Source organism: Podarcis melisellensis, assembly GCF_964234715.1.
Source record: "Podarcis melisellensis genome assembly, chromosome: 13".
NCBI lineage: Eukaryota > Metazoa > Chordata > Lepidosauria > Squamata > Lacertidae > Podarcis > Podarcis melisellensis.
In genome coordinates, this window is record NC_138545.1 from 15,245,490 (window position 1) to 15,307,491 (window position 62,002).

General features: G+C 44.5%; 6 protein-coding genes and 1 pseudogene across 10 annotated transcripts; 3 read left to right on the forward strand and 4 right to left on the reverse strand.

Moving 5' to 3' along the window:
• Window positions 1-5,152: 5,152 nt before the first annotated feature.
• LOC309354735 (olfactory receptor 10A4-like) lies at window positions 5,153-6,091 on the forward strand (the record flags this gene model as incomplete). The annotated part of the gene is made up of 1 exon (XM_081884997.1): window positions 5,153-6,091. One exon carries the CDS (start codon window positions 5,153-5,155, stop codon window positions 6,089-6,091), a length of 939 nt encoding a protein of 312 aa, XP_081741123.1.
• Window positions 6,092-11,748: 5,657 nt separating this feature from the next.
• LOC309354736 (olfactory receptor 11A1-like) lies at window positions 11,749-12,684 on the forward strand (the record flags this gene model as incomplete). Its single annotated transcript, XM_081884998.1, has 1 exon — window positions 11,749-12,684. Exon 1 carries the CDS (start codon window positions 11,848-11,850, stop codon window positions 12,682-12,684), a length of 837 nt encoding a protein of 278 aa, XP_081741124.1. The 5' UTR covers window positions 11,749-11,847.
• Window positions 12,685-13,013: 329 nt separating this feature from the next.
• LOC309354737 (olfactory receptor 10A7-like) lies at window positions 13,014-13,947 on the forward strand (annotated as a pseudogene). Its single transcript has 2 exons — window positions 13,014-13,064; window positions 13,316-13,947. The product of its transcript is annotated as an olfactory receptor 10A7-like (transcript).
• A 3,904-nt stretch (window positions 13,948-17,851) lies between these two features.
• Window positions 17,852-26,277, reverse strand: LOC309355175 (olfactory receptor 5V1-like). 4 transcript variants are annotated; one of them, XM_081885748.1, is made up of 3 exons: window positions 26,134-26,245; window positions 25,226-25,416; window positions 17,852-18,809 (listed from the first exon to the last, which is right to left on the reverse strand). In XM_081885748.1, the coding sequence occupies exons 2-3, from the start codon at window positions 25,247-25,249 to the stop codon at window positions 17,859-17,861; spliced, it is 975 nt and encodes a 324-aa protein (XP_081741874.1). In that variant the 5' UTR covers window positions 25,250-25,416; window positions 26,134-26,245; the 3' UTR covers window positions 17,852-17,858. The 4 variants fall into 4 exon arrangements, with proteins under 4 accessions (XP_081741874.1, XP_081741872.1, XP_081741871.1 ...); XM_081885746.1 differs by lacking the exons at window positions 17,852-18,809; window positions 26,134-26,245 and adding exons at window positions 22,673-24,074; window positions 26,251-26,277; XM_081885745.1 differs by lacking the exon at window positions 17,852-18,809 and adding an exon at window positions 22,673-24,074.
• A 4,270-nt stretch (window positions 26,278-30,547) lies between these two features.
• On the reverse strand, window positions 30,548-34,657 carry LOC309354738 (olfactory receptor 5V1-like; the record flags this gene model as incomplete). The annotated part of the gene is made up of 2 exons (XM_081884999.1): window positions 30,548-31,516; window positions 34,607-34,657. The coding sequence occupies 2 exons, from the start codon at window positions 34,655-34,657 to the stop codon at window positions 30,548-30,550; spliced, it is 1,020 nt and encodes a 339-aa protein (XP_081741125.1).
• LOC309354739 (uncharacterized protein) lies at window positions 33,744-45,111 on the reverse strand. Its single transcript, XM_081885000.1, has 2 exons — window positions 41,297-45,111; window positions 33,744-37,336 (listed from the first exon to the last, which is right to left on the reverse strand). Exons 1-2 carry the CDS (start codon window positions 42,238-42,240, stop codon window positions 36,280-36,282), a joined length of 2,001 nt encoding a protein of 666 aa, XP_081741126.1. The 5' UTR covers window positions 42,241-45,111; the 3' UTR covers window positions 33,744-36,279.
• Window positions 45,112-45,245: 134 nt separating this feature from the next.
• LOC309353976 (zinc-binding protein A33-like) lies at window positions 45,246-58,384 on the reverse strand. The gene is made up of 6 exons (XM_081883649.1): window positions 57,361-58,384; window positions 54,854-54,949; window positions 53,438-53,674; window positions 50,979-51,001; window positions 50,369-50,493; window positions 45,246-46,420 (listed from the first exon to the last, which is right to left on the reverse strand). Exons 1-6 carry the CDS (start codon window positions 57,826-57,828, stop codon window positions 45,870-45,872), a joined length of 1,500 nt encoding a protein of 499 aa, XP_081739775.1. The 5' UTR covers window positions 57,829-58,384; the 3' UTR covers window positions 45,246-45,869.
• Between the last annotated feature and the right edge of the window lie 3,618 nt (window positions 58,385-62,002).

Consider the following 62,002-nt stretch of genomic DNA (forward strand, 5'->3'; position numbering starts at 1 on the left):
GTGGCTGGGGCAACCCAGTCAGATGGGTGGGGTATAAGAAATAAAAAGTTGTTGCTGTTGCTGTTGTTGTTGTATGTTTAAAGGGAGCAGTAGCAGTCAAACCTGCTGTCATCTCCCCAACTTAAGCTCACACTACATGGTGAGGCAAAATTACACACACTCTTCCCTTAGAGCTCCCTGCTCTCACCATGGAGCACCCAGAGGCACCTTTGCTGCCTCCAGTGACCACCCTTATTAAATGCATATATTTACGTGATTCATTAAAAACATAAATAAACAGCGATGCATGGTGATGTGGCAGTTGTAGAACTCCAGAAGATAAAAGTATATGGTGGAGAGAGAGACCTTGACAGAGAGATAAAGGTGGCCAGAGGATTGTTGAAGCTGGGTGGATGAGAAAGAAACGGGAATACCACACTAATGACTCTCCCCATATCACCCCTTGCCCTTTTATAACCCCTTTTATGCAAGCACCTTTCTTTCACTACATCTGCTATTTTTCTCATTTAGATAGTGCTTTAATGTGCAAATGCAGCACACATCACATCAGCAAAGAACAGAATACATGTCATTAGCACCACTTCAAGAATTTTAACCAGAACACTAGATCCCATTGGCGTGTCATAAACACTGGCTCTGAATCTGGGTTACTAATTGCGTCATGCACTACTTTCTACATAGGTTTCCGCAGGCCCCTGTTTTTTGCACGTGCACTCACACAACACACACATTATTGGTGGGAATTGGATTGGTCAACACAAACTTCAACCTGCAGTGGACTGAAGTCAAAAACTGAAGTTCAGCACCATGGAGAGCTGCCCTGGAAGAGTCACAGTTCAACCTTCATATTTGGCATGCTGGTTCGCTCAAGTGAAGGTCACTTCTCATCATTTAAATTACCGTAATGAACCTAAGTTGTCTATGTCCCTTAATTTCAGTAGGTCTACTCTGACTAGCATTGGACACAGCCTATGATTATTACTATTATTATTATTATTATTATTATTATTATTATTATTATTATTCGCTTACATTTGTTAACTTAATAGATTTTCTAAATGTAGCAACCACACTACAACTTGCACAATGAATGAAATGCAAACTTTGTGCCACCACACCACACCCTCACCTACACACATAAACCTCAGCTGTAGGGTCCAAATAGGATCCCCCAGTCTTCTCTATCTTAGAGTTTTCCCAAGCTATACCTCCTCTGCAGCTACATCCTCTATCCCAGACCACATCACTCACCAGCCCTATTTTTCACCCTCATTGGGTGTGCTTGCCTGGCTGGAATGTGTCTTTCTATTTTGATAAAGCTCCTTGCTTCCCTGGATGGATGATAGAAAGGCATGTAAGAGTATTCATCGTAACCAGCGCGCTGTCCAAAGGTAAAATTTACAATCATTGCTCCACCCACTTTTACCCACAACTGGCATGTAGGCCCTGGAAGGTTGCGTGGGAAGGAATGTGACCTTGGATCTGAAAACTATTCCCCTGCCCTACACAGAATATGTCCAATTCTTCCCTTGCCTAGTTTAAATCAGTGACATTCATTCTCCTCCTTTGTCATTTCCATGTAGGAATTCTTGCTGGAAACGGCATTTTTATTTTTATTTTTTTATATTATTTTTTTAATCTTTATTGGTTTAAAATCAACACTTACACATACAACAAAAGCTTGAAAAAACAAAACAAAAGAAGCACAATACCTTCCTTACAAACAAAAAGACAATAGAACAATACATTACAAATCCACAAAAATGTTCCATCAACTTCCGACTTCCTTGATATAGGTTCTTTGTTTTCTTTTGTTTTCTTTTTTAATTATTCAAAGTTATAACAAGACATATTATCCAAAAACATATCCTTATTCCCCCCCCCATTTTTCCTCCCTCCCCCCTCCCCCCCAGGACCCACCCCCCCACCCCACCTCCTGACTTCCCTCAGTTCCAGTCTTTGGTTTCTCTAATATTGCTATTTTCTTCATGTTACAAAGTTCTATAGATCCTCAAACTGTTTAGCTGATTATTATCAGTAAAAAAAATTAAAATGTAGATGTTTATTCAAAACCTGCCAAGGAGTCCAATTCGCTTTGTTGCGTCTTCAGATACTTTGTGAAAGGTTCCCATTCATCCTTAAAGTCACAGTTATCCTTGTCCCGTAGCTTATATGTCAGTTTTGCCAGTTCTGCATAGTCCATCAATTTTTCTTGCCATGATTCTTTAGTTGGGGTTTCGTCAGTCTTCCATCCTTGTGCAACCAGAACTCTCGAGAAACTGCATTTTTCAAAGCATGCTGAGAGTTCCTAGAAGGACCCATTAGACTCGCATTGGAATTGCAAGAAAGTTATTTGCATCTCTTCAATTTAATTTCTCTAGGGGTTAATTAAAACTCTCCATTGATTCCACAAGGACAGTGCTCAATTGATCAGTTTGGAGCTTTGTCCCTATAGCCCAGTGTTCAATTTTAGATCAGAAATCAACTTGGAGAAGAGAATCACTAATGCAATCCCTCTCAGAAGACTCTGAGGCAGCATCCTCAACTCCCCATGCTACTGAGGGTAAATGTTTTGTTTTAGAATGATGCTGTTATTTAAAATGATCAGACGGTGAAGCTGAGTTAAACTTTAAGTGAGTTTTTATTGTAAGTCTTTAAAGATGTTTGAGAAAGTACAGGAGCCCAAATAATGATTTGGGGCCAGGCTGTTTGAACATATTACACAAATATTGTACCACTTGTGGCCAATATGAGAAGAATAAAGGATTTACTTTATGTCAAACTAAAAGACAAGTGGTTCCATCCCCTTTTCAGAATAAGTTGTGCCCCTTTTCCCAGAAGTTTCGCCTTTTCATATAAATTTTGTCAGAGTTCAAGGAGACATTTCAGCCAAGCAAAAACAGTTGTGGTATGAAGTAGGACCATAATCAAGGAGGGCTGGAGGAGGGTGGCCCAGAGAGGGTCCCTGGGCCTGAGGTTCCCCACATCTGACCTAAACTCTTTTAAGGACAGAAAATTATGGAGAGAGACATTTTCAAGACTTTATCAAATGCCATAACTGAAGGTGTCAACCCAATATTAATTGAATGAGAGTTCCGCAATTTGGGGCCACCACTGATATGGCCCCCATCTCTCACACTCACCAATCTCACGAATTCCAATGATACAGTATAAGTGCACTGGACTGATTGCTGGATATCTTAAGGTTACTGAGTGTTTTAAAGTTTTAAATTGTGTTATTTTTATAATGTCACTTATATTGTTTAGTTTACATATATTACATTTGCAATATTTCCCTGAAACACCAAATAAAAGATCTGTGTCATGAATTAATTAAACACCTTGGAATTTAAGTGATGGGAGCAGCAGATAATATTGAAGACATGGCAGTGAAAAGGAGACCTGACAGAATCCAAACACAAAAGATTGACTTTCTGTAGCTCCAAGCATGGGGGGGAAATGGAACTCTGCCCATCAGTTTTGTATGGTTCATCATCACACTGGCAGGATGTCTGCTCAGAAACCAAATACTCAATGGATTCCTTCCCCAACCTTCCCCCTGCCATTTGTTTACCAAATCCTACTGCAATTAACAATGCCTTTGCCTCGTGGCTTTGTAAGGTCCCTTTAGAATTCTGGTTCCGTGGACCTAATGGGAATTTAAAATCCCCTTTTGTAACCATGCTTAGTACCATGATGTCAGCAACCGACAAAGTACCGTATCTGAAGAAAGATCTTCTCCAGATATAGTACTGACTGAAGCGGCATTGCAGCAAAAGACTCTTCAGTGCTTGGACTTTCCAATGAATGGTGCAGTTCCAGTTTTTATTCAGTGGACATTTGTCATCTACCTGAAAATTATCAGAAAGCTAACAGAAATGTAAGGTCTATCTACCATAGGTTAACTAACGGTGTGGTTGTTTGGTCAGCTGGCTGGCTGGTTCCTCCGCTCATAAAAGGAAGGAGATAGTGTTTAAGTGGTTTTTAAGTAGAAAATTGATCAACGTATTGTGGGGGGCTTTTTGTTATGTTGTAGGTAGCTATTGCAGAATTTGTTTATGGAAATGGTTACACATTACTGGCCCAAGATGACTGTACATTAGTGGAAGTTTCCATTGTTGTGTCAAGGAGATGGTGCAGGGGGGAAAACGCTTTAGGTTTACGAAATATTTTAGCACATGACCTCAAAACTCCCCAGCAGGGATCCTTACTCAATCAATTATTTATTAGGTGATCCCAGAGTTACTAAAGGGGTGAACCTGGAGTTCATTGGAGTCTTCCTCACCATCTGAACCAAGCACTGATAGATCAGTATAGTTCAAATTATTTTAAAGGTGCCTAGAATTCAAGAGAACCCACATTTAAATTTGAAAGGAGCAATTCTGACAAATAAGCCTGAGATCCGGACAAAAGGGAATACTTATTCACACAGCGCATTGCTAAGCTATGGAAATCGCTACCACAAGGTGTGGTAATCTGGGTGGCTTTCAAAGGGTCTCAGACAAATTCATGGAGGATAAGGCTCTCCAGACTGGCCTTATGGGTGGTGTGGCTCTAAATACCAGTTGCTGTGAATCACAAGTGGGGAGAGCTCTGCCGTGCTCGTATCCTACTTGTAGGCTTCCCGTTGGCTGGTCACTGTGGGAAAAGGATGCTGGATGAGAGGGGCCTTTGGTCAGATCCAGCAGGACTCTTCTTATGTCGACAAGAGTTGATCTTAGGTTAGTTGAAAGACTGCAAAGTCACACAAAATGTGTTGTTCACAAATACTAAAACTGTTACCCCTTGCATACTTTTCCAAGGGATTGGTTCCATTGAACTCAGCAGGACTTACCTCTGAGTAAAAATGAAAAAATCAGGATGTAAATCTTCTATTTGACATACCTAAGGCAACTTGAATTATAGGCTGGTGCCCATTTTGCAAGCATTCAATTGACGAGTGACCTCCAACATTCTGGACCCAGAAGAGATGGGGTGGAACTGGGGGGCAGAACAGTGTGTAGCAGGGCGGGTGGGCTTATGTGCATTCCACCAATGCACACAGGGGCCACGAACACAATCCCACACAAATCAGGGGTTGCCCGTAATTCTAACCCTCGTCTCTTTGTCTGCAGCTCTTGTTATGTCTCCAGGAACCCCTCTGAATGATGACATGAGAAGAGGCAACCAGTCCTGTTTGACTGAGATTGTATTTTTGGGCTTCTCAGATTTCCAGAGCATGCAAGCTCTCCTTTTTTTGCTGGTACTAATATTCTACTTGGTGGCATTAATTGGGAACAGCCTGATATTGATCATCACGGTTGCCGAGCCAACACTTCACACACCAATGTACTTCTTCCTCCGGAACTTGTCCTTTTTGGAAATCGGCTACACCACATCCATCATCCCAAAGACGCTTGAACATTTACTGTCAGAGAATCAGACCATATCCTTTGTAGGCTGCGGGATTCAAATGTATTTCTTTATTCTCTTTGGTATTACTGAGTGTTGCCTTCTTTCTGTCATGGCATTCGACCGCTACGTTGCCATCTGTAAACCCCTGCAATACTCCTGCATTATGAGCCCTAAAGAATGTGCTCTGCTGGCTGCTGTTTCATGGGCCATTGGTAGTTTGGTGGCTTTGGGCCAGTCCATTTCTATATTTACTCTTCCCTATTGCGGCCCTAACAGAATCAGCCATTTTTTCTGTGATATTCTGCCCGTTTTGAGACTGGCTACCACCGACACCTTCAAGAATGAAGTGGCAGTTGCTACGGTAACTGTGTTCTTTATCCTGGTACCATTCTTGCTCATCCTGTTGTCGTACATGCTCATCATCGCCACCATCCTAAAGATGCCTTCAGCCAAGAACAGACACAAAGCCTTCTCCACCTGCTCCTCACATCTCATTGTCGTTTCTCTTTTCTACGGAACTGTCACTTTCACCTACGTTCGACCCAAATCAGTCTATTCCCTAGACAGCGACAGGATCCTCTCTCTCCTCTACACAGTGGTGACACCATCATTCAACCCAATTATTTACAGCCTGAGGAACAAAGAGATAAAAGCTGCTTTCAAGAAATCAATAGCAAGGAAGGAAGGTCTTCCTTAGATAATAATCTAGCTGTATCAAACCAGTTCCATTTATCTGTTGCACTTCAGCAGGAATCCATTGATACTGTATTTTTACATTGTTATAACCCGCCCAGGGACTTTATAGTGAAGGACAGGTAAGAAATTGAGATGATAAGAATAGCAATAACATTTAAGGCATTTATATACTACCTAATCATTAGCATCTGTAAGGGGTGTACATAAAATAAATCACACAGAATAAACCAATAAAACTGAACAGGTGCCTGAACATTTCCTTGAAACACCTGCTGGAATAAGGAGATCTTTGTCATTGCTTGAGGTTCAGCATGGAGGGTGGCTAAATAATAATGCTGGGTGGGTGGGTGAGTTGCAATGTCTCTCTCTTCCCTTTCCTCCACCTCCCCGTGGTTGCCAGCGATGACTCCAGGCTTTGGGGAGTCCTGGGAGAAGATGCTCTGGATGGACCCCTCTCTCCCTCACTGATATCCTCATTGCCTACTCACTTGCCTCCTCTCACCTCCAGCCACACAACCACCCAGAAGCAGCATAAGGCAAGTGGAGGTTGCTGCCCTATTGCTTCACTAGTGTCACTGCTTGCAGAGTGATGGTGACCAGGAAGTGACAGTGAGCAACAGGGGTTAGCAGTGCCTCTTCCCTCTGGAGTGTGGGTCTCAGAAGAAGCCCAGTGATGCTGACCTCTGACACCAGTCCTACGAGTTTCTCTTGGATTTAGGAGTGGGTGGTTGATACTTCCTTGCTGGTTGGTTTTTGTTAATTACATTTATATCCATCCTTTCGTATCCCGGTGGTATGCATGGCTGGACACATCAAGGAAGCATTTCAGTTAAACATGTTGCAAACTTTGTATGAGAAATCAGGTTAGCAAAAACGGGACTCCACAACGCCATCCGGTGTCACAGTGTTGGAATGCATAAACAACGCATACAAAGTGATGTTTCTTTGCCAGTGTAGCTGAGTCCCATGTTTCTTCCATCTCCCCATTTCATCCTCACAACAAATCTGTGGGGTTAAGTTAGAGATAGTGCCCAAAGTCACACAGTGAGCTTCATTGCTGAGTGGGGATTTGAACCCTGGTCTCCCAGGTGTTAGTCTGACACTCTAGCCATTACACCACTCTGCTTTACAGCAGTGACCATTTTGCATGCGTTCAATTGACATGTAACCACCAACATGCAGGTCGTTTTGGACTTGGAAGAATGGGAGCAGGACAAGGGGTGGAACGGGGTGTGTGTGGAATAGGGCTTATGCGCACTCTCCCAATGCACGGGGGGCTAGGAACACAACCCCCATGCAAATTGGGGCTTACCTGTATTATTTATTCCCTATGATGCATAAGAGCATAACTACATGTTAGGGAAAATCGAACTCAAAGAGGGTATGCCGTTGGCATTGGTTGATTCCTCGGTTCAGGAAGGCTCTGCACTGCAGCTGGGAAGTCCGCTCCACTTTACTGTGGGGAGGAGTTGTGTGGCCACCCCCTCTCCTCCGGGACGGGGGGACAAAGTCCCACGTTGCCCGGGGGATCCTGGCCACGTCATCGCCCAGCCGGCGGGAGCTTGAGTTGGTCTGCATTGACAGGGCTCCCCCTTCCGGTGGACTCCCTGCGCAATGGGCAGGAGTCATATAGTCGGGTCCATTCAATGCCTGCGCAATGGGCAGGAGTCATATAGTCGGGTCCATTCAATGCCTAAGTGAATACTGCTCACAGTCTGAATCAATAATGTTGTGGCCAAAATTTGCCCAATAACATTAACATAATATCTGTGTCCTGGTGTTTTGCTGCAAATGGTGACCAGTTATGTATTTAACTTTTCATCTTCTAGGAGCCAGGCCACTGCAATGGGAAGAAATGCCTTAATACTGGGTTAGGAGCTGTTGGGATCTGTGGATACTGCCTCGTGTGGTGAGCCACTGAGCTGCAGGTAACAGCTTCTCAGTGATGCACCCTGAGGTCCTAGACTCACTCCTTATTTCCAGGCCACTGGATCCCCCAAGGCAGGAAGACATATAACTGGCTTCTTATTTCAACAGAACTTTGCTCAGGCAACACAAATTTTTATTATTTTGGTCACAGACCAGTTCCAGCCCACATACAATATCAAGGAAGTCATTAAACACGAGAGATACATTTGAATTTGCAGTTAGGTATAACAGGGACAATACAGATATAGCAACAGTTTAAAAATATATAAATTAAAACTTAGTCACCAACATATAACCTAAAATTATCATTTAAGGCCTTAATCATTATGATAGCACAGCTTGTTCCCTAAGTTTTATGGCAATCGCACAGAATTTGGCTACCATTAACGTGATCTCAGGGATTTTAGACATTGAAGTTCGGAGCTCAAGCAACATGGTCTCCCAGATCTCTGGCATATTGTTGTACCCTTAGTTGTGCTTTGGACTATCCCCATGACTTTCCTCCAGGCCACACTTTTGGTTGGCCCTACTCTGCATCCTCTTTGAATGCTTTTTCCAGACTCAGGTTTGTTATTGAACAGTGATGATCTCTGTTGTTTGCGTGCATGGATGTGTTTGTATTCTAAACCTTTGATGATTGCATTGCTGGAATGCAGCATACTGTAGAAAGTTCAAAGTCCCATCAGTTGCTCTGCCTATTTTTCACCTCTTGCCACTGCTGTCATGGGAAGGTTTCCCACAAGGGGAAAGCCACTTCCGAGCTAGAGAGGAGGTGGGGTTGTGGGCCCACGCCCTCCCCACGCACGCGGGGGCTGGTTCTCAGCCCCCGCAAGAGCAGGGGAATCCTCGGGCGCCAATACCTTTCAATTCCTGTAATCAATAAAGTTGTGGCCTTTTACGCCCATTAACCTTAAATAATGTGTCTGGTGTCTTCATTTCACAAGGAGGGAGGGAGGGTACTTGCCAAGCAAATAGTCCTTGTGCGAAAAGAAGTTCTTGTCTCCTTGTGTTCTAGAAATGCCCTTAAAGTGTGCTTTCGTATCCCCTGTGGAAAGTGAGGGAAATAATGAGTCAGAAGGAGGAATTGCTTGAGGGGAAGAAATACAAATAGTTTCCCTTTCCTGAGACTATTAAGGAGAATGAAGCCTAAAGAAGATTGGCGAAGCTTGGAGAAGTCCTTTGGCAGTAAGCGAGAGCCACACTTCTAAGACCAGAAGGATGAAAATTGCACCCTGGAGAATATAGTAGCAGACAAAAAGATCAGACTGGTGAAGGATCTGGAAATTAGGGACAGAACTGCGCAAGTCGTTGAAGGAAGATATAGCTAATGGCTCCATAAGGAGATAATGTCACAGGAACCCAGTGACAAAAGCAGGCAGGAATGGATATTTACTGATTGTGAGTGAATCATCAGGTGGGTTTTGAAAAATGCACAGCCTTGTTTCGTCACCGCCTGTGCCTCTCATCCCATCTGCATCTATCTAAGGCGTTTGTGGTTTTTTGACTTCTGATGCAATTCATCTTCAGTTCTTCTCCACAAAGTACATCTCAGCAGGAAAAGACAACTAAGAACCTCCAACCCCCCACACATGCTTTTCATTTTCTTGTGTAATGGTTAAGATCTTGAGATATGAGCTGAAGTCAAGCACATCAGGCAAAGACATGCGAAAACAACTCTGATGTGGGTGAGTTTCTCCCCCTACACTCCAAGATCCAATCATCAATCATATTAAGATCCTCCTTTCAGAAGTGACACTTGTTGAACAAGCACTGTCTCTCTCTCTCTCTCTCTCTGTGTGTGTGTGTGTGTGTGTGTGTGTGTGTGTAAGAGAGAGAGAGAGAGAGAGAGAGAGAGAGAGAGAGAGAGAGAGAGAGAGAGAGAGAGAGAGAGAATATATATCCCACCTGTTCTCCAAGGAGCTCAAGGTGGTGTTCATGATTCTTCCTCTCTCCATATTATCCTGTGGTAGGTTAGACCGAGAGATGGCGACTGGCCTAAGGTCACCAGTGAGTGTAACAGCTGAATGAGGATTTGAACCCTGGGCTCTCAGGTACTAGCCCAGCACTACACCACACTGGCACCATATGTGTGACTCAGAATGCTGTGAGAACGGTGTTTGTGTGGCTTGAGAAGAGAATGCAGAATTAGTTGGGATCCAAGACTGGGAAGGACACAGCTGTAGACTTTCCTTGAAAGGAAGGGCATATGTGATGAATGAAGGGTCAAGGGTGAAAGAGGATCCTGATGAAATGGAACAAACTGTGGCATAGAGCAGACTGCATTGTGTGATCTGACTTTTGGGTGTTCCTGTCTTCCAAGTTAAGGGTTCTTTTGCCTCCAGTCTTGTGATCAGGGCTGGGCATTCTTCCACAGCAAGTAAGGTTGAATTCTGCATCCTCTGTTAATCAAATGCATTTGTGGCTGCTTGATAATTTATGGGTAGGTTATTTAACTACTGCTAGTTATGGGGAGGGTTGAGTGTCTCAGTTAAGTATGGAGCAGGGGAGGAGAACCTCAGGCCTGGGGGATGAATGTAGCTCTCCAGGAGGCCTCTCTATCTCACCTAGAGGAATGTCCCTGGTCTTCATACTCTTCTCAAGTGCCCCTGCCTGCTTGGAACCTGATGTCAGGTAGCAGATGTTGTGGAGTTTGCCTGAGTTCTCAGAGAGCCTGTGGACAATACTAGATGGACTAACAGTTTGATTCTGTAACAGGTAGCCTCATATGTTCATACGAAACCCTGACCCCCGAAGCTCAGCCCCCTTTCAGTAGCTTACCAGGTATGCACCTTGAGGACTAGCTACTTCCTCCTTATTTACAAAAACAAACAAAGCAGAAACAATGCTAAAATTCATCATATATACAAAAAGCGCTCTCATTTTGCTGAGCACTTGTCAAAATTATACCATCTGCACATAAGAGGGAGGTATCAGGAGGCTCGGGGGAGCCTCAAGGTTTTTCTAAAGCTACAATTTATTTTTTTAGGAAAAAACCCAAGTAGGGACCATTGCAAATAGTCCAATTAAGACTGTGCATGCTCTGTGACCATGGAGTATTGTTGGACCAGGGGTGGGGGATGGAAAACCAGGTGGGTTGGCCAATGGAATGATTCTGAACATGAGCACATTTTGTTGCCAGTCCCCACTCTAGGACACCAACCTTGAATAATTCTATTTATGTTAACCCACTTACTCATTCCTTTGATATGCAGTCAGAGCCTATGCAATGCAAGTGTTGAACCATGTACACCAGCAGTTCTCAACCTGCGGGTCCCCAGATGTTGTTGGACTACAATTCCCATCATCCCTGAGCTCTGGCCTTGCTAGCTAGGGGTGATGGGAGTTGTGTGCAGAATCCTTGTAGAATCCATGCATTGCATACAGAAGGCTATGGGTTCAATAACTGGTATCACCAGTTACAAATGATTGCTGGTAAGATAGTTGGAAAGGCATGTACCTGAGACCTTAGAAGTCCACTGTCAGAGTCAATAATACCGGGCTAGATGGACTGAAAGTTTAAGGCTGTGCTGGGGAGTCCACCACCTTTTAGGTGCTGTTGGACTCCAACTCCCATCAGCCTCAAACAACTTGGCCAATTGTCAGGGCTGATAAGAGTTGTAGTATTCAGAGAGTTACAGGTTCTTTGCCCCTGGTCTAGGTTACGTTCATATGTTCACATGATCTTCCTAGGTTCAAGCTACCACCATGAATCCAACAGACTTTGGAAACCATACAATCATTACTGAATTTCTCTTGCTGGGATTTGGGAATTTGGGTCGTCTGGATCTCCTCTTCTTCTTCATCTTCCTAGTGATCTACATTGTGACCATGGTGGGCAACATCCTCCTCATTGTACTGGTGGTATCGGACCACAACCTTCACACACCCATGTACTTCTTCTTGGGAAATCTGTCTTGCTTAGAGATCTGCTACAGTTCCAACATTATGCCCAAGATGCTAGCTGGCCTCATCCTCTACCAGGGCAAAGTCATTTCTGTGGCAGGCTGCATGACACAGTTTTATATTTTTGGTTTCCTGGTAGTTGCAGAGTGTTATCTCTTGGCTGCCATGTCTTATGATAGGTATGTGGCAATATGCAAGCCGTTGCTCTATGTGATTGTTATGGATGGCAAAACTTGCGTTCAGCTAGTGGCAGGGGCTTGGGTAAGCAGTTTGCTGGTTATTAACCTAACAATATGTTTAATCCAGCAATTAACCTTCTGCGGTCCCAACACAATTGACCATTTCTTTTGTGACTACAGCCCATTGTTGAAGCTGTCTTGCAGCGACACCCACATGATGGAGCTGATAACTACTCTTCTGGCAGGCCTTTGTTCCCTGCCACCCTTTGTTTTAACTCTGGCTTCCTACAGTTCTATCATACGAGCCATTCTGAGAATCCCGTCCACTGTTGGAAAGCAAAAGGCCTTCTCTACCTGCTCCTCTCACCTCATGGTAGTGTCCATCTTCTATGGCACGATCATTATTGTCTACCTGTTACCAAGAACGGATGCAATGCAAGATTGGAACAAGGTCTTTTCTCTCTTCTACATAGTCCTGACCCCATTGCTCAATCCCCTTATATATAGCCTGAGAAACAGGGAGGTGCAGAATGCTTTGAATAAAGTGCTTCTTAAATTACTCATTTACAGAACTGTAGCTTAAGACGTCTGGCTACTTAGGACTGTGGCCACCTAAGTCCTACTCAGAGGAGACCCATTGAAATGAAGGAACCAAAGTTTTTCATGTCCACTGACTACAATGGCTCTACTTTGAGTTGGACCAGCACTAGATACAACCCTTGTATTTGTCTTGAAGAGAGGAGTGAGGGATCTCAGGCACCTCCATATGGCCTTCAGTGCTTTCCCCAGGCCATACATCCCTCCCCAGGCCACTTGGCTCAGGTTCCCATGTTTGAACCCTCTCAAGCACTTTTCCCTGGCCAGAATGTGACCTTGAAGTGTAATGATAATGCTGGCTGAAGTGTGGTGTGCATGTGTATAGAAGAAACCTTTGTGTCTTGTGTGACTGGAATGCCACTGACAGTACAAAGATAAGATTCATATCCATTACGCAGATCACTTTCATCTCTTGACCTGCCTATCACTTGCATCTGGCCCCTGGAAGGTTGCCCACAGTGGAATGCAGCCCTTTGGATGAAAATTTCCCCCCTGACCCCTTCTTTAAAAGATATCATATTCCTTTGGAAGGGCCAGCTTTTGGCAAAACATTATGAGGCTGGAGTTTAATTCACCTGCATCTCAAAATTCTGTTTCTCCATGGATGCCTCACACAGATCTTACTATACAGCGGTTTGACTTGCAACAAATGCTTACTGCTCGCAATCATGGCATTTGATCGCTACTTAGCCATATGCAAACCGCTTAGCTACAGGACCATCATGAACTTCAATGTCTGCCTCTAGCTAGCAATTGCTTCCTGGTTAACTGGCTTCTCGGTGTCTTCCCTAGCCGTTGGGACAGTGTCCACAATGCTTTTTTGTGGTCCCAATGAAATCGACCATTTTATTTGTGATGTGGATCAAACTCTCCTGCAGAAAAAGCATCCTGGCAGAGATGACTGTCCTTATCTCCTGCTCCATTGTGACTATAGGGCCCTTTGGGTTCATCATCGTCTCGTATGTTTACATCCTGTCAGCCATTTTGAGAATTGCCTCCTCCACAGGGAGACAAAAGGCCTTTTCAACATGTGCTTCCCACCTCTTAGTGGTGAGCTTATATTATGGGACCATCATGATCATGTATGTGATACCTACAAAAAAATCAGTCCCCAGGCTTCCATAAGGCAATATCTGTCATGTACACCGTTGTCACGCCAATGTTTAATCCTATCATTTACAGCCTCCGGAACAAAGAAGTAAAAGGGGCCTTCAAGAAACTTGTGTTTCATAATCTTGGCATGAATTAGGACATCTTTGCCAATCTGGAGTCCTCCTGATGATTTGAACTATATTATTATTATTATTATTATTATTATTATTATTATTATTATTATTTGTATATGGCCCTATACCCATAGATCTCAGGGTGATTCACAATATAAAACTACAGTTACCATCATCCCTAACCACTGGCCATGCTGGATAGGCTTGATGGGAGTTGGAGTCCAAAACATGTGGAAGGTACCAAATCGGGGAAGGCTGTTAGGGTGATTGTGGTACTTCTCAAGTTACTTCAGCAGTATGGGAAGTTGAACAAAACATTGGTAATTCAGGGTTCAAATGCTGGGGAAAAGGTGTCTGCATTGTACACATGAGAAGATATACCCCAGACCCTGGACTGGTGGTAATAGTCATCTTAGAGTAGAGATTTGGAACTTGTGCCTTCCAGACAACATTAAACTGTACAGTGGTACCTCTGGTTACGTACTTAATTCGTTCCAGAGGTCCGTTCTTAACCTTAAACTGTTCTTAACCTGAGACACCACTTTAGCTAATGGGGCCTCCCACTGCTGCTGTGCCGCACAATTTCTGTTCTCATCCTGAAGCAAAGTTCTTAACCCGAGGTACTATTTCTGGGTTAGCGGAGTCTGTAACCTGAACCGTATGTAACCCGAGGTACCACAGTACAAGGATATGTCACATACAGAGATTCTAAAACCAAGGTTGGAAAAACTTCTTCAGCCCAACAGCCAAATTCACTTTTGGGCAGCATTCTAGGGGCCGTGTGCCAATGATGGGTGGGGCCAGAAGCAAAAGCAGGTGGAGCAATAGAGGAGCTGAGCACCTTTGTGCCACAGACTGCATTTCAGACACAAAGAAGGTTCAACACTACCCCATGCAAATGCTTCTCTTCGTCCAGGCAAGAAGAGCCATTTTCACAGTTCAAGGACACATTTCAGCCAGGCAAAAGCACCCAAGGAGAGAGTGTCACAGGGCCTGTGAGGGCTGTGTACTGGGGAGAGTCCCAAGAACCACATTTGGTACATTGAGCACAAGTTCTCCACCATGCTTTAAACCTGTGGTGGCCTCTACCTTGTGGAATGATGCCCCCAAGGACCTCAGGCAGGCTGCAGCTGTGGATTGCTTCTGATAGCATTTGAATTTGTACCAGTTTACCTGGGCAGTTTCCTTATACCGATTCCTGCTGTTCCTGCTTGTTGTGACTCACACTTGAATGTTATTTTATTGTGTTGGTTTTGTTGCTGTTGTTGTTTTGTTGGTGAATCGCCTTGGTATTTCTTTCCGAACTGAAAGGCAGTATATATGAATTCTTTTAACAAAGAAAGTAAAGAAAACTGCTCATGTAAGCCCTATCAAGCCAAAGACAATATGTACCAGCCAGGCCAGCATTATTAATTATCTTTATTATTGTTTCCATGGAACCAGTAGACACAGGATGTGAAGATGAGCTGCTAAAGTAAAGGACTTCTAAACACAACAGATGTAACTTTTTTTCTCATCTATTGTCTCTTCAAATACCCACCCACCCCTTTTATCTCTTCCAAAGGGATAAATAATATAATGATGAACACTTGTGGAAGCTGAGTGTTCAAGTCAACTAAAATTGCAACTTCTGTGTTTCAGAAGTGGAACACTTTCAGCTATCCAGTGTTGAGGATTCACAACAGCAGATGAATCATCTTGTACAAGAACCTTAAATATATTGAAGTCCGGAAGTGAAAAAAATCATTTTAATGAATAATGGGCTTGAGCTTAATAGTAAAGCACACAACCCACCGTTTGTGCATCTTTTTAATCAATAATTTTAATTGATTTTTCTAAAAAAACGTAAAATAAATATGACACTCAGCAGGGTGTCAGTAAAAAAACCCTAACATTTAAAAAAAGAAATATTCACTGGTCCAAATGTTCACCAAATAAGGACTCGCATAGCTTAGTTCAAGATAAACATGCAAATTGAAAGTACTTGGGCTTAAAAGAGAGAGAACATTCATTTATTGAGTTACATACTTCACTTCAAGTGCAGAAATACAGGAGAAAAGTCTCTGTCTCTATGTGGAGTGGGGGTCAAAATTATAAACTGAATAACATAATGATGGCTGACTGGGAACAGTTATGGACCACAGGTATGAAATTCACGGCATGTAATGCCCTAAGAGAAAATTTAATGAAAATGATTTATAGGTGGTACATGACACCAGTCAAGCTTGAAAAAATTTACCATCTGCCCGACAATAAATGTTGGAAATGTAATGTACATTCTTTCACCTTTGGTGGACATGGCCAAGGATTAAGACATTCTGGGAGATGATTTATAATGAAATGAAAAAGGTATTTAAATATACCTTCCTGAAGAAACCAGAGGCCTTTCTCCTGGGCATGGTCGGCCAATTGGTGCTAAAGAAGGATAGAACTTTTTTTATGTATGCAACAACAGCAGCAAGAATACTCATCGTGAAGTATTGGAAGACACAAGATCTACCCACCAGGGAAGAATGGCAGATGAAGTTGATGGACTATATGGAACTGGCGGAAATGACTGGCAGAATCCAAGACCAGGGAGAAGAGTCGGTGGAAGAAGACTGGAAAAAGTTTAAAGACTATTTACAGAAACATTGTAAAATTAATGAATGCTAGAAGAATGTTGGAATGAAGTGATATGGCTTTAGTAGAAATGTTATAAGGAATTAAGTATAAATAGATTAATAGAATATTAAAGGAAAAATAAGGTTAGAATGTGTTAAGATAATTATAGGATAGAAAACAGAGGAAGATGGAAAGGAATTGCTGAAACAACTAATAGAACTGGAATACAAAAAGGAAGGTGTGAGGAGGTCGTGGAAATAAGTGAATGAAAGATAAGATACTGAAATTGTTTGATGTGTTTTAAACTGTTTTCTTTGGTTATGTTAGTTTAATGTGTCAGTGTTATGTAGTGTTTTTGTATTGTATTGTATAGTATTGTATTGTATTGTATTGTATTGTATAGTATTGTATTGTATTGTATTGTATTGTTCTGTTCTTTTTTTTGCCGTGCCCCAAGAACTCTCCATTTGGGGAACTACACCGGCCTCAGCTCAGCCAGCTTCTGCTGAGCCAGGATGAGCTGACTGCATCAGCATATTTTTGGCTGAGCTGGGGTTGGAGATTTAATGCCAGTGGAGCCCAGCTAAGCTGAGAATCAGCCAAATGACCTCAAGATTGGTACAAGAGGAATATGAGCAAGTGAAATAAAGTTCTCTAATTACTTGTAGATGATTCTAGAGATTCATACCCTGCTCCTCATGTAGCAGCCTCCAAGGGTAGCCAAAAGAAAAAAGAAAATTCAGCAATGTAAAATAAGGAACAGGAACAGAGCAGGGGGAGAATGGCCACCAAATAAAAAACTAAAAGAGATCTAAAATGGCTGGCAGAATAAAAAGGGAGTCAAAAGGCATCAAGGTTGGCTTCCCTGGGGAAAGCGTTCCAGAGCCATAGAATAGGTCCTAACAAAAGTCGCCATTTACCTGACCTCTGGTCTAGGACACATATCTTAGACACCATTTGGAGTGCTCGGGACATAAGACTCCATTCAGTGTTGCTGGGGGGGTGGAGAGACAAAGCCTGCATGGTAAAAGGGAATCTAGCAGTGCAATTTCTTTGAATCACATAATTCAAGTATGGGGGAACTGTTTTCAGCCCAAAGACTGGATGGAGAACTACCCAATGGTGTAGGGGTCATTATAATGTCAGGTGACAAAGGGGCTCGTGGTCAGTGCTGATTGATTGTAATTTAAAATAGATCATCAATTTCTGTTCTTTTTCAGAGTTTGGGTTACTTTAGTAGAAAATGGTGTAGGATAGGGTCATTGTATCTTAGCCACATCTTCCACCACCACCATCACCCACTCCACCCCCCCCCCCCCCGCTTCCAGCTTTAGAGGCGTTTGTGAACAATGACCCTCTTCAAAGCCCCTTTCACCTCCTTATTTCTGAGACTGTAGATCAAGGGGTTCAACATGGGGGTAATCACCCCATACAACATGCTCACCATCCTATCCTGGTCTGGATGGTGGCTGGAGGAAGGCCTTAAGTAAGTGAAGAGGATTGTCCCATAGAAGAGGCACACCACAATTAGATGGGAGGCACAAGTGGAGAAGGCCTTGTGTTTCCCATCGGAAGAACGGATCCTAAGGATGGTGGAGATGATGTGGATGTAGGAGACCAGCGTCACCATAAAAGCCCCCACACCCAAAATCCCACCAACAATGAAGACTACCATCTCAGCCACATAGGTGGAAGCACATGATAAGGCCAAGACTGGAGGGATGTCACAGTAGTATTGATTGACTCTATTGGATGTACAGAAAGGTAGAGTGAAAGTCATTACCGTGTGCAGCAAAGAGTGGAGGAACCCTGTGACCCATGTACCAGCAGCCATCTGAAGACAAAGCTTCTTGCTCATGATGACCATGTATCGCAGAGGGTTGCATATGGCCACATAGCGGTCATAAGCCATGGCAGACAAGAGGAAGACCTCTGTCCCTGCCAAGGCTATCAGGAAGTAGACTTGCAGCACACAGCCAGCAAAGGAAATGGTATTTCTCTCTGACAAGAGGTTCTCCAGCATCTTGGGTACTGTAACTGTGGGGCAGCAGATGTCCAGCAAGGAAAGATTAGTGAGGAAGAAATACATGGGGTTGTGCAGGTGGGAGTCAGCTTCTATGGCAAGAAGTATGGTGCCATTCCCCAACAAGGTGATCAGGTAGATGAGCAAAAAGGCAGCAAAGAGGGAGAAGCGGACAGCTGGGAGATCAGAAAGGCCCATTAAGATGAATTCTGTCACCATGGTGATGTTCTCCATTTCTCCCCTGTGCAAGGAGCTTTCCTGGAAGAGTTTGAAAGCAAAAGTGTGAGAAAGTAAACATGTTGGAGGCTAGAGGCATACACAAGTTAAGGCCTTCTTTGCTTTTCAAGGTGTTTAGGCATATAGCCTTGAGTCATACTAAGCAGGAATTTGAGGTCCCTGCTCAGACACTTTATCACTCTGAGAAGCAAAGATTAGTTCCTAATGATCACATTCATGCCCTGTACCTGAATTTCTCAGAGACCAATGTTTGGCCAGTGTGAGAAACACAATGCTTAATAATAATAATAATAATAATAATAATAATAATAAAAATATAAAATAAATTTTTATTTATACCCTGCCCTTCCTGGTTCAAAAACCGGGCTCAGGGCAGCTAACAACAAATTTAAAACACTTAATTGTAAAAGCAGCATAAAATACAGTATATAGATGGTTCTTAGATCAGATCATCTGACAAAGTCATTTTCAGGTCCTTAAATTACTGAGACTCGTCAGAGCTTCTTTGTGCATTACATGTAAGTGGTGATAATGTCAATGGCCAGCACCCCGTGTGGAAGCTGGAACACGTATACTGTAGCTACGGGGCTTGATGGGGTGGGGGTTGTTAACTAACTCAGGGTCCCATGGACCCTGCCACAATGCCACACCACCTATCATGGTAAGCAGATTTCCATGGGGTGGGAATGGGAAGCAAGGCGAATGGCAAGGGGGTGATCAAGAAAAGTGAGTGGGGACAAAAGCCCTAGCTGAGCAAATCTGTGCCTTCTTTTTACAGCAGGAGGTCCAATCTGCATGCAGTATTATTGTCTCAGAAAACCCTGTCCACATCTGTCAGTTCATGTGAATGTCCTCCCTCATTCTATCTGGTGCCTCTCATGAGATGAAGACTTTGTGGCTTCACCCTCAGCCTGATTTATTCATCCTCCCCTTCCCTGCCTGTGTTCTATCTAGCCTGATGAAAAGTTCTGAAGAACTCATTACATTGTGGGTGACTTGATAAAATATTGCCCTCGTATGGATTTACAAATGTGTTTATACCACTCTCATCTAAACTATTTTTCTGTTCATCTGAGCATCCCTTCCAGATAGCGCTCCCTTTTTTTAGGAATAAATGTGCCAGTACTCACTATGAAGTTGTTACAGTAAGTACCACACATTAGGAGAGGGAAGGAAGGTCCCAGTACTGTGTACCCTTGACTACCCACAGAAAAGAGTACTGTACTGCTTCTAGAACATTCAGTTTACCACTCTCATTCTTTGTACACTTGCTTCAGTTTATGAGTCTCATTTCTTTGAACTTCTACATTTAGAAACATCACTCTTTCCGTCTTCCCTAAGCCTTGATCTTTGTCACAACGATAGCCCCATTAAGCTAGTATCTACTGTAATAATACTCACTGTCAATGACTGGTGCGTTACCATTTCTCCAAACAGTCACTCTTCAGAATGCCTCTCATCTGCCTTGAGATCAATGAAGGATTGTCTGTTCCTCTGGCAGCTCAAACTTCTCCTTTCAACCTCAACAGGAGCTCAAGGGAATAGCAGGCCTCAGAGCACATAAGCAATGCCAGGAAACATCTCTGCTTGCCCCCTATGGCCAATGTCAAGACCAAGAGTGATGGCTGATTTCCCAGGACAATAAACTACAGGGCTGTGAATAATTGTCATTCAAGATATCACTCCCTAGATGTTAAGGAAATCAGGCCAAAGTTTTATGTACACCAGTTCACCAGAGTAAGGAACTGTTCTAGTCCAGTGTTTACACAAAGCTCAGTAGTTTAAGGGACTAGGTCCTTTTTGGTGGGCTTTGCTCATACCTCATGCATACCCTCCAACACCTTGAAGACAAAATCTGGGATACCATCTTCCCAGACACCATCTTCCTGTTAGTTATCACAAGACCACAGTGGCCATTTTGGTTGCCATAAAGGTAAAGGAGCCCCTGACCATTAGGTCCAGTCGTGACCGACTCTGGTGTTGTGGCGCTCATCTCGCTTTATTGGCCGAGGGAGCCGGTGTACAGCTTCCGGGTCATGTGGCCAGCATCACTAAGCCGCTTCTGGCGAACCAGAGCAGCACACGGAAACACCGTTTACCTTCCCACCAGAGCGGTACCTATTTATCTACTTGCACTTTAACGTGCTTTTGAACTGCTAGGTTGGCAGGAGCAGGGACTGAGCAACAGGAGCTCACCCCGTCGTGGGGATTCGAACCACCGACTTTCTGATCAGCAAGTCCACAGCACCACCCGCATAATCTTGTGCAATTCCACACCAGGGTCCACCCACCCAAAAAAGTGCTTTTTCTGGGCACGGAACCCAAAAATGCATGTTTTGGGGTGGCATGCAAGATCAGGACCTACATCTTTCCACTGTGTTGTTGTTGTTCAAACCAGTGGGAGGAGCACAGGAAAGCAGGGCAGGACTTGGGCTGGATGCATTTTTGGATAACTTTCCTCAGACCCCATTCTTCTCCTCTTGAAACAAGAGGTCCCCAACCTCCAAGGTGACTTCCATTCCAAGATACTTGTAATGTGAGCGGTGTTTAAAGTGTTTTTAAAATTGTTGGGAGGGGGGGTCAGTTTTGAGCGACACCAGCAGGGAACGGGAGCTAAGAAGGCCTGATTTGTTTCAGTTTTGCATATAGTTTGGTAGCGACACTGCTAAGTAAAGTATCCTCCTTATCTACTCACTGTGGGTCATTTGTAATCTTGCGAATGCTACAGTGCCAGAGCAGGTCACACTTTTTCTGTGAGTGGAATGGAAATAGTAAGAGAGTTCAACCATGGAGCAGTTGCCCACAGAAGGTTGTGAACTCTCCTTCCTGGGAGGTTTTCAAGCAGAGGTTGGGTGGCCATCTGTCATGGATGCTGTACCTGAGATTTCTGCATTGCAGGGCGTTGGACTAGATGACCCTCAGGGTCCCTTCCAACTCTATAATTCCATGATTCTATACGCTGGAGTGGGGAAGTGATTAAAAACTCTAGTAATTTACATCAGAAAACTTGTGTGCAACTTGCATTTCCTGGGGTTGGAAATGGAGTGGGTCTTCCCCCCTAGAAGTTGAAAAGTGATAAATGAAGAGGGGAAAGTTGAAGAGACGTTCATGTTCACAGATCAAAAGTAAGAAACACAACTATAAAAAAAAACAGTGGTGTGGCAGATTTTATTGACAGTGAAACTGGATTACACAACACATCTCAACATGTTAGATCAAAAGTCCAAACAGATAATTAATAGTGGCATCTATTTATGTTTGTCATTCCGCTAACATTTCAGTGTGAAGAATTAAGATTACATATGTGATTCCATGTTTCTATGATTTATTTACTTCATTTTTATGGCACCCTTCCATCTCAAGGCAATATACACAAAACCACACAGACACACTTTACCCCCACAATAATCCTGTGAGGTAAGTTGAATTGTGTGATTGGCTGAGTGGGGACTTTGAAAGTGGATTTTCCTGGACCTCATCTGAAACTCAAACTGTGATATCATGCTTAGATATAGCAGAGTTGGATGGCGGACTGAGGGTCATCTAGTTCAACAACCTCTCCTGTAATTCGGGAATCTCATAGCACCCATGGCAAATGGTCACCCTGTTGTTGTTTAGTTGTGTCTGACTTTTCGTGACCCCACGGACCAGAGCACGCCAGGCACTCCTGTCTTTAGGTTATATTAATTAAAATATTTGCACAGTGCAGGGATAGACAACTTGCTGCCAAACCCTCCAGATGTTTTAGACTCCAACTCCCAGGGTCCGCCCAGATCAGACGCCTCATGTTGCACCTGCCTCTCTCGTCTCCTGTGATTTTTCATTCCTACAATCCTCTACTACTGGCCTGGCTGAATGGGACTGATAGGAGTTGTAGTCCAAAACCATGTGGAGGGCACCACATTGGCAACCCTGATATCTCTTACCATCAGGAACATCTTCTTGACAATTAGTTTGACAGTCCTATCTTGTAATTTGAATCCATTTGTTTGGGTCTTACCATTTGGAGAAGGGAAGAAGCAAGCTTCCTCCATCTTCCATGTGACAGCCCTTTAGATAATTAAATATAGCTATCATGTCTCCTCAGTCTTCTCTTTTCCAGGCTAAACATAGGGGACGGAGAGGATAGCTATCTTCAAATATCTAAAGGGCTGACACGTAGAAGATGGAGCAAACTCATGTCAGATGACAACTTCAAAGCAGGTCATTGTCAGCTGATCAATCGTAATTTAAAACATATTAAATTATTCTTTTTCAGTGATTGGGTTATTTTGGTAGATAATGATATAGGATAGGATAATTGTATCTTAGCCATTTATTCGCCCCCTTCCAAATTTATTGGCGTTTATTAATAATGACCCTCTTCAAAGCCCCTTTCACCTCCTTGTTCCTGAGGCTGTAGATCAAGGGGTTCAACATGGGCGTAATTACCCCATACAACATGCTCACCAGCCTGTCTTGATCTGGATGGTGGCTAGAGGAAGGCCTTATGTAAGTGAAGATGGTCGTCCCATAGAAGAGGCACACCACCATAAGATGAGAGGCACAAGTGGAGAAGGCCTTGCGCTTCCCCTCGGAAGAACGGATCCTAAGGATGGTGGAGATGATGTAGATGTAGGATACCAACGTCACCAGAAAAGCCCCCACACCAAAAATCCCACCAACAATGAGGACAACCATCTCAGCCGCATAGGTGGAAGCACATGATAAGGCCAAGACTGGAGGGATGTCACAGTAGTATTGATTAACTCTATTAGATTTACAATAAGGTAGAGTGAAAGTCATGACTGTGTGCAGCAAGGAGTTGAGGAACCCTGTGACCCATGTACCAGCAGCCATCTGAAGACAAAGCTTCTTACTCATGATAACCGTGTATCGCAGAGGGTTGCATATGGCCACATAGCGGTCATAAGCCATGGCAGCTAAGAGAAAGACCTCTGTCCCTGCCAAAGCTACCAGGAAGTAGAGCTGCAGCACACAGCCAACAAAGGAAATGGTATTTTTCTCTGACAAGAGGTTCTCCAGCATCTTAGGCACCGTAGCTGTAGGGCAGCAGATGTCCAGCAGGGAAAGATTAGTGAGGAAGAAATACATGGGGTTGTGCAAGTGGGAGTCAGCTCCTATGGCAAGAAGAATGGTGCCATTCCCCAACAAGGTGACCAGGTAGATGAGCAAAAAGGTAGCAAAGAGGGAGAAGCGGACAGCTGGGAGATCAGAAAGGCCCATTAAGATGAATTCTGTCACCATGGTGATGTTCTCCATTTCTCCCCTGTGCAAGGAGCTTGCCTGCAAGAGTTTGAAAGCAAAAATGTGACATAGTAAACATGTTGGAGGCTACAGGCATACACAAGTTAAGGCATTCTTTGCTTTTCAAGGTGTTAGGCATATAGCCTTGAGTCATATTAAGCAAGAATTTGAGGTCCCTGCTTAGACGCCTTATCACTCTGAGAAGCAAAGATTAGTTCCTAATGATCACATTCATGCCCTGTACCTGAATTTCTCAGAGACCAATGTTTGGCCAGTGTGAGAAACACAATGCTTAATTAGCTGGTTTTTAGATCAGATCATCTGACAAAGTCATTTTTAGGTCTTTAAATTACTGAGACTTGTCAGAACCTCTTTGTGCATTACATGTAAGTGGTGATATTGTCAATGGCCAGCAACCCGTGTGGAAGCTGGAACTAGTGTACTGTAGCCACAGGGCTTGACAGGGAGTTGTTAACTAACTGCAGGGAACATGGAGACTGATAGTTTTATATACAGTCGTACCTCCGGTTAAGTACTTAATTTGGTCCGGAGGTCCATTCTTAACCTGAAACTGTTCTTAACCTGAAGACCACTTTAGCTAATGGGGCCTCCCACTGCTGCCTCGCCGCCGCCACGTGATTTCTGTTCTCATCCTGAAGCAAAGTTCTTAACCCGAGGTACTATTTCCTGGTTAGCGGAGTCTGTAACCTGAAGCGTCTGTAACCTGAGGTAACACTGTACTCGCTGCTAGATCCTCTTCCTCCTGGTCAGTTGCTGGCTCATTATTTACGGCTGGATTTTCTCACATTCTCCCTTGTGCCTGTCACCACATGAAGACTTTATTGTTCCACCATGAGCCTCATTTATTTGTCCTTTCCCTGCTGTTGTTATTACCTGATGAAAAGCTCTGAAGAACTCAAAAGCCTCCACATCATTTCATGACATTTTGGTTGGCCTGATCATAGTATTGCCCTTATACGGATTTTCATCTCATCTAAACCATATTTTTATTCATCTCAGCATCCCTTCTAGAACATTCTGTGTACTGCTCCCATTCCATGTACACCTGCCTTGATATATGAGTCTCATTTCGTCAAACTTATAAAATTACCAAACATATCTTTCCTGTCTTACTTAAGACTTTAAGCCACAAGGATGGCCCCATTAAGCTTGTATCTTCTAATACTCACAGTCAGTGATTGGTGCGTTTCCATTTCACCAAACAGTCGCTCTTAAGAATGTCTCTCATCTGCCTTGAGATCAAGGAAGGATTGTGTGTTCCTCCGGCAGCTCAGCCTTCTCCTTTAAGTCTCGACATAAGGAGCTCAAGGGAATAGCAGGCCTCAGAGCACACCAGCAGTGCCAGGAAGCATCTCTTTGCCTACCATGACCAATGTCAAGACAAAAAGTGATGGGTGATTTTCCAGCATAATAAGCTCCAGTCCTGTGAATTATTGTCCAACTCTACATTTCCATTATTATGATTTTTTGAATACATGACTCCCTAGAATGTTAAGGAAGTCCAGCCCATGTTTTATGTGCTCCATTTCACCAGAGGATGGAACAGATCTTCTCTAGGTTTTACACAAAAGTCAGGAGAATAGCAGCCAGGCAGGAGCTGTGACTATGCTTAAGTGACCTTAGCTTTCAATGGTGAGAGAACAAATTCCATGTAACAGAAAATAAGCAGGACCTGAGTAGAGAGCTCAGTTTCTGAACCTCCTGCCTAGAATCCCTTAGACATGTGGGGGTGGCAGCAGTATTCAATGGGGTAGTATTCAATGGGGGATTTTGTATGTGAGCTGGAACTGGTCTGTGACCAAAATAATAAATTCATTCATTCAATGGGGGTAGGCACTTTGCATATGCTCAAAGCCATCTTCTTTCTCACATCCCAGCATAAGTCATGGCTGAGTCCAGGCACTAAGAGCAAGCATGAAGACTCAAACCAAGGAAGACTGTCCATAAAAATGTCTATAATTGATGGTACTCAGTGACCTTCAGGATGAAGCCCAAGCCCCATAGTGATCCTAAAACCACAGGGAGATCATGGTGCCTGCAAATATTGATATTAAAATTGAACTATGGCCATATGCACTTCTCTCCTCCGAAAACGGGACCATGCAATTCTTTCCTACTCCTTAATGAGTCCCAAAGAGCATTGTTAACATCTATGGTGCAGTCTCCATCTCATCTGCTACCACAGAGCTCCTACCAGAAAGGTCCTCAGAAAAATGCTCTGCATCCATCGTGATGTAAAAATAATGCCACCAAGAGTAATTATGATGTCATCCGAACTGAATGGATTTGAAGTCCCCAGGACTCTCACAGGGATTAGCACACATAAGGCCAATTTGGGAGACGCTATGCACCATCCCTAGTGCTTCCTGCTCAATGACATGGTTGCCCTGTGTGGGGCCTCCACCATGTCAGATTTCAACTCTAGAAGGAACTCTCCTCTACAAGAGACAATTTCCTCCATATAGAAAACTAGATGCAAGAGAGAACAAATGTTTTGTCTTCCATCTGAAATGGCAGGAATCATCCCTGTAGGACTTTCTCTCTCTCTCTCTCTCTCTCTCTCTCTCTCTCTCTCTCTCTCCTGCGATAAAAAAAATGATAAATTCCAGTGATGTGGATTTAAAACTTCAGTTGCAACTAGGCCCAAATTAGGTCTGAAATACTAGGGGATTGTTTGTTTCGTTTATTTAGGAAAGCGTTTATATATTGTCAGTTAGTACAACGGAACATGGCTGTGTACAACAGTGTATACGATAAAATCTAAAACACCATAAAAGCCATAAATAATGCTCATTATAGCAACTGCATTAAACAGTTACGTAGGCCTGTCTACATAAAAAAGTGTTGGCAGAGTTAGTAGATATTGAATGCTTTATTAATTATCCCTGCTACCAACATGTGTTTTCCACAGGAGTTTTAGAAATCATCGTATGGAGGGAATCAGTTCTGAGTGACACCAGCAGGGAAAGGGAGCTAAGAGCATCTTGCTAGTTTCAGATTGGCATATTGTTTGGCAGCAGCACACTGCTTTGTGAAGTTTCCTCCTCCCAATCTACTCTCTGTGGATCATTTGTAATCTTGCAAATACTTGTTTTTCAGTGTGTCGAGTGTACATGCAATATACCTGAGTGGGGAGGTGATATTTGAAAACTCTGGTAAGTTGCATTGAAAGACTTGTGTGAAACTTGCATTTCTTGGGTATGAAAATGAAGTGAGTAGATTCTCCCCCTAGGTGCTGAAAAGTGGCTAATGAAGAGTGGAAACTTGAAGAGAAGTTCATGTTCATAGAAGTAAGAAACACAACTATTAAAAAAAAAACCACAATGGTGTGACAAGAGTTTATTGACAGTGATACTGGATTACACAACACATCTCTTTACATGTTAGAAGAAAAGCCCAAAGAGATAATTGATAGTGGAATCTATATAAGTTTGTCATTGCTCTAACATTTCAGCTGTGGGGGGAAATGAGATTACCTATTTATTTATATTTACCTATTTATTTACTTCATTTTTACTCCACCTCAAGGTATGTACAAGACTAGGCACACACACAAAAAAAAATTGTTTGTTTAGTCGTGTCCGACTCTTCGTGACCCCATGGACCAGAGCACGCCAGGCACTTCTGTCTTCCACTGCCTCCCGCAGTTTGGTCAAACTCATGTTGGTAGCTTCGAGAACACTGTCCAACCATCTCGTCCTCTGTCGTCCCCTTCTCCTTGTGCCCTCCATCTTTCCCAACATCAGGGTCTTTTCCAGGGAGTCTTCTCTTCTCATGAGGTGGCCAAAGTATTGGAGCCTCAGGGCCCATTAACTCACCAAGAAACTTGTCTGGCTCCTTCAAAAATGGTACCCTCCCCCAACTGACAACAGTATGTTAACATTATGGTAAGATTGCATTATGTTAAGAAAACTAGAGGGACATCATGCTCCCTGCAGATATTGATATAAAAATGAAGCTTTATTCCTCTCCTTCCAAATATGACCATGCAAGTGTTTTTCCCTCCCAAATGAGTCCCACAGAGCATCGTTAAGTGTAATGAAGATGATGGAATCACCTGCAATTCCTCTGATATCAGGGGGGCACCTCAGATGAACACCCAACATGGGTAGTGCTGTATGAATAAGAATACCAAAAGCAATTATGGTGACACCTGAAGTCAGTGGCTTATTCAGTTATGTGGGGATGGCAGGATTAACCAAGCAATGGGAGGAGATACTTTGCATATGCTCGGAAACAACTTTATTGTATCGCAACGTAAGTCATCAGTGGGTCCAAGCACTAAGAATCATAGAATCATAGAATCATAGAATCATAGAGTTGGAAGAGACCACAAGGGCCTTCGAGTCCAACCCCCTGCCAAGCAGGAAACACCATCAGAGCACTCCTGACATATGGTTGTCAAGCCTCTGCTTAAAGACCTTCAAAGAAGGAGACTCCACCACACTCCTTGGCAGCAAATTCCACTGTCGAACAGCTCTTACTGTCAGGAAGTTCTTCCTAATGTTTAGGTGGAATCTTCTTTCTTGTAGTTTGGATCCATTGCTCCGTGTCCGCTTCTCTGGAGCAGCAGAAAACAACCTTTCTCCCTCCTCTATGTGACATCCTTTTATATATTTGAACATGGCTATCATATCACCCCTTAACCTCCTCTTCTCCAGGCTAAACATGCCCAGCTCCCTTAGCCGTTCCTCATGAGGAATCACACATGTGGTTGGTAGATGAGATGTACCATGAGATGTACTCATGAGGAATCACACATGTGGAGCTGGGCCTACATTTTGGAAGGCTTACCATTAAAATGTCTATAATTGACGGTACTTGGTGACCTCCAAGACAAAGCCCATAGAGGTTATTAAACCACAGGGAGATCATGCTCCTTGTAGGTATTGATGTTAAAATATAGCGACGGACATACACATTTCTCTCGTCCCAAAATGGGACCATGCAAGTGTTTTCACCTGCCTCATGAGTCCCACAGGTCATTGTTCACAATAATGGTGTAGTCTCCATCTCATCTACCAACACAGAGCTCCCTCCAAAAAGGTCCTCAGAAGATGTATAAAAATAATTATGGTTTCGTCCAAAGTCCATGGCTTTAATGTCCCTAGAACATCCAAACAGCACACATGGGGCCAAGCGAGAACACTCTCCTCATCATCCCTAGTACTTTCTGCTCACGGAAGTGGTTACTCTGTGTATGGACTCTACCACATCAAATTTCAGCACTTGAAAGGAAAGCTCCTGTACAGAAAACAATCTCCCCCATATGGAGGGGAAGAGAGGGAGAAGAGAGATGTTTAGTCTCCCATCTGACATGGCAAGAATCATATATGTAGCAATCTTTTCTCCCACTTGCCATCAAAAATAGTAAATCCCAGAATGACCGCTCCCCACCTCAAATGGGGGGCGCTTTTTGCGGGGTCGCGTGCAGCCCCTTGATCCTACACGATCCCCGGCAATGTAGCCTGTCTTCGCCTCAGATCTACATTTTCAATTGGAACAAACACAGAGCTGAAATAATAGGTTCTCAAAGTTTCACAAGGTTTCTTGCCTTAACCCTTGCTGTTAATCCAATCTACAAATCTCTAATACTCAGTACAAACAAACAAGCACATTCCTGCAAATAAAGAATTGTCAAAACAGGGAGTGGGTCATGCTGCAACCCCTTTTCCCTGATGTAGGGATAGGTGAATCAGTCAGTGTCAGTTTATCTTCGATTCTCATTTCTCTAGTCTTAAAATCAGGATTCCAGTCCACACAGGAGCCCTCACTTGAACAATACACCATCTTGGCAGTATCCTTTTCCATCATGTCTTCTTCAGCCTGGCTCTATGACCTCCTGGTGGGTCTTCTCTGTCATGTAAACTCTAGCAAACTGGTTCTCATAATTTTTTCTCTGGGCCACACTTTCAGAATAAAAATTACTTCACACCACACTGAATTGTTCATTGATAAGAAATACACTGGAAAGGGAAAAGGAACAACTAGCTGTGCTTGATTTATAACATAGAACACAACTACTTCATAATATGCTCATGGGACATCCAGAAAGTATTAAACAATGCAGCTACATAAGACCATGAACTATCCCGAAACTATAATATTGACCGTCCTTGGATCTTCCTGCCACACTTGGCATCCTCTCCTACCTTACCAGTGTGGCGCGCCACATCCTTTGACTCGTAAGATATGTGGAAAAATAAACCTATAACTGAAGCGACCAGAGGCACAAGGAGAACCAAGAATAAAAGTCTCCATATTACATCAAGCAAAATGTTCAACCAATTCGAAGTTACTTATCCCAAATGTCTGGAGAGAGTTTTACATTTTCTCTTTTACATATTCTTATTTTATGTATTCAATAAACTCCCACAAAACTGAGACAAAATGTTACCTTTGTTTTCCCTTTCAAAAAATATGTAGACTACACTTCCTTGGCTCAGATTTACTTATGTGTCTATTTTAATCTAACAGAGAAATACAAATAACTAAGACACACATTCCCTCTTTAAGCACATATGAACTATCACCCTCTTCAAGGTCACCTTTACTTCCTTATTCCTAAGGCTGTAGATCAAGGGATTCAACATGGAGGTAATCACCCCAGACAGCATGCTCACCATCCTGTCCCGGTCTGGATGGCGGCTGTTGAGAGGCCTAATGTAAGTGAAAATCATGGTACCATAGAAGAGGAGCACGACAATTACATGGGATGCACAAGTGGAGAAGGCCTTGCGTTTCCCCTCAGCAGAACGGATCCTAAGGATGGTGGAGATGATGTAGATGTAAGAGACCAGCGTCACAAAGAAAGCCCCCACACCCAAAAACCCACCAACAATAAGGACCAACATTTCAGCTGTGTAAGTAGAAGCGCACGATAATGCCTGCACTGGTGCGATGTCACAGTAGTATTGATTGACTTTATTGGATCTGCAGAAAGGTAGAGTGAACGTCATTACTGTGTGCAGAAGGGAGTTGAGGAACCCTGTGACCCAGGTAACCGCTGCCAGCTGAAGACAAAGCTTCTTACTCATGATAACTGTGTATCGTAGAGGGTTGCATATGGCCACATAGCGGTCATAGGCCATGGCAGACAAGAGGTAGACCTCTGTCCCTACCAGTGCCACCAGGAAGTAGAGTTGTAGCACACAGCCAGCAAAGGAAATGGTATTGATCTCTAACAAGAAGTTCTCCAGCATCTTGGGCACTGTAGCTGTCGGGAAGCAGATGTCCAGCAAGGAAAGGTGGCTGAGGAAGAAATACATGGGGGTGTGCAAGTGAGAGCTAATTCCTATGGCAAGAAGAATTGTGCCGTTTCCTACCAGTGTGATCAGGTAGATGAGCAAAATGGCAGCAAACAGGGAGAAGCGAACCACAGGGAGATTAGAAATTCCCATTAGGATGAATTGTGTCACTAGCGTGCCGTTCCCAATTTCTCCGTTCAGAAAGGAGATTTCCTGGAAGAGTTTGAAAGCATAAGAGACACATAAAGCATGTTGAAGGCCTCTCCTTTTGTTTTAATGGCCCTGAACAATTTTGTATCATCAACAAACCTGGCCACCTGACACCTCATCACTTAGGAAGAAGATTAAAAGCACAGGTCCCAATACAGAACCTTGGGGGGGACTCTTTCTAAATCTCTCCAGTTGGAGAAGTGTCCCTTTATTCCTCTGCTTCTTTCTAACATAGCCAATTCCTAATCCGCAAGAGTGTTTGCCACCTAGCCACCTGAAGCCTTCTGGAGAACTCAAACATTTGCTTACCATTTCCTAATATTTTGTTGGGCCTAATACAGTCTTTACTCGAATGTGGGTTTTTGAATTTTTCTGTGAGAACGCTCATCTAAGACATCTTCCTATTCACCTGAACATCCTTTCCAGAACATTCCATATATCACTCCCATTCCATAGATCCTTTCTATTGAGGAGCCTTGCTCCTTCTATCTGTACTAGCTAAGGGCTTATCTATGCTTACCTTTCCTCAGCTCTTTCCGGTCACAGTCTGCATTCTAAATCTCCATGTCCAAGCACCGTGTTGTTGTTGTTCCAGAGCAGCGCCTGTGAAAAGCCACTCTCTAAAGCTCAGTAGGAGCAAACAGCAATCTGTGGAGAACCCGAACTGATGTTTGCTCCGACTGAGTGCTAAAGAGCATATTTTTGTGGGGAAAACTTTGAGGTAAAAAATAGAGGACATGGAGCTTTTAAGTGGGGACCTGTACCTGGAAAGAGTGGAGCAAAAGATGAGTGTAATTAACCCTTATAAACATTACGTGTTCCCAGCTTCCTTCATCTTTGACCTTAATCATAACAATACCCCCATTAAACTAATAGCTAATACACACTTGCAATGACTGGCGCATATTCACACTTAAGAATGCCTTTCATCCGGCTTGAGATCAAGGAAGAGTCTGTTCCTCCAGCAGCCCAGCCTTTCCCTTTAAGTCCCAGCATGAGGAGCACAAGGGAATCGCAGGCGCCAGAGCTCTGCCTCAGCACCAGCAAACATCTCTTTATGTCTCCAATGACCAATGATAAGAAAAAAAATGTGTCCTTGATTTCCCAGCACAATAAGCTGAAGCCCTGTGAATAATATTCATTCACGAAGCTGCTCCCTGGAATATTAAGATAATGCAATCTATGTTTCATGTGTTCCAATTTACCCAAGTTTGAAGTGGTTCTGGTCCAGGCATTCTGCCCTTAGCAGGGGGGCCAACCTGATCAATCGTCCCCCCCACAGTTCAGCTACTTCCCTCTTCCCTTAAAGAGCCACATCCGGGGAGTCTTACAATAAGCCCAGTCTATGTATTCTGAGTCCCTCCGAACAAGTGTCTATACTGTTTCTTATAGGGACACGAGTGGCGCTGTGGTCTAAACCACTGAGCCTCTTGGGCTTGCCGATCAGAAGGTCAGCGGTGGTCTGAATCCCCGCAACGGGGTGAGCTCCCATTGCTCTGTCCCAGCTCCTGCCAACCTAGCAGTTCGAAAGCACACCAGTGCAAGTAGATAAATAGGTACTGCTGTGGTGAGAAGGTAAACAGCGTTTCCATGTGCTCTGGTTTCCGTCACAGTGTTCTGTTGCACCAGAAGCGGTTTAGTTATGCTGGCCACATGACCCGGAAAGCTGTCTGTGGACAAACGCCAGCTCCCTCGGCCTGAAAGCGAGATGAGTGCCGCAACTGCATGGATGCCTTTGACTGGACTTAACTGTCCAGGGTTCCTTTACCTGTACCTTTTTTGCTGTTTCTTATAGAACCAATTCTTATAGAACCAGTTTAAACAAATACATAGCTTAGCAGGTCTCAAGTACATCCAGCAGAGTTGAAATAGATAAGAGTTTTTAATAGATAACAAATTGGATAGTTAAAAAGATGTGGATTACATGGAGTAGTAGAAAACCAAAGGAACCAGGAAAAAGGTGGAAGGGAAGTCATATTCAGGTTTTCATGGATTTACCTGGGGAAAGCAGCAAGGCAAAGGGGGGAAAGTGTTTGGAATCTACATAAAGAATAAGAGAGCAAGAAGAACATACGTTTAAAGAAGACTGGAACATGTTTATTGAGTATATGGAAAATAAGTGTGTACATCTGATAATGCTGGCAGTGTTCAGATAAATTCAGCAGAGTAAATGAATCTTGATGGATGTACCGTAATAGTGGAAAATTGATTTGAATGGTTAATGTAAAATATGCAGGGATGTAAGATATGTAAAATGAACCATGGAAAGAGAAGAAATGAAGTTATTGGATATTTTATTTTATATTTATAATGTTTTTATTCAGTTTTTTCAACTTACATTTATATTCAAATAGTAAGCATAATCATAAACATATAGGATTTCCTGAATCCTTGCACTTCCCTCCCCCCCTCCATGGATTCCATTGTCAATCTTTTTCAACTGCATTCCATTTTTACCATAGTTCTTGTTAGATTACAAGTGTTGTTACAATCCTGCCAAAGTTTTTAGTTGTTTACAGTGTTCTCCGAGGTAACTTATAAATGTTTCCCATACTTGTTAAAGTTTCTGTCTTCTTGGTTTCTAATTTTTTCAGTCATTTCCGCCATTTCTGTGTAGTCCATCATCTTTATCAACCATTCTTCTCTGGTCAGGACTTTAACTTCTTTTGATCTCTGGGCCAAAAGTATCCACGTTGCTGTCATTGCATACATGAATACTCTTTTCTGTTCCTTTGGTATTTCTGCACCTAAAATTCCTGGTAAAAAAGGCTTCTGGTTTTTCCCCACAAAAGTTATTTTAAACATTTTTTTCAACTAATTGTATATCATTTCCCAGAATGCTTTTGTTATTTTGCACATCCACCACATACAGTAGAAGGTGCCTTCTTTCTCCTTATATTTTCAACAAATATTTGAAGCAATTTTATACATTTTTGCTAGTTTAGTAGGTGTTAGATACCAACGATACATCATTTCCATATAGTTTTCCTTCAACATACAACATGCTGTAAATTTTAAATCTTCCCTCCATAACTTTTCCCAAGATGAAAATTGTATATTATGCCCAATATCTTTTGCCCATTGTATCATTACCGATTTAACTTCTTCATCTTTAGTATACCATTCTAGCAACAGCTTATACATTTTTGAAAGTAACTTCACATTATTTTCAAGTAAATCTTTTTCAAACCTTGAAATTTCCTTATTAAATCCATTCCTTTTATCCATGTTAAATATATCATTTAATTGGGTATATTGTAACCAATCAGTTACTAAGCGTCTTATATCCTCTATTTTTTTCCTTTTAAAGTATTGTTCTACTTCCGTTAACAGCTCTTTATATAACAGCCCATTCACTTTTTGCATTTAACTTTCAAGGATATAACTTCCAGTGGGGAGAGCCACCATCTTGTAGTTTTTTATAATATTTTGTTGATAAACCATCTGACCCTGGTGATTTACCTAATTTCGTTTGATTAATTACCTGATGCAGTTCCACTGTTGCCAAGTGAGGATTACCAGGTAAGATCCTCCCTCTATTGTGTGGGCAGGTAATCCCTCCCCCTACCTGGCCTGGTTTCCCTGGCAACGCTTCCCCCAAGTGGGATTGGACAACTCACTGAGGTAGGCGGTGACCTCCAGGTATCCCACCTGAGGGAAGGCAAAGCCTATGCTGATGGGGCCACTCCAGATCCAGGGCTGCACGCGTCCACGCAAAGGGCGCCCCCCGTTTTAAGCGGGGAGCGGTCATTGGTGCATTTAAATCATTAATTTTCTCTTTAGGAAATTTTGGTACATTATTCTGCTTTAAATATTCCACAATTCTGTCCTTATTTTCTTTACCGGCTAAATATAGCTCTGTGTAATGTCTTACAAATTGTCTTCAAAGAGAAGTCATTGGATATTTTAAAATTTGTAAAACATTTATTTGAAAAGAGTGGCTGAGGGTGTGGTTGGTTGTCTTTGGTTGGCTTTAGTGAGAGCTGTTTTTGTGTGTGAGCATGTATTTTTGAATCATATTAGCCAGATTGATTCGCATGCTGTTGGAGGATTCTTGTTGTTCTCTTGTTGGGCTGTGTATGTGATAAAGGGGAACCAAACCAGGGTGAAGGCGTCTTCCTCTATTTGTCCCTGTGTCAGTTTCAGTTTCTCAAACTTCTTTTCTCTGGGCCACACTTTCAGAATAAAAATTACCTCACACCACACTGAATTGTTTATTGATGAGAAATACATTGGAAAAGGAAAAGGAACAACTCCCAGCAGTGCTTGATTTATAACATAGAACACAACTACTTCATAATATGCTCATGGGACATCCAGAAAGTATTAAGCAATGCAGCTACACAAGAACATGAACCATCCCCAAAATATAATACTCAGCGTCCTTGGATATTCTTGCCACACTTGCCATCCTCTACTGCCACACCAGTGTGGCACGCCACATCCTTTGACTCACAAGATATGCGGAAACATAAACCTATAACTGAAATGACCAGAGCCACAAGGAGAACCAAGAATAAAAGTCTCCCTATCACATCAAGCAAAATGTTCAACCAATTCAAAGTTACTTATTCCTGGTGTCTAGAGAGACTGATGGGAGAGAGAGTTTTACAATTTTTTTCTTTTTGGTATTCAAAAAAACTCAGGAAACTGAGGCAAAGGGTTACCTGTGTTTTCCCTTTCAAAAATTGGATATACTGTACTACTTTTCCTTGGCTCAGGATTACTTATGCGCTCATTCCAACTTAACTGAGAAATACAAATAACTAAGCCACACATTTGCTCTTTAAGCATTTATGAACTATTACCCTCTTCAAAGCCCCTTTCACCTCCTTATTTCTGAGACTGTAGATCAAGGGGTTCAACATGGGCGTAATTACCCCATAGAGCATGCTCACCATCCTGTCCTGGTCTGGATGGTGGCTGGAAGAAGGCCTTAAGTAAGTGAAGAGGATTGTGCCATAGAAGAGGCCCACTACCATAAGATGAGAGGCACAAGTGGAGAAGGCCTTGCGTTTCCCCTCAGCAGAACGTATCCTAAGGATGGTGGAGATGATGTGGATGTAGGAGACCAGCGTCACCAGAAAAGCCCCCACACCCAAAATCCCACCAACAATGAAGACAACCATCTCAGCCACATAGGTGGAAGCACATGATAAGGCCAAGACTGGAGGGATGTCACAGTAATATTGATTGACTCTATTGGATCTGCAGAAAGGTAAAGTGAAAGTCAACACTGTGTGTAGAAGGGAGTTGAGGAACCCTGTGACCCATGTACCAGCAGCCATCTGAAGACACAGCTTCTTGCTCATGATGACCGTGTATCGCAGAGGGTTGCATATGGCCACATAGCGGTCATAGGCCATGAGAGCCAAGAGGAAGACCTCTGTCCCTGCCAAGGCTATCAGGAAGTAGAGTTGCAGCACACAGCCAACAAAGGAAATGGTATTGCTCGCTGACAAGAGGTTCTCCAGCATCTTGGGCACCGTAGCTGTGGGGCAGCAGATGTCCAGCAGGGAAAGATTAGTGAGGAAGAAATACATGGGGTTGTGCAAATGAGAGTCAGCTGCTATGGCAAGCAAGATAGCACCATTTCCTATCAGGGTGACCAGGTAGATGAGGAAAAAGGCAGCAAAGAGGGAGAAGCGGACAGCTGGGAGATCAGAAAGTCCGGTTAGGATAAATTCTGTCACTAGGGTGCCATTCCCTATTTCACCATTCAGAAAGGAGCTTTCCTGGAAGAGTTTGGAAGCATAAGAGACACATGAAACATGTTGAATGCTGCGGGCATAGTAGGGATTGAGATGAGCTCCAAGAGGATCTCTCCAAATCGGGATTGTGAGAAATTAAATGGGAAAGTACAATTCAATGTAAGAGAATGTGAAGGGATCCACACTGGGGCAAACGATCCAATATTCACATTTACCTCAATGGGGTTTGGACACTGGGTCAACATCTTTACTGAGCCATCAATTTACAACCCCAAGGTCTCTTTCCTGGTCAGCCACTGGAAGTTGTGACCCCATGTGTAAATATGTGAGATTAAGATTTATTCTTTTTTTTTTTTTTTGCACCAACATGCATCACTTGTTTACATTTAATTGTATTTCCCATCTTATTTCATTCGGTTTGAGTAGGTCCTTCAGAGCTCTTTGCAATCGCTTTTTGTTTTAATGGCACTGAACAATTAGTATCATTAACAAACTTGGCTACCTCAATTCTCACACCTGACACCTCATCACTTAGGAACAAGATTAAAAGCACAGGTCCCAATACCGAACCTTGGGGGACTCCACTTTCTGAAACTCTCCAGTAGGAGAAGTGTCCGTTTAATCCTTTGCTTTCTTTTACTTAACCAATTCCTTATCTGCAAGAGTGTTTACTACCTAGCCAGCTGAAGCATTCTGGAGAACTCAAAGATTTGCTTTCCATTCCATAACATTTTGTTTGGCCTAATAAAGCCTTTGTTCTAAACAGGATTTTTGAATTTTTCTGTGAGAATTCTCATCTAAGGCATCTTTCTATTCACCTGAACATCCTTTCCAGAACATTCCATGTACCACTCCCTTACCATATAACCTTGCCATTGAGGAGCCTTGCTCCTTCTCTCTGCACTCGCTAAGGGCTTATCTACACTCACCATTCCTCCGCTCTTTCCAGTCACGGTTCCCACTTTAAAGTTCCATGTCCAAACATCTTTTTTTTTTTTTTTACTCCAGAGCTTTGCCTGTGAAAGCCGACTCTCTAAAGCTCAGTAGGAGCAGACAGCAATCTGTGGAGAACCCAAATTGATGTTTGCTCCGATTGAGCACTGAAGAGTAGGTTTCCACAGGGAAACTCTGAAGCAAAAAAACCCTCCGCATCTTTTAAGCACTGACCTGTGCCTGGAAAGAGTGGAGCAAAAGGCAAGTGTTCCCCACTTCCTGCATCCTTGACCTTCATCATAACAGCCCCATTAAGCCAATAGCTAATACACACTTGCAATGACTGGTGCATATTCATTCCTCCAAAGGTCTCACTTAAGAATGCCTCTCATCTGCCTTGAGATCAAGGAAGAGTCTGTTCCTCCAGCAGCCCAGCCTTTCCCTTTAAGTCCCAGCATGAGGAGCCAGAGCTCTGCCTCAGTGCCAGCAAACATCTCTTTATGTCTCCAATGACCAATGATGAGACAAAAAGGTGTGCTTGATTTCCCAGCACAATAAGCTGCAGCCCTGGGAAAATTATTCATTCCAGAAGCTGCTCCCTGTACTGTTAAGGGAATGCAGTCTGTGTTTTATGTATTCAAGTTCACCAAAGTGTGAAGCAGTTCTGGTCCACGTCCCCCCCCCCAAAAAAAAAGGTCAGGAGCTGTAGAGACTAGTCCTTCAGGTTATTGAAGAGAGATTTTTTTGTGGGCTTTTATCGTGTCTTGTGTGCAGAGGCGTACCTAGGCTCCCTTGCACCCTTCACAAGGACCTGTATTGGGGCCTCTGAAGCTGGAATAGAACAGGGACAAGAAACTCAAAAAGATTTCTTTTCATTTCCTTTCATGCCCCACCAGTGACATTCTCCATGGTAATCACAGTCTGGGCTGCTTCTCCTCCTCCTCCTCCTCCATCGGTCCATTTTCTGAGCATGCAGGCAGGCTCCTAGCCACTCTGAGGCAGAGTGGAGAGTCACGGTTTTTGTGCTCCCCCTGGCCCTGAGCGGACCAACTCCTAGGTGCACCCCTGTATGTGTGTTTGAGTTTGTTCTAAATAAAGTAGTTTGGCCAGCATCCCTCCTGTAAAGAGTGCATCTTATGCTCCCCACAGTTCAGCTACTTCCCTCACAAGCTTAAAAGGCCGCATCTAGGGAGCCTGAAACCAAGCCCAGTCTATGTATTTTGAGTCCTTACAAACAAGTGTCTACAGATGCAGCTCAGTCAACTTCTGAATGAGCCCCAGAACAGTTATAAAACTGTTAGGAGATTATGTCGAAGCAGTTATGAAAACAGTTATGGAAGGTCATTGCTAAGGGTAATGAATGTCTATGAAAAAATTTACATATACTTGGGAAGATAGGCGAACTAATGCCAGTGTACTGGAAGAAGCAAAGATCACCAGTGTCGAAGCAATGATTCTTCAACACCAACTTCATTGGACTGGTCATGTTGTGTGGATGCCTGATGATCGTCTTCCAAAGCAACTACTCTATTACAAACTTTAAAATGGAAAGCGTAATGCTGGTGGTCAACAAAAGAGGTTTAAAGACTGTCTCAAGGCAAATCTAAAAAAATGTAGTATAAACACTAACAACTGGGAAATATTGTGAGCACTCCAACTGGAGAACAGCCTTTACAGATGTTGTGGGCTCTGAAGACGCTCAAACTCAGGATGAAAGGGAGAAACGTGCTAAGAGGAAGGCACACTTGGCAAACCCTCACCATGATCAACTCCTATCCAGAAACCTACGTTCCCCACTGTGGAAGGATGTGTGGATCCAGTATTGGCCTCCACTGTCACTTGGGGACTCACTGTTAAAACTGTGTTTATGGAAGACAATCTTACTCAGCTACGAGTGATCGCCAAAGAAATAAAGAAGCAGCCATCTCCAACTCCTCTACATAGGGCTTATCCACATTTACCTTTTGTCTCGCACTTTCTAGGCAACAGGTCCTCACTTTCCCAGTCCATGTCCAAGCAAAGGATACTTGTGTTTTGGTCTCGTGCTCTCATGTGAATCAGCTCCTTCCTGCGAGAGCTCAGAACCAGAAAATGAGGGTCCTGATTTTGATCAGCAAGATGTTGGAGGTATGCAATACACAAGTGCACCATGACCCCTCTTCTGCCCCTCTGTGCCTGGCAGGAATTATAGTTAATAATTTGTCTACTTTGTCATGTTTCTCCCAATGAACCTTGATTATCTGAAAAACCATGATCCATCTCCATTGTTCCCCAAAGTACCTAACAGGGGCATTCTGTGGTGCAGATTAAATGACCTACACTTACGGTACCTCCTTTTGGTATTCTGGTTAGTGTGCAGGTTGGTTCATCTCTACCAAACCAACCATAATTTGTCCTCCAGTAACACAGAACCAGGGGACACGGGTGGCGCTGTGGGTAAAAGCCTCAGCGCCTAGGGCTTGCTGATCGAAAGGTCGGCGATTCGAATCCCCGCGGCGGGGTGCGCTCCCGTTGCTCGGTCCCAGCACCTGCCAACCTAGCAGTTCGAAAGCACCCCCGGGTGCAAGTAGATAAATAGGGACCGCTTACTGGCGGGAAGGTAAACGGCGTCTCCGTGTGCGGCTCTGGCTCGCCAGAGCAGCGATGTCACGCTGGCCACGTGACCCGGAAGTGTCTCCGGACAGCGCTGGCCCCCGGCCTCTTTATTGAGATGGGCGCACAACCCTAGAGTCTGTCAAGACTGGCCCGTACGGGTAGGGGTACCTTTACCTTTTAACACAGAGCCAGAATCTCTGTGGGAGGCAGTTCCCCTAGCATAGGGGTGGGAACCTGTAGCTCTCCAGATGTTGTAAGACTTCCAACTCAGATCAACCTCAGCCAGTGTAGCTGAAGGTTAGGATTTATAGGATTCATAATCCCACAGCATCTGGATTGCCCTGCCTTAACCCGGCATTTGAGCTAAATTCCTTGCAGTATTTATGTTTCCTGAACACAGGGAAGCAGCTTGGGGCTATTTAGAGGCACATGTCCTCAGCAAGTGTGGTAAGAATTTAGATGAAAACAGGTTTTCTGTCAGAAAAGTTTTATTCAAGTTTATTATATGGGTGGTGCCCTGAGGTACCATCCCAGCGACGATCACTTTTTACATTCCACACAACATAGTTTCCTACCCATGGTTTTCATCAAGGCCGCTTTGACCTCCTTGTTCCTCAAACTGTAGATTATGGGGTTCAACATGGAGGTCACAACTGTGTAGAACAAGGCCAGCAGCTTGTCGCTTGATGCCGAGTAGCTGGATTTGGGCCTAAGGTACGTAATGATGCCTGAACCGTAGAACAGGGAGACAACGATGAGATGGGACGAGCAAGTGGAGAAGGCCTTGTGCCTGCCCTCGGCTGATGGCATCCTCAAAATAGAGGTGATGATGTATACATAGGACGTGAGGATCAGAAGGAAAGGGGCCGTGATGAAAAGTACAGCCACCATATAGACTGCAACAACGTTCATTGAAGTATCGCCACATGCTAGCGTCAGGAGAGGAGGGATGTCACAGAAGAAGTGGTTGATCCTGTTGGGCCCGCAGTAGGTCAGGCTAAAGACATAGTTCGTTTGACCCAGTCCAACCATCACTCCCACCGACCATGAGGCCACTGAAAGCTGGGCACAGACGCCTCGGTTCATGACAACACTGTACCGCAACGGGTTGCAAATGGCCACATAGCGGTCGTAAGCCATGGCAGCAAGGAGACAGCATTCCGTGATGCCAAAGAGGGTGAAAAAGTACATCTGGGTAGCGCAGCCCCAGAGAGAGATCCTCCCATTCTCCGACAACAGGTTAGCCAGCATCTTGGGGACAATGGCTGTGGTGTAGCATATTTCCAACAGAGACAGGTTCGTCAAGAAGAAGTACATGGGCGTGTGGAGGGCCGGGTTTAACTTGATCACGGTGGTGATGATGGAATTCCCTGCGAGCGACACAGTGTACATGGAAAGGACCAGCGCAAAAAGGAGCATTCGCAGCTGCGGCAGCCCAGAGAAACTGACAAAGATGAACTCGCTCACCAGGGAAGAATGATTGGTCATGGCCCGCAACAGAGAATGACTCAGCTGCAGAAGATCGGAAACATAGATGGGGAAAGCTAGCCAGTCGCAAATGATCTACAGTTCTCTTCCCATTGCTTAGCACAGGGCTTACCCACACTCGCCTTTGCCTCTCTGTCCAGCAAAGTTCTGTGTCCAAGTGTGGTTTTTTTGCTCCAGAGCTTTTCCCACAAAAAAAATCTGCTCTTCCACACTCAATGAGAGCAAACATCAATTCAGGTTATCTGCGGGTTGCTGTTTGCGCTGATTGAATTTTAAAGAGCGTGTTCTTGTGGGGAAAGCACCAGAGTGGCAGGGAAAGGGTGCTTGGACGCTGTGCTTTAAAGTGTGGGCCATGCCTGGAAAGAGCAGAGGAAAAGTGGATTAGCCCTGGCAGAGGTTTCGGGACTTAATTTTGACTTATCTGACACACACACACTGACTTGGAAGTCCCCCCTTTTAGCGTCAGATGTATGGGGTTGTGGTGTGGAGCTAAGGTGAAGAAAATATACACACACAAGATTTCAGCAGGAAGTTACAGGGTGAGCAAAATTTGGGAACAAAGCAGCATGTCCTCTTCAAAACTTTTGTGGGAGCAAATAGTATTGAGAGCAGCATCACATATAACCACGGCAGTACCCCAATGAGCACAAATAAACATGAATGCACAACAGAGGGGACTTTGAAGGATCCCATGAATTGAATATGCTGCGGATCTTCCCCATGCAAGGAACACATTTTGCCACTGCTCAAAAGAAAGCCTGATACCTGCACCTTGGGAAACAAAACTGTTCACTAACCAGGCATCTAATCTGGAAAGAAAAGGCATCTAACATGTTTCTTTCCCATAAAAACTGACCTGTGGAAGACCTCTGATCATCCTATGTGACAGTCGGTGTTTTCAGGATGGGGAAGGCAGAGCTAACACGTTTTTCTGTTTACAAAAATGAGCTGGTTGATACTTCTGAAAAGCTCACGGGGAGGACACGAAGACAGGAGCTCAGCTGCATTGTTTGTCCCCAGTACCTGATCTTCTCCAGAAGTAGACTGCATCTAAACGTGGAGATCATGTTTTGCAACCAAGACTAACAGCTGTGGATAAACCCAGCTTCTGTTAACTTGCCTAATATTTGAACTATCACATCTTGCTACACTGGAATTACCCCGAGGCAATTTTTAAAACTCAAAATGAAGTTCTGAAATCAAGTTTTGACTGATCAATCAATGCATACTTTACAGCCTTAGCGGGTGACTCAGTGGAGCATTTGCCAAGGCTGGCTGCAATGCCAAACCAATTTGTGGGAAAACACTAATCTCCAAATGAACTATAGAATGCAAGTTCTGCTGAAGGAAGCCATTTGGGCCTGTTGCTCTCCAGATGTTCTTGGATTACAAATCCCATCATCCCTGACGTACTGAGAACTGAAGTCCAGCAACATCCGCCCAGCAGCAGGTTGCCTCAAGCAAGATTTTTAAGCTGAACGTTATTGCACTCAGATACAGTGCATATAGCATTATTCTCTTATTTTGAGTTGGTTTCCTGTAAAATTCTGTGTGAGTGACTATCGCACTATAGTGGGCGCTATATGTGTGTTGTTTCAGAATGCATCATAATCATTCCAGAAATCTGGAAGGAGTAAAACGGCTCTTACGTCTACCAAGCATTCAAACAAGCAACACCCAAACTGATGCCTCCCAAGAGCAGATGTAAATAGAACAGATCAAGGAAGAACTGAGCCACAAATGCCTTTAGAAAGGTGCACTGATGCTAAAATTTAAACAACACTCTCCCTGTTCAGACACACAGACAACTTGCACTCACCTCTGAAAACATGACCCAACCCATCATCTGAGAAGCCTCCAGGCTGATCTGACTGATACCTTTCTACCATCACATCTTCCTCCCCTGAGGCGTCATCAGTAGACCCACACCCTCCCTTTCCCAGAAGCATCCAGGTATAACAAGTCTCTTTGGGTACAGTTTCTGCAGGGATCTGGCCCTCCAGCTCCCTTAGATGCTTGTCAGACAAAGCTGTGCTGTTGGCAATTGTCTGAGGACACCATTTCGCTTCGTCCTGTTTACAAGAAGAGAAAGGAATCTGAGCAGCCCGGAAAGGAGGGCCGCCTCTGTACCTCCGGAAGTTCTTGAACTCCATCTCCCATCAGCCCCAGCCAGCACAAGCCAACAGTCGGGGATGATGGGAGCTGTAGTTCAAACACCTGGATGGGCCGCAGGTTAGCCAACGCTGCTCCAGAGTTGCCAATATCTTTGGCAGAGAGTAAGCTAGGGAGACTAATCCTGGCTTTGCAGGTATCTGCTTTTGCACACACACACAGGGCTCGCTGCAATTAACAGGAAACATTTTATTCCGATGGCAAAACGTTTCAACTTCTGCCTTCCTCTACTGCTAAAATTAAAAATTGAATGATGCTGTTGTCAAGGTGGCAGTTTTGGAGATGTTCAGAAAGGCATCGTTCGCTGAAGCTACGGGATGTTGGTGCTGCCCTCTCCAGGCTGCGGTCATGTGGCTTTAATGTGTCTTGCATGTACATTTAGAACAGGCTTCCTCAACCTCGGCCCTCCAGATGTTTTGGGACTACAATTCCCATCATCCCTGACCACTGGTCCTGGGAGTTGTAGGCCAAAAACATCTGGAGGGCCAAGGTTGAGGAAGCCTGGTTTAGAGGTTTCCCCCTCTTTGCTAAAGTAGGAGGATCAGTTGGTGTCTCTAAATCTGACACTCCGTGGTTCCCATTTCAGAACCGAAACGTTTAGCTTCTGGCTGCTCTACCTCTTCAGTCAAAATTGCAGATGTGTGGCTTCTAAAACATGAGCATAGGTCATTTGTCGTTTTATATTGTCCAGAGCTTCATCGTTTACTTTCAGGTCTCTTTTCTGCCCTCCCTCCCTCGTCCTATATCACTAGCCTTATCTGTGCCAATATTTCCTTCAAGGCAGTGCCCCAGGTTCTGATACACCACAGAACAATGCAAGTTCCTACTATACCTTTATAATAATAATAATAATTTATTATTCATTTATTATTCATATGCTGCCCATCTGGCTGGGTTTCCCCAGCTACTCTGGGTGGCTCCCAACAGGATAATAATAATAATAATAATAATAATAATAATAATAATAATAGAGCAATAAAACATCAAACATTAAAAACTTCCCTAAACAGGGCTGCCTTCAGATGTCTTTTAAAAGTCAGATAGTTGCTTATTTCCTTGACATCTGATGGGAGGGCATTCCACTGGGCGGGCGCCACTACCGAGAAGGCCCTCTGCTTGGTTCCCTGTAACTTTGCTTCTCGAGTTAGGGAACCGCCAGAAGGCCCTCGGAGCTGGGCCTCAGTGTCCAGGCTGGATGATGGGGGTGGAGACGCTCCTTCAGGTATACTGGATCGAGGCTGTTTAGGGCTTTAAAGGTCAGCACCAACACTTTGAATTGTGCTCATTCTTTCCTTGGGAAGTTCAGAGCAACTTTGCATGGGGCGCCAGTAGTTTCCTAGCCAGGCACCACCTGGTCCAAGTCCACTCTAATCCAGCAACTCAACATAAATTAAGACCGTTTGCAAATGAAACAGCATTCTGGTGGGGCTTGATGGGACTTCCAGGTACGGCCTTTGCTATGTCCGCGGGGACAGGAGGTGGAGGGCTTCGCCGTTGAGCCCGTCCTTGTTGACTCCAGGGCTGAACATGGGATAGAGGCGCTCGGAGAAGATGTCCGAAAAGGTGTAGATGTGGAGCATGGTGTCAGCATCGTAGAAGGAGACCTGCCCCGCTTCGTAGTCCAGGTAGACCCCGACTTTCTGGGGCTTGTCCTTGAGGGACAGCAGCTTGGGGGGAGACTCAAGGGCCTTGTATTCACTACCGTTCCTCAGCCAGATGGCCCAGAATCCATTGCTGGGCTTGACTTTCACTTTGGCTTCCTTCCTGTTGACGGACTCCTTGGCCACCCCAATGTCCCAGCTGGTTTTATTCCTCACCTCTACTTCCCAGTAATGGCGTCCTGAGGTAAATCCCTGAGAGCCCAGCACACACACGCACTTGCTGAACCTCTCAGGCCCGTCAGGGACCTCGTCCTCAGGGTTGTCTTCCAGACGAACGCTATCAAGGTCCTTGGAAAGCACAAGGTTGGGGTGGTTGGTGGCAGGATCCAAGGTGATTTGACAGGGAGCTGTTGGGATACGACCGACGTAATGGTTACCGACACCTTACATTACATTCAGAAATGTTGGATGCAGGAGAGATCTACACTAAACAGACAGTCCATTTTTTACCTCAGAGGTGCCAAAAGGAGTTTCTGGGCCCAGCACACTGCATGTGCATCAGGCACGCCACCCTTCTCACACAAAGAGGACATGTATCTGCGTATCCTTTGCTTCACATACAAATTCGTATTGTCTTCGGCAAGTAGGGTAGAGGGCCGAGTGATAAATCAGGGGCCACACATAACAAGACAGACAGAGGACACAGCTACATCAGTCAAAATGCAGCCTTATAAATGTGTTATAACACTGTGACACCGGATGGGACTGTAGAGCTAAAATCGCAACTCAGTGATATTCTCAATTGTGAGCTTTACAGTGGTTTCTTGCAGAGCGTTTTCACAGTGGTTTTTTTATAGCTGTGTAGATCTAGCCACAATGTCAACAGGAAAAACTTTTCCTGTAATTATAGTCCCAGTCTTTATATGGCATAACCTGTTAAATTTCTGCCTGCCACATAGTGGTTAAAGCAGGCTTCCTCAACCTCGGCCCTCCTGATGTTTTGAGCCTACAATTCCCTGACCACTGGACCCGCTATCTAGGGATCATGGGAGTTGTAGGCCAAAAACATCTGGAGGGCCGAGGTTGAGGAAGCCTAGGTTAAAGGTAATAATAATAATAATAATAATAATAATAATAATACGCTGCGCATCAGGCTGAGTTGCCCCAGACACTCTGGGTGGCTTCTGACACATATAAAAACATTTTAAAATGTCAAACTTTTTAAAAAGGTTTAAAGGGCTGCCTTCAGATTTCTTCTAAAAGTTGTGTAGTTCTTTATTTCTTTATCTCCTCAGATAAAGCCTTGCTCTTCTCTAATGTCCACCCTAAACCACACAAAGAACTCAGGTTTCACGAGTTGCAACCCAGTTGTGTTAAGTGGAGATCTTTCGTCAGCTGGCACTCGGTACAAGGGCAGGCATGGCACTTCATAGAATCATAAAACTGTGAAATTGGAAGGGACCCCAAGGATCATCTAGTCCAGCCCCCTGCAATGCAGGAATCTTTTGGGGCTCAAACCCACGATCCTGAAATTAAGGGTCTCATGCTCTACCAGCTCAGCTTTCCCAGTTTGCTTCAGATGGGGCATTGGTCAAAAGAGATGCAAGATTACACACACACACACTTTTGGATAGATGGCAGCTAACAGATTGAGGTTGAATCCTGACAAGACAGAAGTACTGTTCCTGGGGGACAGGGGGTGGGTGGGTGTGGAGGACTCCCTGGTCCTGAACGGGGTAACTGAAGCCCACTGAAGGACCAGGTGTGCAGCCTGGAAGTCATTTTGGACTCACAGCTGTCCATGGAGGCACAGGTTGATTCTGTGTCCGGGGCAGCTGTCTACCAGCTCTATCTAGAATACAGGCTGACACCCTACCTACCCACAGACTGTCTCGCCAGAGTGGTGCATGCTCTAGTTATCTCCTGCTTAGACTACTGCAATGCACTCTACGTGGGGCTACCTTTGAAGGTGACCCAGAAACTACAACTAATCCAGAACATGGCAGCCAGACTGGTGACTGGGAGTGGCCGCCAAGACCACATAACACCGGTCTTGAAAGACCTACATTGGTTCCCAGTACATTTCCAAGCACAATTCAGAGTGTTGGTGCTGATCTTTAAAGCCCTAAACGGCCTCGGCCCAGTATACCTGAAGGAGCATCTCCAACCCCATCATTCAGCCCGGACACAGAGGTCCTGCACTGAGTGCCTTCTGGCGGTTCCCTCACTGAGAGAACCGAAGTTACAGGGAACCAGGCAGAGGGCCTTCTCGGTGGTGGCACCCGCCCTGTGGAATGCCCTCCCATCAGATGTTAAAGAAATAAACAACTATCTGACTTTTAGAAGACACCTGAAGGTAGCCCTGTTTAGGGAAGTTTTTAATATTTGGTGAATTATTGTATTTTAATCTTTTGTTGGGAGCCTCCAAGAGTGGCTGGGGAAACCCAGCCAGATGGGCGGGGTATAAATAATAAATTGTTGTTGTTGTTTGTCCTCACAACCTTGTGAGGTAGGTTATGCTCAGAAACAGAGCCTGGCTGAAGTCTGCTTAGTGCGTTTCGGGGCCAAATATAAATTTGAAGCTGGGCATCCCTGGTCCCAATCCAATACCAAACCCAACCTTCCCCAGCTGGTGCTCTCCGGACAGTGTTGATCTACATCTCCCATCATCCCTGACCTTTGACCATTCTACCTGGGGTTGATGGGACTTGTAGTGAAAAAAGTCTAGGGGCACCAGCTTGGGGAGGGGCTGCTCTAGTTACTATGCCACACTGGCTCCTCTGCATGAAACAACATTTGAACTAAGACACTGAGGTCCAGCGCCGAGGGCCTTCTGGCAGTTCCCTCACTGCAAGAAGGAGGTTACAGGGAACCAGGCAGAGGGCCTTCTCGGTAGTGGCGCCCTGTGGAACACCTTCCCAATAGATGTCAATAATAATAATAATAATAATAATAATAATAATAATAATAATAATAATTTATTATTTGTACCTCGCCCATCTGGCTGGGTTTCCCCAGCCACTCTGGGCGGCTTCCATAGAAACCAAAAAACACTAAAATATCATACATTAAAAACTTCCCTGAACAGGGCTGCCTTAAGATGTCTTCTGAATGTCAGGTAGTTGTTTATCGTTTTGACATCTGATGGGAGGGCGTTCCACAGGGCGGGCACCACTACCGAAAAGGCCCTCTGCCTGGTTCCCTGTAGCTTTGCTTCTCACAATGAGGGAACCGCCAGAAGGCCCTCGGCGCTGGACCTCAGCGTCCGGGCAGAACGATGGGGGTGGAGACGCTCCTTCAGGTATACCGGGCCGAGGCCGTTTAGGGCTTTAAAGGTCAACACCAACACTTTGAATTGTGCTCGGAAACATACTGGGAGCCAATGTAGGTCTTTCAAGACCGGTGTTATGTGGTCTCGGCAGCCGCCCCCAGTCACCAGTCTAGCTGCCGCATTCTGGATTAGCTGTAGTTTCTGAGTCACCTTCAAAGGTAGCCCCACGTAGAGCGCATTGCAGTAGTCCAAGCGGGAGATAACTAGAGCATGCACCACTCTGGCGAGACAATCCGCGGGCAGGTAGGGTCTCAGCCTACGTACCAGGTGGAGTTGGTAGACAGCTGCCCTGGATACAGAATTGACCTGCGCCTCCATGGACAGCTGTGAGTCCAAAATGACTCCCAGGCTACGCACCTGGTACTTCAGGGGCACAGTTACCCTATTCAGGATCAGGGAGTCCTCCACACCAGCCCGCCCCCTGTCCCCCAAAAACAGTACTTCTGTCTTGTCAGGATTCAACTTCAATCCATTAGCCGCCATCCATCCTCCAACTGCCTCCAGGCACTCACACAGGACCTTCACCGCCTTCACTGGTTCTGATTTGAAAGAGAGGTAGAGCTGGGTATCATCTGCATATTGATGGACACCCAGTCCAAACCCCCTGATGATCTCCCCCAGCGGCTTCATATAGATGTTAAAAAGCATGGGGGAGAGGACGGAACCCTGAGGCACCCCACAAGTGAGAGCCCAGGGGTCTGAACACTCATCCCCCACCACCACTTTCTGAACAAGGCAATAAGCAACTTACTTCTAAAAGACATCTGAAGGCAGCCCTGTTTAGGGGAGTTTTTAATGTTTAATGCTGTATTGTGTTTTTAATATTTGGTTGGGAGCCGCCCAGAGTGGCTGGGGAAACCCAGCCAGATGGGTGGGGTATAAATAAATTTTATTATTATTATTATTATTATTATTATTATTGCAGAGCAGCTCTGGCCTCAAGTGGCAGATTTTGCCACAGCATCACAGAAACAGTTTATGCCAAGCTGTTGTGGCAATAAAGCCTCATCGCTCCAATACTTACAAGGTCTCAGAGCTGGCAGCATCTCCTTCCAAACCATGTACTGAATGGGGCCCTTAAACTGGCCCAGGCTGAACTCACGGGCGACCACAGGCAGTGTGGATCCTTTGTCATCACTAGGACAATATCTGCAAGAACAGGAAAAAGATCGTATAAAGTAGAATCCATGATTATGAGTGTCACAAGCTGCTCTTTATCGCCACCTAGCGGCCAGATCTGAAAGTGCTGCTCGTTGTACTAATGCTCATTTAGCTCCTAAATAAGAGTCATATCACATTATTCAAACACGGGAGTAGTTGTGGATTAATCGATGCCAAAGGCACTGGTGTTATATTCCTGATCTAGCAGGGAATGTGTTCTAGTTGTGGATCACAGATCATGAGTGGAAAACAAACAGCAGACAGAGAAAGCTAGAAGCAGAGGTTTTTTAAAATCGTTTTAAAAAGTGATGGGGAGAGGGAGAAGATCCAGGAGCCACGAAAGACCCTGTCCCACCCTCTAACAATATTGCTGGCACAGCTCCAGTTGCATCCCAAGATGAAGTCAAGTAAATGCATGTTTGCTGAGAGGGTTGAGAACAGAAGCTGGAGGTTCAGTCATACGGTCTACTCACTTTTCTGTGAAGGCTTTGATGTCCTGCAAAAAGAAAAAGGGAAAAGGAAAATGACCATTTAGAATATAGTTTCATGGATATCACAGAAGCTGCTTAAAACAGGACATCTTAAATTATTTTCCATCACCCTTATGGGTTTCCTACCTTCTTCCCACAGGAGCCCAGAGTGTCATGCAGCCATCGCAAATGACAATCACGATAACACCCATTGCTAAAAGAGTAGCTAAAACCTATATCAAAACTCAAAAGTGTGATGCTACAGGCACCGTAAATACGGTAATACTTAAGCTAATGGATTCCTCACTGCGTCTATGTACCAAAGGTTTGAATGAATGACTAAATGCATCTTCAAGTGACACTTAAGAGTTGTCAACGACGAGGACAGCCAACTTTCCCCAGGGCTGGGAGTTCCATGAGCGGGAGAGCCACCACCAAGCAGGCCCTGCCTCATGACACCATCCCACGGGCCATACCTCTCGACAGGACCATGGGCTGGGCCTCCCATGACGGTCACAGAAAATGGGCCAGCCCATATTGAGAGAGGATATCTTGGGCCACAAGCCATCGCAAAACTGGTTGTAATATCCCAGCCAAGGTCTAGAGCAGGCGTGGGGAACCTCAGGCCTCAGGGGCAAGGGGCCAAAAGTAGCTCTCCAAGTTTTTTAGGGTGTGAAACCAGCAGTACAAAGGCAAAGATTCATATTTGTTGCTCCGCCCACTTTTGCCCCTGGCCACGCCCACCAGAAGGAAATGCAGTCCTTGATCAGAAAAAGGTGATCCACCTTTGGTCTAATGGAAGCAAGCAACGCAATTGCCTGTCACACGAGTCTTCTCATGACCTCATCCAAAATGATGACTGGATTTGTGGGTTGCAGCCAGATTATATAAATTGAGGCAGTCACGGTGACTTTCTCTAGCCTAGGGCTTGCTCAGCAATGGAAACCCTCTTGCTGGCTTCAGTGGCGGAGCTGGTTTATTCCATGGGGGTTTCCTTCCCCCACATTCAAAGCTTTAAAAATTTACTTCAACTGAACCCCTCTTTCTTTTCAGCAACCCAGTGCTCTGCTGGTTTACAGCTTGTCATGGAACTTTAACTCAGGTAGGTTCATCTGCTGCCTTCGTTATACGTCTTCAGGCACCAGGCAAAAACTATTCACAAAGGCCTTCAGCTGATTAATATTCTACAGCCTTTAAAATGGGGGGGGTTGTTTTAAGTTTTTAATTTGTGCTTTTATTCTGAATCTTGTGAAACGCCCCAAGGTGAAGGGTGATGTATAAATTTAATAACTAATAATAATTAATCCCACCCTCTCTAAAAGGGTTTGCAGTTCTTCCAAACTTCGCATCGCTGGCAGCATAGTCACCATCTCTGGGCGATCATGGGTGCCGAGGCACGCACAAATTTTTTTACTGTGGGTGCCTGGCTGTGCAACTAATATTTATTAATTTAATTTAATTTAATTTAATCATTCCCTGCCAATCTGGCTGGGTTTCCCCAGCCACTCTGGGCAGCTCCCAATAGAATATTAATAATAATAACAACAAAAAAGCAATAAAACTTCAAACATTAAAAGCTTCCCTAAGGAGGGCTGCCTTCGGATGTCTTCTAAAAGCCAAATAGTTGTTTAATCCCTTGACATCTGATGGGAGGGCGTTCCACAGGGCGGATGCCACTACCGAGAAGGTGCGGTGGCGGGTCATTCAGTCCGGCCCTTCCGCTGTGACAGGGGGCTCCATCGAGCCCTTCTGCTTCGGCGCCAACATATGACATCACACACGTGTGTGACATCAACCACACGTGCCAGGCACCCACAATGCTGGGTGGAACTCGGCGCGCCTGATGGGCAGATTTCATGGGCTCCACTTTACACCTCTTAATTTGCATACTTTGCAGGTGACAGTTCCCCCTACGTCCCCTTTCTACACGGGTACAGATTTGTCATACCTTCTGCTCAATCATAAAAAGCAAACGGACACAAGCATATTTCGTTTACATGATTTATGCAGGATCTCAAGTACATCTGGGAGACCATAAAAAGGTAACGGGACCCCTGACCATTAGGTCCAGTCGTGGCCGACTCTGGGGTTGTGGCGCTCATCTCGCTTTATTGGCCGAGGGAGCCAGCGTACAGCTTCCGGGTCATGTGGCCAGTATGACTAAGCAGCTTCTGGCAAACCAGAGCAGCGCATGGAAACGCCGTTTACCTTCCCGCCGGAGCAGTACCTATTTATCTACTTGCACTTTGATGTGCTTTTGAACTGCTAGGTTGGCACGAGCTGGGACCAAGCAACAGGAGCTCACCCCATCGCGGGGATTCGAACAGCCGACCTTCTGATCAGCAAGTCCTAGGCTCTGTGCTTTAACCCACAATGCCACCCGCATCCCTTCTGGGAGACCATACCTGCCTGCAATCAAGAAATGATGCCCTCCCCATAGATTTGTTCAGAGACGCACTGACCTTCAGGAAGGCTTCGGGGTCCAGCTGCTCCTCCAGCCGTGCCTGGATCTTGGCCGCTTGTTCCTCAGCCGCACGGACTTGCTCCTGCCCGTTGCGCTGGTTCCTTTCCAGCTCACTGAGGAGGAGCTCTTCCTCGCGCCGGATCTCCCTCCTCATCGCTGCCTCCTTCTCCTGGAGCCACTGGTGGAGCTCAGTGAACTGGGCTGAGAGGTGCTGCTCCAGGCGGAGGCGCTGGGCCTTGAGAAGGAACAGCAATGGTGGAGAAAGGATGTGTGAGCGATGGACACCGGCTCTAATCTGGCAGCCCCAGTGTGCTTAGAGAAAAGGGACTGTTTGTGGGAGGAAGCCAGCAGCCCAGTGTTACCCTCCCAGACTGAACTGGGATGCGCAAAGCTGTTTTTTCCTTCATTTAGAAGTAGCAGCAACATTACATGCATTTTTAATAATAATAATAATAATAATAATAATAATAATAAATTACTTATACTGAAATCCAGCGCCGAGGGCCTTCTGGTGGTTCCCTCACTGCAAGAAGTGAGGTTACAGGGAACCAGACAGAGGGCCTTCTCGGTAGTGGCGTCCGCCCTGTGGAACACCCTCCCTTCAGATGTGAAGGAAATACGCAGCTATCTTATCTTTAAAAGACATCTGAAGGCAGCCCTGTTTCGGGAAGTTTTTAATATTTAATGCTGTATTGTTTTTAACACTCGATTGGAAGCCACCTAGAGTGGCTGGGGAAACTCAGCCAGATGGGCGGGGTATAAATAATAAATTTATTATTATTATTATTATTATTATTATTATTATTATTATTATTATTAATACTCTGGGCAGCTCCCAACAGAATTTCAAAAACCCAATAAAACATCAGTCATTAAAAACTTCCCAATATAGGGCTGCCTTCAGGTGTCTTCTAAAAGTCAGATAGTCATTTATTTCTTTGACATCTGACGGGAGGTTGTTCCGCAGGGCGGGCGCCACTACCGAGAAGACCCCCTGCCTGGTTCCCTGTAACCTCACTTCTCGCAGTGAGGGAACTGCCAGAAGGCCCTTGGAACTGGACCTCAGCATCTGGGCTGAATGATGGGGGTGGAGATGCTCCAGAAGAATATCTTATTCCTTTTTTCCATATAGAAAATTGTTACTCAACAATTATATTCCAATTCAACAAAACTAGTGACTTCCCGTTCACCTGACATCAATGTTTTAACCCAAATTACATGCAATTGCACTTTAAGGTTCCGTCTTATCTAATGTCATCTTCTCAGACATGTTTCTTAATAGATTCTGCTGTTTTCTTACACTTCAAACCAAGCATTAAATACACATTAAAAAGCAAAAGCGTGTGTGCTGAAAGTAACATGCAGCTTGGCTCCATGAAACAAGGGCAGAAACATCAAAGAGGCTTGGACTCACAGAGATTTCCGGAAATTTCTGGGCACTCTGCTCTTGCAGCAATTTTGCAGCTTGGGCTCTGGATTCCAGCACCACCTGAGCAGCTGTTAGGACCTCCTGCATGGAAACAGACATGGCAAAGAATAAACACAAAAGGGCAATGAGACTCCATTGGCAACTGCTGCTCATGTAGGGTTGCCACTAGCCACAGCGATCAATAGCCTGGTTAGGGGGTTTTGTTTTATTTTTCGCTTGCTTGGAATGGGGGGGGGGAGTTTCTCAAAACCAAAAGGCAACATTAACCCACTTTACCTGCCATTAGAGGAGACATAAACTTTATGCTGGGCTCCGCCTCTCAAAGAAACACACCCAGTTTGTTGTTATTAATAGGGCATGACTTTCTACCTGGCAATATTTCAAAAAGTGAAAGAGGTTTTATTGTTTGTTTTGTTTGGGGCCAATGTTTTGAGCTTTAATTTTAATGCAATTCTACACTGCCGACATGGGCTGCCATACGTCCAGATTTTCCCAGACAATTCAGCGATTTCCACCCGGATGCTGCTTACGAAATCTTTGTCCGGGAGATTCCGGACATATGGCAACACTAAATTAGAAGTGGTTCCAGCAACATGAGCGACACCCTCTTCAAAATAAATTTCCTGCAATCCTTTCTTTTCCCACATCCCTTTCCAAATTTGGCATGTTCCTTCTTACCAGACGCTGCCATTTTTTGAGTGAAGCCTGTATTTATTAAACTGCATATTTAACGAAGCCATCAACCTGAATTACAACTGCCCAGCACGTGGCGATGTCTTGCCTGATTTTCATGGCTCTACAAGGCTCTACAATGCTTGCAACAGCTTGAGCACGAAGGCAATGCACACCCAGAGGTGCCAGTGCTCAGAGTTAATGCAAACCAGCTCACCAACAAAGAAAGTCAGGGAGTACTACAATATATCCAAAACAATGGGAGAAATTGGAAGGAATGATCTGTGGGATTGAGTGTAGGTATGTTTGAACATTTTTAAGGATTGTATGAAATGTATGTTTGTATATTCACAATATGTGTGTATTAATGCTGAATCATTGGAACAATAAAAACTTCAAAAAGAAGAAGAAGACGAAGAAGAAAGTCAGGGAAGCAGTCCAAAGAGTGGCAAGGTACCTGAGAGGCCCTGCTGACCTGAAACTAAAGGGATCCACTGGGTGAAATGCAGCCGACTCTAGGGCATCGCAGCTAGGGGAGATGTTTGGAAACATACAGCTAAAGCAGCTTTGAGAAGATCATGTGCAACTCTGAATCACATCTAGGAAAGACTGTTTGCCTAGAGTTGCGAAATTGAGCTCAAGGCTCAAGTATCAGGCATCCTTTTTTTCTCAAAAATGAGTAATGGTCAGGTGATGTGTGAGCCATTCTTCCACTCTGAGACCCACAGGTATCATAGATTAAATTGCATATTCAGATTAATCATACGGAACAGCCCCATGGAGATTGCAACACAGACCAAAAGGCAAGGAACTCATTGTTTAAAAGCTTCTTGCAGCTTATTCTTCTTTCTTTCTTTTAAACTCCCCACACATATTAAGCTAATATTCAGAGACCCAAAAGCCAGCTCTTTCCTATCTATGTTGTATACCACCCTGAGATCTACAGATGAAGGGTGGTATACAAAAGTTAATAATAATATGCTTCTTGGGTTTTGGGTTGTTTTTCATAGTAAGGAATCTAAACATGAATTCTGAAATAGAGCAGTCCGAACAGGGCTTTACTACATTACGATTCTGAATGTGCCAGGTATCAATCATGTCCAGTTGCAAACATTATGAGAAAAGGGATTTGATGTAAAATGTTCTACTGTTTCTACAAGCAGGGGCCAGCTATGTAACATCTGGAGAACGTGCTTTGTTGAGCTGCAAAAATTAAGCTATAACGTCCGGCGAAGCAGAATTCTGGTTGCATGACGCCAAAAACTGGACGGTCCTAAGCAGTGCAAGTTGCGAAGTGGCATGGCCCACCCCTAGTGGGACAACAGGATACTGCAGCCAGCGACAACAGGCGGTTGTGCAACAGGGTAGAAGTTTGGGGCAGAAATCCCAGGTCCCGCTCAGTGGAATAAAGAGAAGCACCACAGCCACCCAGTTCAGCCCTGCTGTCTTGCCATTTTTTGGAAGCCAGTTAAGTAATAGGCATCATTGCCTAAAAGCCGAGGAGTGCCAGATCTAGTCCGTTTCCCCCCCTTTAAACCCCAAGATCTCCCAAAGATTCACAGTTAAATAAAAGCCTAGGCTAGGGGTTTGGAAGCAAGGGGGTTGTTTTCAGGCTCAGTAACTGAACCCAGTCCACAGTTCTTCCACATTTGAGTATTCAAAGGCAGCTGGAGGGCACTAGGATGGGGGAAGTCTGATCCGCCCTGGATGCTTTATCCGAGATTCCTGCATTGCAGGGGGTTGGACTAGATGACCCTGGGAACCCAACTCTAAGATTCTACGATCTAGCACTATAGGATGCTTGAGCGCCGCCTACCGACCTTGTAGCGCTCCACAGCCCCGTCCAAAGGGATGCACTGGTGCCCCCAGTGATCCGGCTGCAGCGCCCTCGCCAGGCAGCCGTCGTCGGCGCAGAAGAGCAGCTCTCCCTGCACTTCGTCGTCCAGCAGCCCGTCGGGCTCGGCGTCTTCGTCGCTCGCCCGGGCGGACAGTGTCTCCAGGGTCTTCCGCGCCAGCTGGCCCAGGACGCGGTTGGCCGTGAATTTGCCCCCCGGGATCTCCCGGCGGCACTCCGGGCACGTGGGCAGAGGCGCGTCCTCCCCGTCGCTGCTGCTGCTGCTGCTGCTGCTGCCGCCGCCTCCGCCGGGCACCTCAGCCCAGTAGCGGGCGATGCAAGGCTGGCAATAGTTGTGCCCGCATTCCAGCATCACGGGGTCCCGGAAGAGCTCCAGGCAGATGGAGCAGATCAGGTCCTCGGCAAAGTGCTCCACTCCCGTCGGGGCCGCCATGGGGATGATCTCAGGCCTTTCTTACACAGCCCTGGAATCTGTATTTATCTTTCTCTCTCCTTGCTTTCCTGTTATAAAGTTATTTTCTTCTACTGTGTGCAGGGCACCGTCACCCTCCTCCTCCTCTTCTGACTTTTCTATTTTTCAATTCTCCCCTTTTTATCTATTTGTTATTTACTGAATGCGCAGCTCTGTTACTCCTTTAAAAAATGGCTAGAAATTACCTTTTTCTACTTCCTTCCTTGCTTCCCTCTCTCTCTCTCTCTCGTCTTTTTTCTGTTCCCCTCGGTTCCTTCGTCGGACTTCTCCTGTCCTCCTCGCTTCCACCCCGACGTCTACTCTCGCCTCTCTCTTTCACAGACGGTACGAGAATCAGTACAGATTTCTGGGCGATTCTTAAAACGGTTTAAAGGTCTCCCACTCCGTCCGACGTCCTGATTTGCCGCCTCTGCTGCCTCTTCGACCCCCGTCTTTAAAATCTCTCTCCTTTGGGTCAAGGAGCCGCCCCGCCACTCCTTCCTTGCGCCCGCCCCTTCGGTGCCAACATCCAGATGCATCACAGCCGCGCCAGGCGAGGGGTGCCCCGCCCGCCCCGCCCCAGGAAACATCTGGAGGCTGGAGGGCATCAAACCGGTTCCAGGTGAGAGAGAAAGCCTCCGGAAGTCCTGACAGAGGAGACTAGAATCATGGAGCTGGAAGGGACCATGAGGGTCATCTATTCCAACCCCCTGTAATGCCAGAATCTTTTTGCCCAGGGTGGGGCTCAAACCCATGACCCTAAGATTAAGAGTCTCATGCTCTATCAACTGAGTTCTCTTGTTGAACAACCTCAAACTTGTTGGTAACCTCTGAGAGCAGGGCAGTGAACATGCTGCTTTTGGTTCTCTGTATACCTGAAGGAGCATCTCCACTCTCATCACTCAGCCCAGATGCTGAGGTCCAGCTCCGAGGGTCTTCTGGTGGTTCCCTCCCTGCGAGAAGTGAAGCTACAGGGAAGCAGGCAGAGGGCCTTTTTGGTAGTGGCGCCCACCCTATGGAATGCCCTCCCATCAGATGTCAAAGAAATAAACAACTAACTGACTTTTAGAAGACATCTGAAGGCAGCCCTGTTTAGGGAAGTTTTTTTTAAAAAAAAAAATATTTTTATTAAGCAATTTCGACATAACAAACCATATAATCACATACATTCCCCTTCCCCCCCTCTTCCATCCCTCCCTTCCCCCCCCAAACCAGGAACTTCCCTCAGCTCCCCTCTCTGATTTCTCTCCACATATTATTCTCTGCATGTTATAAAATTATACTTATCCTTGCCTTATCTAGCTATCATGTTCTCAACCAATCAATTTGTGTATGTTTATTCAAAACCTGCCAAGGAGTCCCAATTCATTTTGTTGTCTCTTTAAATAATTTGTAAAAAGTTCCCATTCTTCCTTAAAGTCACAGTTGTCCTTATCCCGCAGTTTGTATGTCAATTTAGCCAACTCTGCATAGCTCATCAATTTTTCTTGCCATTGTTCTTTCGTTGGGATTTCCTCATTCTTCTGTATTGGGAAGTTTTTAATGTTTGATGTTTTATTCTGTTTAATATGCTGTTGGGAGCCTCCGAGAGTGGGCGGGGTATAAATAATAAAGTATTATATTATTATTATTATTATTATTATTATTATTATTATTATTATTATTATCATTATTATCATTATCATCATCATCTGGGAAGAGGCAGGGTCATATGAGGAAGAGGAGACAGTGGGGAAAGAAATAGGGAGTCTGGTGGGTTGGAGAAAAAACAGAAAGGTGCTCAGTCTGTCCCTCTAGCACCAGGGCAGGTTGGGTCTCCAGGTGTTTTGCGACTGCAAACTCCCATCATCCCTAGCTAGCAGGACCAGTGGTCACGGGTGATGCACATTCCCTTTGTAACGTACTAAGTAAATTTCCCAACTTGAATTTGTATGCAGTGAGATCCCCTTTTCATAAACCTTAAATGCAGAGATTTAGTATTTTTATTATTATCAGCAGCCCAGTTAACAATAGCCCAATACTGGAAACAACCTGCAGCTTTATAAGAGTATGTATTTAAAGAAGATGAATAAATGAGCAAAATAGGTTAATTTGGATATGCAGAAAATATTAAAAATAAATTCAAGGAACCACAGAAAGAGGGGGAAGGAAGTCAAGTTTTGAAATGTCAAAATGATTGTAAAATTAATGAACTTTATAAAATTAGTGAAATGTATAAACTTGAAAAGTATAAATAATTTTTTTATTTAAAAAAAAACCTACAGAAATCCCCACTGAAATCTGGGTAAATAATATTTGGAATATAGCTCTGTCAGGATGCCTTACTCGCCACAGAAGGGTAATTTAAAGGCACTTCAAGAATAGACCCTTTTGGCAAGACTTTGATTCCATTCTTTTCTTTTATAAATGAGACAGAAGATGCTTTTATTCCACCCACAATACAGGAATCTCTTCGGAGAGGATACTTGAATTGATAATGCATAAATAAACACCTTGCTTGTCTAGTGCATATTAAACTTAATGGACAAGTTACTGTGGTTATATGTTGTTATATGTAAAAATTATTTGGAGGGGGAATAAAAGCATATTTGAACAACATTCCTTTTTGTTCAAGCTCTTTGTCAGAGAGGTTTCGGGACAAAGTATGGTCATCTTTGGAGTCTCTGAGATTGAAGTCTGGAATGCTAGTGTTTTAGATACCAACTTTGCAGCAATTCTAGGCCTGACTGGATGTTTAGCTATATGCTCCCCATACCCTAGAGATCCAGAATTAGTGTAAAAAAAACATTGTTTTTTATTATCTGGGAAGAACAGAGCAGTGGAGATAATGGTGTCACCTTAATTCTGGGCAAGAAAAAAAAGATACTCTGGCTTTAAATTTTCAAATGACTCATTGTGCCTCACCCCAGAGTGGGAGGACTCTGTTATGAATGCCGCACGCTTCACATCTCTTTTATGGCTGAGGGTATATTGCTAATCCTCTCTGGCATTACAGATTTTGAAAGGTTCCATTCATCTAAAGACAAACATTAGTCATTCAGCCCCACAGGAAGTGGAGCAAAGGACTCTCTATCTCTGTGCTGTGCTGACTCAGACCCATTCTCTCTCCCCCCATGACCCAGGACAGCAGAAAGAGAAGTCCAGTGTGTTACAGCAGATGGAAGAGTCGCCAAATGACTCCACTTCACCACCTCCTGCCCCATATTCCTCACTTCAGTTGTGTAATATCTGGCACTCCCCAGACTGCAGTTGGGTAACTGTTCACGTGCTCCTTGGAAAAACATAACATTATCGTCTGCAAGGTGGAGCTCTTGAAGGACAAATCAACCCACGCATATGGACAAGCTGGAACGTGTGCAGAGGAGGGCGACCAAGGTGATAAAGGGTCTGGAAACCCAGCCTTAGTATGAGGAACGGTTGAGGAAGCTGGGTCTGTTTAGCCTGGGGGAAAAGGAGAGTTGAGAGGAGATGCAATGGCCATCTTCAAATATCTCAAGGGCTGTCCCATGGAACATGGAGCAGGCTTGCTTTCTCCTGCTCTGGAGGCTAGGACTCGAACCAATGGCTTCAAGTTGCAAGAAGAAAAAGAAGAATTTGGATTTGATATCCCGCTTTATCACCACCCTAAGGAAAGCAGCTAACGATCTCCTTTCCCTTCCTCCCCCACAACAAACACTTTGTGAGGTGAGCGAGGTTGAGAGACTTCAGAGGAGTGTGACTAGGCCAAGGTCACCCAGCAGTTGCATGTGGAGGAGCGGGGAATAGAACCCGGTTCACCAGATTACAGTTCTACCACTCTTAACCACTACACCACACTGAATAAACATCAGGAAAACTTTCTGGTGGTAATAGCTGTTTGATAGTGTAACAGACTCCTATGAGAGGTGGTGGACGTTCCTTCCTTGGAGGTTTTTGAACACCTGTCATGTATGATCTAGTTGAGATCCCTGCATTCCTCAGGGTCCCTTCCAACTCTACAGTTCTACGGTTCCAGGATACTGAAAAGACCTCTGCATGTGGCTGGACTGAAACATCCCGCTTCACTGGGACACAGTAAGTCAGCCACAAACAAACAAAAACAGCAGGAAGTCCCCTTGTGGGGTGAAGACTTCTTTTCGGATGAACCCACTAGTTTCTCTTGAAAGGATCTGGGCAG

Excerpts from the sequence above, each read along its gene's own strand:
- LOC309355175 (XM_081885748.1), bottom strand. The coding sequence starts at position 25,249 with ATGGAAACGCACCAATCACTGACT. Across the intron at positions 18,810-25,225 it reads AAACGCACCAATCACTGACT|GAAAGCTCCTTGCACAGGGG; the intron begins GTGAGTATTAGA and ends AAACTCTTCCAG.
- LOC309354739 (XM_081885000.1), bottom strand. The coding sequence starts at position 42,240 with ATGACCAATCATTCTTCCCTGGTGAGCGAGTTCATCTTTGTCAGTTTC. Across the intron at positions 37,337-41,296 it reads TGTTGTGTGGAATGTAAAAA|AGATCCTCTTGGAGCTCATC; the intron begins GTGATCGTCGCT and ends CCCGATTTGGAG.
- LOC309353976 (XM_081883649.1), bottom strand. The coding sequence starts at position 57,828 with ATGGCGGCCCCGACGGGAGTGGAGCACTTTGCCGAGGACCTGATCTGC. Across the intron at positions 54,950-57,360 it reads GGGCTGTGGAGCGCTACAAG|GAGGTCCTAACAGCTGCTCA; the intron begins GTCGGTAGGCGG and ends GTTTCCATGCAG. Across the intron at positions 50,494-50,978 it reads ATCAAAGCCTTCACAGAAAA|ATATTGTCCTAGTGATGACA; the intron begins GTGAGTAGACCG and ends CTGTTCTTGCAG.